Below are 62,426 nucleotides of genomic sequence, written 5' to 3' on the forward strand. Positions count from 1 at the left end.
CACTGCTGCCCTGTTTCAATGGTATCTCGATCTAAGCCGATCAATGTGCGCGGCGGGTCGATAACTTCGCAACGAGGATCTTTTCGATTATGCTGCTTCAGTGCATGCTCGGATTTGAAAATGTTGAAACATCTATCACAGTGAATGGGAAGCCTATGATGTTTGTATATATGCTCTCTGTTGCCGTTAGTATCCAAAAGAGAAGGAAGAGGACATTGAGCAACAGAATGCCAGACATACTTAATACGGTGGACAGTTGGCCAGCCTTGCTGACAACGTGGCCATTTCTTATTAGGGTCTTGTTTAATAAATGGGCATGCAAACTTGGGCGACAGTCTCGTTGTACCATTGCCGGTCGAGACCGAATTCACTCTCCGGCGCTTGTCCTGGTCGTCTCCGTTCTCCCTGTCGAAGCCTTTCCTGCCATCTCCATTGAATTCTCGCTTCTTTCCTCCAAAATCACGGCCACTTGAGCTTTGGTCTTTTCCATTAGTCGAATCAGCAGAAGGGCTGTCAGGGCTGGATGACGCGCCGCCAGAGCCTTCGCCTGATGGACATGATCTCACCCAGTCCAAGACTCGAGAGGACGCAAGAGTTACAACGTGGTCCTTCAACGCTAAAGCTGAGGGGAAAAGATTCATGTCTAGTGAAGTTGTCGCAAATGCTTCATAAAAAGAATCGTCTGTCTCATCTGTAACGTCAGACATCGATTCGTTAGCTTCACTCATGTCGGACTCGAGAGCATCCATCTCTAGATCCTCTGCGATTGATGTCCCAGGAGTTGAATTGTCTTGCCTGACTTCTCTCGATGAAAAAGAGGATCTATCTGTATTAGTCTCTGTTCCTGCTGAGCAAGATCTGCTGGCTTGGCTTGAGAGAGTCGTCGGCACCAGCATCGGTCTCTTTATAGAGTTGTCCCCAGAATCATGACCGTTAGTTTCAATGTGGTCCTCTATTTCTTCTACGGTTTCCCGAAGACTAGTGTCAAGGGTTCGACGGACATCAGCGTCAATTTCGATATAAACATCAGCAGCAAATTTCAGGTTAGATTTAGGGTGCTCGATCTCCCTACTACGTCGTTCTTCCTGAATTGTTTCTGGAAGTCGACCCTTATTAATGCGACGTTGCTGGGCTATTATACCAGCAAGAGTCACTCGGTCTTTGAGTGAGACATCGACATCTGGGGAAATGGGCCAAGTGCTGTTGGGGCGTGGAGAGGGTGTGTTACCCCCTTGATGTGGCAGTGGAAGTGGCGGAAGCCGGCGATTTGACGGGATTGCGTCTTGATTCGGCCCAGGGGAGCCCAGGCTTGCGCGTAAGGACGACGATGAGGCATATTTCTTCAAAGACGATCCATCACGGGCATGACTGGAATAAGATCTCCCAGTCAAGCTGAAGAGGCTGGTTGCGGAAGACCCAATCGAAGATCGTCGAGAAAACACAGAGTCTACAACTGTGCTAGGCGCATGGAAAGTGTCGTTGGAAAACCTGCGAGAGGCAAGGTCCGATTCCGAAGGGTCATCCGTCGAAAATATCGCTGCACGATCGCGAGCTATGGTCGCTTTGTATGTCCTCTTAGCTAGATCGCTTATGCTTTTCATAGTGTCACTCTATTAGGATTCTATTAGTATTGGTCCCCTTCCCATATCCACAGTTTTCAGAAGTCTTTTTGACTTACACGCTTCTCGGTTGCCGCCTCTTGCAGCTCATGTGGAATATTCGCAACATTAGGGATTAGCCCTACCTAGAGTAAGCAAGTTCACTTGAATAGAAAATGGGGTGTGGTTTCCCACATGATGTGCCACTTTCACTGGCTGGCAAAGGAGATGCATCCGTATTAGTGGTAGTGTTTTGCCGACCAAAGCGACTCCCTACTCCTACTTGAGCCTCATGATTTGGGGTTAACACCGGCCCAAAGGTCGGTAAAGTAAGCTTCATAGGTGCTACATCTCCCTTCGTCTCATTGAATTTCTTTTGTCTTTGCGGAAATAGCTTGTCAGCCTTCATAGGACGATTCGTTTTGCCCGTGTCTGTTATTGGTTCCACTAGGCTGCGGCATAAGGATAAGAAGCGGCCTTGCGATGTCCCTTGGCTGACATGAACTGATGTTCGCATCATCTGTGTTGCCAAGCCTCTTGTCTTCAAGTGTATGGGCATCATAATATCTTCTTTGACTTGATTATTCTCGTTTGGTACAGCAAGGCTCGAGGAAGGACTTGTCGATTTGAAGGGAAGGGAGTTCGAATGTAAAGTTGAGTCTGACTGATGTTCATTGTGGACAGTGCATTCTCCGGTGCCTGGGAAAGACCTCTTGGAGGGCCGAAATGCATGGTTGAAGCAACGCTTGCCGCCTTCCTTAAGGCTATTACCCAAAGACCGGATCGACCTTTCGCGCTGTACACTTGAGTCTTTCAGGTCAAATTGGTCTGCGTGCGCGGCCTGCGCCTGTTTGGGCCGCTTCGAGGAGTATATGGCCCATGTCTCAGTCATTTCCACCCAGTGAGTCCGACTTGTCTAGGCGTTGACGTCGCACTTGTGTTCTTCATTCTGCATGCAGGTGATAGAGCAAAAGAAGAAAGCGTGCAGCAGCGTGAACGCGACGGCTAATCGCAGGATTGCCCTTGGTCAGCTTGCCTTCAGAGACAAGGCAACAACACAGCTGCGGTGCGCGAACCACTTGCCGTCCAACTACTGAACGCCCCTGAAGCGCCTGAAACCAGGGTTGACGAACCTGTGACACTGGCGTTCTGCGGGGGTAAGTTTTGTGCGGCTCGCAAAACTCATTCGCAGAATGCCATGCCGCAAATCTCCAGTGACGTTAACAAAGAATGTGCGAGCACAGCAAAACGAACATACTCAGCAATCTCGCAATGCATCCTCGCATATCCATCTACGGCCTTCAAGGGATTGCAAGGAAGAACCCATAATTGAGAAATGGTGCATTATAAAGAGCAGATTTCCTTCCAGGAGGGAGCCTCCAGTGTAGAATATATTAACAACAAGAACCAATTCTAGAGAAGCAGAGTAAAAGATTAGTATTCGAGAAATTCAATTGCTTCTTCGCAAGTGTAATCACCATGCCGACGAAGCCTTCGACTACTTCTCTGGCGCCTAAGTGTGGCTCATGTTGCTCGTCAGTCTCAAGGTAAGCGTTGTCTTCTATGGTATGGCGCATCCAGTGGGAGAAACGCTGACCAATATTGGCCAGTAATACAATGGCCAAGGTCAAAGCCACAGTCCCAGGAATGCCACCAGCAATGACGAGGTTTCTCACGGAAGCTCCATCAACAATCGAGCGGCTCATTTTCCAAGGGGATTGTCCCCCAGCTAAATGATTACAAGGCTAAATGGGAGGTTCTTATACATAAATGTTGTAGTTTGTGTGTTGCGAGATGAAAATCTTTACAAATGATTTGTACAATTGGAAAGAGGGTGGGAAAAGTGCTACAAGGGTTCATACAGTACGAAAGCGTAATTACAGAAGGGATACTTGGCCATGTGGCGCAGAGTCGAACAGTAACTTAGAGCACATGCCACTGCAAATCACAGTTGCGGCCAGTTGTCAATGAAATTATGTATCAAGTTGATGTAATGCAAGCAAGGGAGCCGACTGCTGCTGTAGGCTACAGGTGTTCGACAAGGTCGTTACGCATTGAAATAACTCGCGAGGCTCGTCCCTTACTCGACTTAGACATGTTTCAATGTCGGACAATGTCAACCTGAATCTCCGAACTGATGACAATGAAGTGACCTCCAAATGCTGAAAATATTCCGCTATCACTAACAACAGCGGGATCAAAGCAGGTCAGAAGCAGATGCTTGCGAAGACAGGAGTATGAAAGCCGGCGGATTTTCACCTCTTTCCATGATCTCCCTACTCACCACTCATAATTGTAGGCGCTTGTCCCCGCATTAAACAACCAACCACAGTGCCATCGCACTCGTGCAGATCTGAGGCTTGCAGTCGACTGGCTATCTTCCTGCCAACGTTTCAATGCATTGGGCCATGTCCAATGGGCTGGGTAGACTGCATTCCGGGGCAACCATAAGGCATCAATTCACCATCCTCACCGGCACCGCCATCGAATAGGAGCCAAGGTGAGTGTCTGGGCAAGGCTGTCTGAATGTTGTGCTTCCGAGCTAAGCCTGCAATCATGTCTGAAAATACTACGGACAATATATTCAGTCAGACTCAATTGGGTTCGAAAGCAATGAGATCCACGCAGAGCCTCAATGAGTCGACACGGCGAGGGCGGTGTGAACAGAGCTGTGCATCAAAGTGATATGTGGATTGACATAGTTGGGCCTCAATTTGAGGTTGCACATACTCTTTTAATGAGCCCCGGTACATGTCCGACCCAGAAGGAGCAACTTGATTCCAAGGACCAGTAGTTAAATGCCTTGGGTACCCTCCATCTCGTGGTCCACGCAACCTTTCCCTTTACGAGCAGAGTTTCTTTGACGCATGTGCTTCGGCCGCCCCGACTGAATCAGTACTGGCAGCACGCCAGTAATTGAAGATGGCGGACCAAGCACAGGGTGAGCTGGTGAGCTCTTTGAAGAAGTACGTTTCAGGCTGGATACTGAACATGATAACAATTGACATTTTGCCAGAGTTTACATTGATCCTGAATACTCTGACCTCAAGATCGAAAGCCGTTCCACGACATACCAGGTACATAAGGTACTCGTGTGCCCACGGTCGGAATATTTTGCCAAAGAATGTCGAAATGGATCTGCACAGGTAGGCTTCGGATTCTTGACTACACAGAGAGCTTAAGTCAGGTTTTGACGTTAATTGCGACTTAGGATGGTGTGTTATCGCTTAAAGAAGATGACCCGCGAGCTATTGAGATGATTGTCCGCTTCTTCTACTACCTCGACTACTACACTGATAAAGAGGACGCGATATCTCAACTCAACGGCCATACCAACGGCAATCATCTTAGGGAAGAAGCTACCAATGGGGTGAGCATCCACGGCAACGCAGTCAGTGACTCCGGAGACGCGGCTGTAGATATCGCCTCTTCAACACCAACCGCAGAACCTGCTTCTCTTGACTCATTTGACGACTTTCTCCCCATATCCCCCGTCAAGGCGAAGAACAAGAAGAAGAAGCGAAAGAAGTCCATCGCACAGCCTCAAGTTGATCCAGAGGCACTGGTATCCGGTGAGCCCGATGGGCCAGCACCAGCGGTACAAGAACCACCTGCCAAGCCAGAAACATCCCGTCGGTGGAGTGATATGGTAGAGGATGCCATAGAGGAAGAGCAGCTAGATACCCCTTCTGCGGAGACCGACCTCGTTCTCCATGCCAGGGTGTATGCATTGTCAAGGAAATATGGGATCGAACCATTGCAGGTGCTTGCGCTTGAGAGATTCAAGGCCGACGCGGAAAAGGAATGGGCGTCATATGACTTTCTCCAAGCTGCTAAGGAGGTCTATACTTCGCCAGATGGAGACAGGAAGATCAAGGATGTTATCACAGCCATTGTCTATGAGCACCCTGGCCTGCTAGACAAACCGGAGAACCAAAGTGTCATCGAGGGCCTTTCACTGAGTTATGATCTCGTTATGCACATGCGAAAACATGGAGTATTTTGATTGTGGAGTCTGCTGGGTTGTCAGAGGATGTTAGTTGAACTGTACCACAATTTGGGTCCATAGCCAGGCATGATATTACAACAACAGACTATAACAGTTCGGAGAACATATGAAATATTGGAACTTTCGAATATTCTGTCTCTTTATTCTTGCTCTTCCATGGTCGAATCTATTGATACGTCGCGGTGCATGACTGCATGAAAACAAGCGGCACCATCCATTTTCACGCCCAATCTCGTGACTAAGTTTAAATGGCGTAGCCTTTGAACTACCTTACTCTCGTTTCATGAATGGAAATGCGGAATCCAAAGTTGATATCACCGCACTCAAATCGATAAACAGACATGTGGGCTGCTTGGGACCTGCCGCAGAATATCAGCCAATGGGCTGTAAATGATTTGCACGATTGAAATCTTCGACAACCAAAGTAGATTTACATGGTCGGACGCTAGAGTCGTAATATGAACGATGTTGCGGCTCAAATAATTTGTCCGTGCTTTCCCTCTCTTTTGGGGAGGTGGTTCCTTCCAGTTGTGTCATCACTATGTCATCATGATTGCGGATGTTAGCTCCGGTTCGCCGTACACCTGGCTCTTGATTCGAATCATCGCCGCTAATTTCATATCCTTCCTTTGACTTCCATCCCTAAAATCCTTCACGATTTTCGTTATTATCAGATCCTGAGCTCTTTTGCCTGCGGGTAACCAACTCTTCTAATAGCAGATCAGAATAGTGCACCATGCCGCCCTTCACTAGACCGCCCATTTTGTGTCCTCTGGCGGGTGTCTCTCGCACCTTCCGCCACAGTACTCAATTTTATCACAAAAGAGGCTACGCTACCGACCGACCGGAGGAAGGTAACAGACTTGGTAGTTCAAGGGCCGATAAACCAGATCCCGCTGCCCCCAGAAGCTCTCTGTATGCCTCCACCCTTATCTATACAAGGTATGTACTGATCTTGGGTTTATAGACTTCTACCTGGAATCGCGCTAGTCGTTGTTGCTGGCGCCCTCTGGTTTTTACCGAGAGGCGGATCTAGCAAGCCTAGGGGCATACCTCAACCTCCCGTCAAGGATGTTCCGGCAACGGAAAAAGGATCTACAGGCACCGAATTTCACGAGCCCGAGAAGGCAGAAAGCAAGCGGGTACAAGTGCCGACCAAGGCCGGTGGCCAGCAGGAGCAGAAGCATATGACAAGCAGTGACGTTAAAACTCCTGATGTGAACATGAACAAGGCGGTTAGTATCCGCTTTTCCTCCCTCACCTTCTAAGTAGCCATTAACCACCTGTCTTGCAGCGAGAGAAGAAATGAATATGAAAGTCTGCGGATGCACTAAAAAGCGATTCGCTATAAAACGATGATAAATCCAATTGAGGGGATTGAGATCGTCCATAGCGTGTAAGCTAGCCATCTGAGAACGAAGCATCATCAGGCTCGATGCGTGTACGAAAATATTACAATTGAAAACATGACGGGGCAGCAAATGAGGCCAGTCTTTGTGATTTCCTATTCTAAGACCGATGGGACAAGTTACGGCAGTATTTGGCTCAAAATTTCCCATTCTTGGTTCCTCGTAAAGATCTAAGATACGCGATCAAGCGATCTACAGAAGTGCTTGGCCCGATTTGTGGATGTTGTCAAGTGCATGCAGGTGTGCTGCCCCACAAAATCCTCCAACCCCTGATGCATGTCGGCACACTACTCTACGATGACTCAATCACACCTCTCGGTATTAAAGTTGAGAAATACCATCTTCCGGGCTCGAAGGTCATTTTGCAATCTTACAGATTATCCTCCTCCCTGAAGGTAATTGATCCTTTCTCTTACGATCTAGATTCTCGTCGGCATCATTGTGATACTCTATGTTCGTCGACGTTTAGAGCTTGCTAAACAAATGCTGACTATTGTTACTCGAAGCCAATCCAGACAGTCCGTACAGGAACAAGTTTTTGACGACTCTATCCCAATATGCGTGACATTCCAGGATTCAAGATTGATAAATGGGGTAGGTTTTCACAATGTTCAACCCTTGATCCTCTCATCCTCTCATATCAACCTAAGCATCTGCTAATTAGTCCTACAGCGCAAGAATTTACGGTACGTCTCATATTCCTAACTGGGATGCAGTTTATCGCTAACACGTGTCTTTCTAGCCCAAAGCTGAGATCAAATTGCATGGTAGGCTAATCTCCTCTGATTCCCTCTTGGAATTTGTTCTCATAACAATACAGGATCTTATGCAACCGCTCTTACGTTGAACGAACTACAGAAGCTCTCTTCAGATTCTAGCCGAAGTCCCGTAGACTTCGATTTCCAGCTTGCATATGGCACTGCCACAGGCTTACCAGCACTGCGGAAGCGCGTGGCGGAGATACACTCGTCCGAAAATGTCAAACTGACAGAGGACAATGTCGTCATCACACCAGGGTCTATCATGGCCAATTATCTCGTATTGACCACCATCTGCGGGAAGGGAGACCATCTCATCTGCCAGTATCCTACATATGGGCAGCTTTACATCTTGCCGAGATTTCAGGGTGTCGATGTCGACTTGTGGAAGATGAAGGCAGAAAATGACTGGATCCCGAAAGTCGAAGACTTGGCGGCTATGATTAAGCCCAATACGAAAGCAATCGTCGTGAAGTATAACAAATGCCTTTCTTTTCTTGGACCCTAATCTATGCTCACACCATCACAGCAATCCAAGCAACCCAACCGGCACAGTGCTTCCGGACAATGTTTTGAAAGAGATCCTAGCGCTTGCCGAGAAGCACAACATCCTGGTGTTCGCAGACGAGGTCTTCAGTCCCCTATTCCACACAAGCGACCCGCCACCTCCCCCGTTGGTATCACTCGGCTACAAGAAGAGCGTCTCGACCGGCTCTGTCTCCAAGTCATATGGTCTTCCCGGCATCCGTGTTGGCTGGGTTGTCTCCCAGGACCCAGCGATTTTGGAGCAAGTGATCACTGCGATGGACTATACGACGAATTTCATGTCTCAACTCGACGAAGGCGTTGCAGCCTTTGCACTCGGCCCGGATGTGTTGCCACAGCTTCTGGAACGGAACCTGGCTGGCTGTCGGTCCCGCATTGCAACACTCGATGAATTCGTTAAGAGAAATGCCGGTCGATGTAGTTGGGTTGCACCAAAAGGGGCAGGCACCGCCTTTATCCGCATCCTGAACAGAGACGGAACTCCAGTGGACGATCTGAAATTCTGTAACCAGCTCGTTGATAAATATGGAGTATCAGTAATTCCAGGAGGTCAGTGTTTTAGTGATGAAGGGTTAGATGATTTCAAAGGCTACATCCGTTTGACTCTTGGCGACAAGCCAAGGTTCGAAGAGGGATTGGCGCTCATAGAGAAGCTCCTTAGCGAACCGGAAGACTTTTGAGTAGCGGGAGCATCTTCAAGCCGTCCGTATCATGTTTTAACGGGTAATGAATTTTTGCCTTGTTTTTCTGTGTCAGATATCTTATGATGTTCCGAGTTCCTTCAACAGGTCTCCTCGCGTATGGTCTTTCCTTTCAGATGCTTGATGCTCAACAACAGCACATTAGTTTACATTATCCACCTCGTAGTAGCGTATATGACTCCATATCGGCTTTCGAATGCTCTGTTTACTAGTCCGTTAGATCGGCCCTCACTCCCATATTATCGAATGAGTAGCGCAAGAGACGCGGTCAGGCAAACTACATTGCCATGCGTGCCCACATGTCTTCATCCTCCTCTGTAAGCTCCTCTCGTCGATCGTACTGCTTGCCAATAGGCTTCCCCCTCCACGCGCTGTCGGCGCCCGGCTGCTTCTCATATTTATCCTCGCCCCAGGCCTTGCCATTAGTCCCATATGACGACACAGTCGTCTGATCATACGGCCGCGAGGTTATCGCGTCTGGATCCGGACCCGCAGTCCTATTGGCATAGGCGTGCACGTATCCACCGCCGGCCGTCCTGCGCATCCCCGCGACTTGGATCTGGGCAATCTCGTCTGCGCGCTGGTGGAAGGCGGACTGCTCATGGCTGTATCCGGACGGTGGATAGTATCCCTGTGCGTACTGGTTGTGCTGCTGATGATACTGCTGCACCGGCGGCGACTGCGCATTGTAGTAGTGCGTTGCGGGCTCTGGGCTCTTTGAGCGGGAGAAGAGCTTGCGCAGCCACCCAAAGAACCCACCCTTCCTGCGCGACATGGCGAATGCTGGCTGGCTGGCAGGGCCGGTCGATTCAGTTGACGTCAACAAGCTTGCCCCGCGACCCGGCGGATGAGCTGCGCCGCTCCGACTGCTGATTCTCGGGAGTCCGCTCGTGCTTGAGGGGAGCGGGGAGTATCAGCGGCGCCGTGCAATTGAAGAAGCGCAGATGGCGTGCGGAACAGGCAGACAATCTCGCTGCATCGCAGCGGTCGTGTGATGATGCGACAGGAACGAAAAAAAAGGGTTCTCTGAAGCAAGCAGGATCAGGAGAAGCAGGGAGGAACGATGGGATGACCGAACTGCTGCAGGTCAGGCCAGGCAAGGGTAATTATGGTAGAGCCATTGGCACGCTGACTGGACTGACTGGGGGTTGCGGTTCCTTCAGCTACCCGGGCAAGTAGGCAAGTAGGCAAGTAGGTAACGTTATTTAGGACGTGTGCGGCCCTATTCACCACTTTTTACCCGCTACGAAGGCGAACCGTACATACTGCATAGTACACCTGCAACCTCAAGCGGCATCCCTTACCGTGCGGCCGCAGGGCGAATTGACGAGAGTGATAGGCTAATGCTGCTTTGCTGACGAGACATGCCCAGATAGGCCACACCTGGAATTGCCCACCAAAGCGACGAAAGGGCCAAAAAAATATCCAGACGCATGCGGTCAGCTAGCCACAAGGGAGGCTTTGCTATTCTCGGCGACCGCTGATGCAAGTAAACAGGCGCTTATCCGCCACTGATTGGGTGTCTGAGTGTCTTATCCCTGGCCCCTTTTGGCGATGCCGTAAACCGTTGGCCCATTCTGGAGGCACTGAGAAGGCCAGAACAGGCGACGCCTCGTAAGACGTTACATGCTGCTCCTGTTTGCGCGCGCTCGCTCGCTCGCAAACTTCGACGCTCAAAGAAGGTTGATGGATGGACTGCCTCTTCGTGTCGCCCAACACGAGGAGGAGCCTCGGGATCCTCTTTGTCTAGATGAGATGGATGTCTTACAATATCCCCAAAGCCATCATCCGCCGTGTTCGATTCCCGAGTTCGAGGCGCAGGAGGTCCCGTGTCGCGGGGGCCACGGAGGCAGGAACAATGAACACGGCAGAAGGGGCCAGACACTACTGCAGGAGATGCCAGCACTGCCCTCTTCAAACGTTCACTGGGTGACGGATAGTAACGGATACGGAATGCTATTCGCAGAATTGATTCGCGGTTCATTTGACTTTTGCGATGTCGATGGAGTCCGGGGAAAGTCTTTGAAAACACCTGAGCCACCTGGTTTTGGCCTGTCAGCAAGTGGGTGTGAGGATGACACTGGATTCCGAGATGCACAACATCCGAGAAAAAATGCCCTTGATCAAGCTACATGGAATAAAATCGCACAGGTCGCCAAGTGCAGTGTGTCTCCGTTACGCTTTAAATCACCAGGGTCCAGAACCAAGAACTACTCTTGGAGAACTAAATCATTGTTAACTTTGTGAAAGGATAAGGTATGTCGATATGAAGTATTTAAGCTTTTGTAGCTGAGACTGCGAATCCAGCGCCTCACCAGAGTGTGGTACAAGCCTAGCCAGCTTCCATTCGAACCTAGATTAATGAATAGAGGTTCGTCGTAAGGAACGAGGCATGAATTGTGCTAAATTCTACTTGAAAAGCAATTACTCTGGAGGGTGCCGCTGTTCATAGTGCCTTCGGCCAGGAATATCTTTGCTAATTTTGGTGCCGGATTGCGAGCTCCTCGGGACGCACTTGATACTGTGTCTGGCTCTTTTAGATTTCAAGTCGACAAAGAGAATTGCGGGATTCGTTTTGTAGTACGAGAAGACTGAATTCCAAATGCACATCGCCAACTGGTCAACTGCGATCCACGGATTGCGACTTTACCCGCTCCAATGTTTATGAAGCTAGATGTATGCATACTTCTCGTCACTTTGTCCATGGAAACTCTGCGCAAAACGACGGACTTGGGCTGCAACTTTATTGTACACTATACAAGCACACCGGGTTCTGCTACTGAGCGCGCGTGGTGCGGTGTCCCTAAGGGAAAGAGCCAGGACACGGCGATTGGATTTTGAAAGTCCGCCCAAGTTAATATATCTTTCAAAATAAAATGGATTTATGACTGTGCCCTAGTCAAATGACGACTCAAGCGAGATACGACTAAATGAGTATGGATCTCTATGGCAATGGCCCGGCTGATGGGTCACATCTGGACGACCATATCAGCTGGAGCATGATCCGCAGGAGCGTGTCTCAATTCTTTTAGAATGGAAAGTGGTATGGTAATTTACACTCTCGTTCCACACCGGATCTCCTTAGCGAGCGTAGACTGCTTAGCCGTAGCTAGTCTTCCACCATCAATCTCGGAACATGCTTCTTCATTCTTCCCCTCCACCCACCCGGTGCCTTCAGCAGCCGCCGTAGCTTGCAAATTGAGGTGTTTCTCAAACATCGGTAATGGTAGAATAGTCACCCTTGACTATATTCCTGATAGCCTCAAACTCCAAAAGCCTGGTAAACGCCGTGAGATAACAATTTGTAATCAAGTCCCGCGATGCCGCATTCAAGCGGCGGCCGCAGTGGCAGCAGCAGCGGGCTCAGCATGCGGGATCTTCATCTCGGTGCCTCCCAGGTTGGTAGGCTTTGCATTGGGGTTCTTGGAGTAGAAGTTGGAGATTGCGGACTTGATGGCATCCTCGGCAAGCATAGAGCAGTGGACTATAGGGATGATATCAGCATGTTGTTCATGATAGCAGCGAATAATAAACAAAGGCGGATAACTCTTGATGAGGATATTAGACTTACGCTTCACAGGCGGTAGGCAAAGCTCCCTTGCGATCTCGGTGTTCTTGATCTTGCCAGCCTCCTCCAGAGTCATGCCCCGTACCAGCTCGGTCAGATATGAGGACGAGGCGATGGCAGAACCGCAGCCAAAGGTCTTGAACTTGACATCAGAGATCGTCTTGGTGCTGGGGTCGACTCTGATCTGGAGCTTCATCACATCGCCACATGCGGGTGCGCCAACCAAGCCGGTTCCAACATCGAGGTCATTCTTGTTCATTGAGCCGACCTAGAGCGACGGCGTCAGTATTGACCATCAAGAACAGAAACACAAGGAATGACATACATTGCGCGGCTTGGAGTAGTGGTCGAGGACCTTCTCGTGGTATGCACGAGTCGCACCGATGGAAGCAGCCGGTGCGAGCTGTCGCGGTGCCGCGGAGATGGCTGGGCGGAGAGGAGTAGAGAGAGCTCGTCGCGAGACGGCGCGCAGTGATCGTGACAGCATCGTGGATGATGGATCTGAGGGTAGTTGCGATAAATCGGGAATTCGCGAGTTGTATTTCTGAATGTTCGCAGAGGGAGAGGGTTGAAAAAATTATAGATGGATGCGTCAAGGGTTTGGCTCGGTGATTAGGAATGACGCTGGACGGGGATGGCAAATAAAAAGAAGTGCATTGAGGTTTGTAACGGCAGGTGCGGGACTTCTGAAAGAGCCAACCGAGCCAATGAAGTGGCAAGCGATCTCGGTAATACGATATCCAGCCAATCAGAGGGGCGATTGCGCTGAGATGAAATCATAGCGACCTCGGCGCTCGGAGAGAGCTAAGGAGAGCTGCTGGGAAATTCCCCCGCGACCGTGCCGGAGATAAGATCAAGGGACAAGCCTAGCCTTCATACGTAGCCAAGGGCAAAAAAGAATCTGATAACTCTGGCTGCCAGTAAAACTCGGGGAATGCAAGGTGACTCCCCACATATTCAATTACTAACGTAAACGAGCAACTCTCAGTGAAAGCTATCGAGGCTATCGTCGGTTAAGTCTGGCCATTGTGCGTGCTGATACCGTGACCTGCAACGCCATCCAGAGCACGCAAGCGACTAAGCAAGCGTGTGTAAAAGCATCGAAACATGACCGTGTGCATCCCAGTTTCACCTGCTGCGATGATGAAAGGGTGACTGCCTGGGAGGGGGATGGGAGCTCAGTGTCCCCCGGCTGTGGGGTGAGACGGACCGACCTACCTATCTCTCTTTATCACATTACCTGCTGTAGGATGTGCTGACATGTTAGGCAACGCTAGAGCTCTCGTGTCTCGACCTAGGTAGGTAGGTGCCAGGTGCTACGGCAGTGCGTCAGCGCGGGGCACCCACTCCCGCCTCGCATGTTGCCCCTCGCAGCCTGGAGCTGGATTCTAGCAGCCTTGCCTCCACGCCTTGGAGTTGTTGTCTCGAATTCCCACCTCCAAAACACCAAACCAAACCCTCGATAGTCACGACACTCAGACCTTCTTAAGGCAGTCTCCCTTCTTAGACCGCGACTGCGCCAGACTGCGCTATCAAGTCTTCATCCTCCATCCTCCACCACCATGGCGTGTCCCCACGTTGAGTCCCTGTGTAAGGAGAGCTTGCCGCTAGAGCTCCGACCCAGCTTCAGCTTCAGAAAGATCGCCTGTGCTAACTGTCCGACTGCAGCTCTCCGGGCACCCACACCCTCCCAGTCAGTCTACCGCGAGGACTGCACTCAGTGCTTCGACTCAATTGTAAGCTTCATGGACCGGCTTCTCTGAACTGCCTCTGGCTTGAAGGTCTAACGGCTCTGGTTATAGGATGATCCCGCCGGTCTTGACGTTTGCCTGCAGTGCTTCAACGGTGGCTGCGCGGGCGACCGACACCACTCGAACCTCCACTATGCCTTCCGAAGCCACCCCATCGCCCTCAACATTAAGCGAACTCGCAAAGTAGTGGTTCGAGATGAACCCCCCGCGAAGATGTCCAAGCTCGCCATTGCGGCTGAGACCGAAGAAGATCGCTACGAGACAGCTCTATCCGTCAAGTGCTTCGACTGCAACACCGAGCTCGACAGAACCCACCCCAGCTTGGCCCCTGTCATCGATGGCATAATGACGGCGAACACATTTTCGCGGAAGGAGGAGGTCAAGGCCTGGGAGCAAGAACTCACATCATGCGAGCACATCTTGACAATGCAACAAGGAGAACCCAGGAGGATCGAGGGCCAGGATCTAGGCCACTGCTCCATGTGTGAGTTGAACGAGAATCTATGGCTTTGTCTCGAGTGCGGGAACCTCGGCTGCGGTCGAGCCCAGTTTGGCGGCGTCGGAGGAAACTCCCATGCTCTTGCCCACGCCAAAGAGTCTGGACACGGCGTTGCTGTCAAGCTTGGTTCTATCAGTGCGGAGGGTACGGCGGATGTATACTGTTATACTTGCGATGACGAGCGGATCGACGATGCGCTTGCGACGCATCTTGCAAACTGGGGCATCAACATTGCGGAGCGTCAAAAGACGGAGAAGAGCTTGACTGAGATGCAAATCGAACAGAACCTGAAATGGGAATTCTCTATGACTACCGAGGATGGAAAGGAGCTGAAGCCGGTATTTGGGCCAGGTCTAACCGGGTTGAAGAATCTGGGAAACAGCTGCTATCTTGCCAGTATGCTGCAGTGTCTGTTCGACATGCCCTCGTTCCAGAAGCGCTATTTCCAGACCAGTGAAGACCTGCCTCTCATTGAGGAGCCTGCCGAAGACTTGGAGACGCAGCTTCGCAAGCTCGCCGACGGTCTCCTATCTGGTCGCTACTCGAAGCCTGATTCTGATATTGTTGCCTCGGAACACTCCCCTGAGATTCCTCACCAAAAGGGACTCGCCCCGTCAATGTTCAAGCATCTCATCGGCAGAGGACACCCAGAGTTCTCTACAATGCGCCAGCAGGACGCATTCGAGCTCTTCCAACATCTAGTTAAACTCGTCACCCGATCCAAACATTCACCACCCGCCGTCGACCCTACAACACCTTTCAGGTTCGTACTCGAGCAACGCCTACAGTGCCGCAGCTGCAAAAAGGTCCGGTATTCGAGCAATGAGCAGGACAACATCATGGTCATTCTTCCTATGGAGAAGGAAGCTGCTAAAGAGGGAGAAGAAGACGCCGCGCCGGCGTGGAAGCCCGTCACTTTCAAGCAGTGTCTTGACGACTTTACGGCGGAGGAGGTAGTCGAACTCACGTGCTCCTCTTGTGGCTCCAAGGATGGATACACCAAGAAATCCTTGTTCAAGACATTCCCCGATGTGTTGGTTGTCAATGCCCGACGTATGGCTGTGGTCAACTGGGTGGAGATCAAGGTTGACGTACCGGTGCTTGTTGACGACGAACCTTTCCTCCTGGACGACTATCTTTCCAAAGGTCAGCAGCCTGGTGAGGAAGCCCTCCCCGAGGAGGCAGCTTCGGCTCCGGCATTTCAGCCCAACGAGGAGGCTCTCGCACAACTTGAGGGCATGGGATTCCCCAAGGTAAGGTGCGAGAAAGCACTACACGCCACTGGCAACAGTGATGCAAATGCAGCCATGGAGTGGCTCTTTGGCCACATGGAGGATCCTGATATCGATACCCCATTAGACTTGGGCGGTGCCAGTGCGGCGGGAGGTAGCACTGCTGATCCGGAGAAGATCGAGATGCTAGGTGCTATGGGTTTCGGTGCACCTCAAGCTAAGAAGGCTCTCAAGGAGACAGGAGGAGATGTTGAGCGTGCTGTGGAGTGGCTTTTCAGCCATCCTGATGAGCAAGGCATCTTTGATGATGATGAGGCTGGCGGTGCGGCGAGTGGTGCCCCGACGGATGCTGCGCTTGTTGGGAGTGCGGAACTGCCTGCCAAGTTCCAGCTGCAAAGCATTGTCTGTCACAAGGGCACAAGCATCCATGCTGGGTACGTTTTTCAGTCTTTTTGCCTCTGCGTGACCCCATTTTCTAACGCTGCATAGTCACTACGTTGCTTTCATTCGCAAAAACCTTGGCGACAGGGTCTCTTGGGTCCTGTTCAACGACGAGAAGGTCGTTGAGACGGATAATGTAGACGAGATGAAGAAGTTTGCCTATGTCTACTTCTTCAGGCGCGTATGATCGGCGGAGTTACGGCTACATTTACATTATTAAAGGCTGTGGCATGTTCCGGGGTTGGTGACTGAGCAGAAGCATATGAGCGGAGTCGGGTTGCACGAGTCGCGAAGCTTGGGGGTATTGTGAATGTAGACAGACCAAAAGCAAAACATAGATCGCTAAGGACGGCGTGGCATTGCTGAATGAATAACAAACCTTGCTCCAGTTCAACTTGTTTTTTGAACAATGACCAGTCACCTTGTCAAACCAATGCCGAGGTGTTGTAATGCAAAGTGCGTTTGTCAATGCAAATACGATGGTCATATATTTCTCATGTTAACTCCTCAACACCGTGACACCAAATATCAATGTAGATATACAAGCTCCCCAAAGATCCCAATTATGCTCCCTGACGACCTTCTTGGACTCTCTTGATGCCTACTCGGCCAAACGATAACTGACCAATGTGTCTACCCGGTGACTCGTCGTGCTAAATCCTCGGAGCTGGACCTTTTCTCCGTTCACAATCTCCTTGGCGTCGCTGTCGCCCCATTCCACCGGCACCTCGCTGTCAGCATTGGCATACACCAACACATTGAACGTGCAGTCGCCTGCTAGTTGCGGTAAGAACGTCACGGAGGCAGTGATCTGTCGGAATATAGCGGCAATCTCGGCCTGGATCTCGGCCTCGGTCTTTTCGGGTGCGGGCGAAGAAGGCTGCGCTCTGCTCGAAACCAATCTGTCAGTGCTGTGTTCATGGGGGGGAAGGCAAAGGGAAGTGTGCAAGGGGAATTGCCACCTACCCCGGCGCGACGTTCTCCTGGTCCACGGCCTTCGAGCTCTTGCTTCTGGACGACGAGGACTTGCCGCCGAAGATCTGGACGTCGAACTGCCACCTCTCGACGTGCTCGCCCGTGTCCTTGTTCGTGATGACGATGACAAGCTTCGAGATCTTGCCGCCGACCATCCACTTGTCCAGCTGCGACATAATCTTCTTGATGTACGCCTTGACCTGGTCGTCGGACGAAACGAGCATGTTCAGGCCATACTTCTTGACGGCGGTGAAGTCCTCCGCGGGGTAGACGCCTCGCTGGAACCTGTGATCGTGAGCATTAGTTCGCTGCATCGTCTTCCGTCGGGGCAATCATCGGGGCAGGAGTCGGTCATACAAGATCGTGTGTATTGAGTATTGGAACTGTAATCGAGATGGAGATTAGCCTCACGAGAACTTCAATTGATCACAGCCATCCAGACGAAGGCAATGTGTAGGCACTCACGAATTCGGCAACAAGCTTTGCGCTGCCTTTCAGCGACAGCTTATGCACCTTTGACTTGTCCTTCTCTACGCTCGCCATCGTGTGTTGATTGATAGGCTCGTTTTCCGGTGTGGATGTGCGCTCGCTGCGATAACTGTAATCTCAAATCCCAGATTTTGGGGTGTTTACTTTCAGGGACCTGGTTGCTAGGGGAGGTGGGGGTGCCCCTTAAGGGGTGGGGTGGGATCAGACAAGGATAAGTGCACGCCCCGTATCTATCAGTCTTCTCAAAGCCCAGCTTCCCAGGTACTCATTCGACATCGAGCACATCTACAAATGCTTAGCCACTGGCGTCAGCGACTTGATACTTGAGCCTGACTATGGTGACTCTCTAGATTATATTACATGTATACTGTTGGAATTTCACTGACAGCATATTGAAGTGTTCCCTGAGCCGCGCTTAAATCCGAAGTGTCTCCAATGAAGTAGAACTATCGGTGTCGACTGTGTGGTAGAGCTATGCTCTGTAGTAAATTGACAATGTTACTATGAGGCTCCTCACCGCCGAATGACTCTATTCCCGGATCTGTTCTTCTGCGGGGAGCAGACACATCGTGGAGAGCAAGTTGTGGGGTAGAGCAGCTCTCAAGCTAGGATAAATACAAAAATCACAAATTCCACCAATAGAAGACTACAATGCCACCTTTTACCCCAAAATTCGCCATCATGGCCTGCACTATTCGAAATGTTGCTATATACACTGTGATTGCCGCTGGATGAGCTTCTGGCGGGTGTTCTCGGTACTTTTGCAGTTTGATCACGTCTGTTGCCCACGATGTTCCAATCGTCAAGGCTTAGCAATGTCAGCCTTCTGACGTTGCAAGGCCTGTCAGTCTTTGCTTCTGTATATGCTGCACCTAGTTCAAGAGTTCCATTCAATTGGGATGATACCAAGTATCTGTTAGTAATTTACCTGCACAGAATGAGCTTTGATGTGTCGTTCTGACAAGTCGTTGAATATGGTAGAATAGCCTTCGGTGATTCGTACACATATGTACAAGGAACTCACGGGAGACAAAACTTCAGCTTTATAGGAGATTATCTACCTGGAAACTTCAGTTATACATCAACAGATCTCCTCTCGGACCAAATTGTCCAGAACTTTACAGGAACAGCAGAAGGCGGGCCGAATTGGGTTGAATATCTGACAGGATGCGGCTTGGAGCCCGGCTTAACGTCGCCAACATCATGCAAACTTCAACTGTGGGACTTTGCTTTTGCTGGCGCTGATGTGTCCGAGGAGTTGTGAGTCGTACTGAACTGGCTGAAAAAGACAGTGCTGATCTGACACCCATAGTACTCCACTACATCATGACTATACCATTCCACTAGTCAACCAAACGCAGCAGTTTCTTACATATGGCCAGCCTGTATTCAAGCACAAGTTATGCGTGAAACCTTCAAAAACACTAGTTGCCATATGGATCGGCATCAACGATATAAACGATAGTGCGAAATACAATGTCTCGTTCCCTGATTTCTACAACTCGATTATCTCCGCCATCTTCTCTCAGTCTGTCAAACCCTTGTACGAAGCGGGCTACTACAACTTCCTTTTTGTCAACCTCCCACCTCTTGACAGGACGCCTAGCAACCAATTAAAGGCAGAACCGCTGCCGAACCGCACCATGATCGGATGGTGGGATGACACACTGGCACGATACAGCGAGGACTTCGCCTCGACGCATTCAGATGTTACTACCATGGTGTTTGATGCAAACACCTTCTTAAATAGCGTGCTGGATAATCCTAGGAAATATGGAATCACTAACACGACCAATTACTGCGCTGGCTATCTTCAGGCTGATGTCCTCACGGATTGGGAGAAATATGGCTGTCCTGTACCGTTAGATCAATATTTCTGGTTCAACAGTGGTCATATGTAAGTTTCCCTTCCTGAACTAATATTCTTCCTTCGATACTAAACATATTTAGGACAAGTCACGTTCATGGAATTCTGGCTCCGGAGATTGACAAATTTCTGAGGGGAAAGTCTGGTAAAGTTTAGATGGTCATGTTCATTCAGGTAATTTATGGTCAGTCTGTGCACCACCTCACGATTGTCTTACGTGTTCGTGAACTCAAACCCCACCACCTCCCATGACGAGCTGCGAGACAATCTTCCTCTAATATCTTTACCAACTTCATTATCAGCATAATAGATTACTCTATTGCTGAATTACCTAACCTGGCTCAGTCGTATCCCTTTATGTAAATTTCGGCGAGTTATTCCAGGCCCATGACTGAATTCCTGTGCTGGATGATGACCAAACTCTCGAAACCCAGCGGCTCCTCCCGGAAGTCTACTACTCTTGAAGATACCATCCATCTAGTCAAACCGATTCTCCGTCAAATCTGTTCTCATTCTGGGACCCCTGGGCTTGCAATCGGAATCTTCGATCGAAGTGGAAAAGTCCTTGATACCTACCATGGATACCGAGATATCAGCAGGGGACTACCTCCAGATGCAAACACTGTGTTCAACATTGGCTCCATGTCCAAAGGATTTACAGCACTAGCCATGGCCTGTCTTGTAGCTGACGGAAAGATTCATTGGGACGACCGAATCGATACCTATTTGTGTGATCTTCGATCAAATCGCAATGGGGAATACACCGTTCGAGACTTATTGAGCCATCGCACAGGCCTATCTAGATCAGACGCGCTTTTTGTTGGGTCAGATAACCAGCTTCTTCTTACCAAAGATCAAGGGACAGTTGTCTTTGAGTCTTTGAATGCAAGTCATCCACTACGTCAGGATTTTATCTACAACAACTTTGGATATCATGCGGCAGGATGCGTCATTGAGACTGTTTCATCTATGTCGTACGGCGACTTTCTCAGGCAGCGTATTTTCAAGCCTCTGGGCATGAATCGGACGTTCACCGAGCTCCCATCAATCTTGGACGAGAACATAGCCCAGGCATATATTCCCTACTACAACTTACAACTTCGTCAAGTCCCACCTCCGCGCATTGCTAACGACACTGTTGCATTCTCTGCGGGCGCTATCCGCAGTTGCCTGCACGATCTCATGATATTCTATGCCGCTCTTCTTCTCAAATTTAGACCCATCAACATAGGAACCATGCCAAACGATCTGAGTTTTCTCGTGAACGAGCTAAGTGCTATATTTGAGGCAACGATTCCACTTCATAATACAAGTTCACTCCGAGAGCAGTCATATGGCATGGGCTGGGCCCGTACCCAATTGCCTAATCATATGAGCGAACTCAGCGGCAATTCCGGTCTTCTAGACGCATATCCAACTTTGGGCGACACATCGAATGCCCCATTGATCTTGCATCATGGTGGCAACAACATTGGCTGTTCATCATCAGTGTACATCCTTCCAGAATCTGAGTGCGGTTTCATCGTCTTAGGCAATGCCCTAGGTCACTGTGATGCCACTGACTGGACCGCCCAGGCCTTGACCGAAGCGTATCTCTTTGCACACATCACAACTCCCTTCATCAAATATGTCAATGCATCAGCGAAGCAAGGACGCTCTGCGATGGAGCATGTACAGGCCAGACTGGATAAGGAAAAGCTACCTGGCAACCCCCCTGGCAGTCTGAAAGATTACACAGGAACATTCCTACACAAGTCTCGCCAGTTCTGCATTGTCGTTACTGTTGAAAAGAATAGAGACAGAGACGAATTGAGCATGTCACTTCAGGGCCGAGACGAGGAGATGTATAGGCTTCATTATTACCACGAACAGACATTCGTTTTCAATGAATCCTTTGACCAAGTGGTCAACCGTGGCCAATGGTGTAGGCCTTACTGGTTTTATAAGATCCAATTTCTTTGGAATAACATGAATGTTGATGCACTTCGCTGGCAGATAGATGATACCGAGACTCAGGATCAGGTATTTGAAAAGGTTCATTGAGAGTTTGGGTCTTGAAGCACCCTCCACTGATCTTGGCATTAACGATTATAGTAAACTATAAGATTATCAAAATCCTTGTTGACCAGATTGTCTCCTACAGAATCTTCTTGGTTGAGTAACTGATCTCTTATGGATATGGCTCTCAGTGTCATCCTGGTACCTTCGGTATTCCATGGGGAAAAAAAAACTCGTCAAATCGTGATCTAATAATCCAAATATTATATACATCGTGATTACGTCTATCCAGACACTTCGCTAGCACTACTCATAGCTTTACTCCCGGCCTTCCCGTACAGATCATTCATTTCCACCAGTCTCGCCTCGTCGTTCTCGCTCTCGCCGTACTGGACGTTGAACGACCGCTGATAATGGATGCCACCTCTGGCGCCAGGCCATTCCGGATTGCCATCGTTGCTTTCGTTTCGATCATGTCGTGACGTGACATGAGCCGATGTGTTGATGCTCTGCCCTAAGTTTCGACCTCTCGACTGCGCACTTCCGTACTGGTTGCGATAGTCGTACTGGCCGCCGCGCGTTGCCGAGCTTCCAAGAGTGGGAAATAGTCGTACAAGCATGAGACGGAGGGAGGGCATGCACGCGCAGATGATACCCACGTTGAGCTCCGTTGCGGACCAGAGGGATACATCAAAGTTGTCCCATGTTGGATTGAGCGAGTTTGCAAAGTGGACGAGGGACTGAAGCCGTAGGATACTGACGACAGTGACACTGTTTGCAATTAGTAAGATGTTCTGATGGCGATGGAGGTATTGAACTTACAATGTCCCGACACAGAACATCAATGCCACGCCGATTTTCTTCTTCCAGTGAAGATTTAGGGCAGGAAGCTGGGATAGGGGTATCGCTAACATCCACAGGTCTAAGGCAATACTGATGGCAGCGTTTGCCCATCCAATGGCATTGATGTTCAGGCAAGTTCCTTTGTGCGCGTGGTCCCAATTGGTCCAGTAAAAGCTGAGGGGAGAGCATTGTACAAACGCAACGATGACGAATGTTATTCCCCAGAGAACGACAATGGCTATCGTAATCCATAGGAACTTCCTCACTTTGGAGAACTGGAAGATGTTGAGGTAGAAGAATAGTAGGCTGAGCTTGAGGAGTGCGATATCGATGAAATACTGCACTTCCATGACGAAGAAGAATTTGACAAACACCGAGATCTGGTGGAATGGGAGCGTCCATATGTCCCTGCCCAGCCCATTGCCGATCGTGCCGACGACAAGAATAACCGTGCCAGGAATGCCAACTACGAGAGTGGCGAGGATGAACCAGTCATCCAGCTTCAGACCTGACTTGACGACGAAGAGCTTGAAAGCAAGACGCAAGACGACGACAACTGCGGAAATGACGCCCAATGCGATGCCGACGGTCTTGCAATATTGGCTCTTGTCACGAATTGGGGCGTCGCAAGCTGTTGCGGTGACGTTCTTCGAGACTGTGAAGAGATTAGAGACTTGATGAGACTGACCGCCACGTTCATGGAGTATTCTTACAGAGTGCCTCCCTGATCGTGCAACTCTGAGTAACGCATAGTGTTACTGTGTCGAGGAAAGGTACATCGGTACAAAGGCATGTCAAGTTGGTGGCCGAACATGAAGTTGTATTTAATCCTGCGGCGAGACAGGTTTGCTAGGGCATTGATCAGATCTTGTGTCAAGGACTTCGTGATATCGAAAGGCTTACTGCACACACTGGCAACTCGGCCAATGCCGATAAGCCAGAACTCGAATCCTGTGCGTAGGCTGCATGGAAGAACCCAAGAAAATAAACCAGCCACGCGAGTCGCGGATTCATGATCACAACTGCAGGCTCAAAGCACCCTTGCAGAGCATGCAGCTTCCACGAACACTGCTACTGCTGCTGGCCGGAGAACGGGATTGTCGTCCACCACCTCCGCAATCTGTGCCGGCGGCTTGCAGGATGGAATGGACTACAGGTGCAGGTTGAGGAGGAATCCAGGGGTTTGGGTCAAGTCAAGGGGCTGCCCACATGGTATATACGAGGGTCCGCCCGTAGGCCGCAGCCACCTCGAGGAGGGTGGAACCCCCCCTTGATTCAAGCTAGCGAGGACGGAGTGTCTCATCAGAAGCTTTCCCCAGAGTCGTGGTAAATTACAGCGTTCGACACACAGAGGAAATTGTCGAGTCAGGTGGGCCTTTGGGCTCTCGGACGGCTGAAGAGCCAATGATGCCCGGTGTTGTGCGCCTCTAGTGGCGGTCATAGTTTTTCTGGGATGCAAAGTTTACATAAAATACAGCGCGTCATCTCGCTGGCACCGGAGCAAAGACCAATATCAGACTGTCAGAGTCTGCTAGTCATCGTCTCCCTTCCTCCGGCCAGCCTCCGTTTTCTTGGAGGGAGGAAATTGGCAGTGATGATGATGATGATAATTATGCCGTTGCATGGGTTTTCAATCTATTGCCTCTGTTGCCCGATAATCGAGCCAATTGATCCCCCACATCACGGGCACTTGTCGGGGCCACCCCTTGCCTACGATTCACCTTACCAGGTAGGAATGTAGATCTCGTGGGAAATGGCCTGCTGGGCTGAATCATGTCTCCCTGTCAAGCATGTGCGGTGGCGCTGGCCCAGGCAGGCAAGGCAGGGCGGGCCAGCAGGGTTTGGTTAATCCTCGGGCAGATCACAAGGGCCCATGTTCTCAGCTCAGCGACCCCATGCATTAATATCGACAATCAGAGCCGCGTCGCATGTGAGTTTCACAAGGAAGAGGCCGCTTAAAACCGCGCAAACACTCGCTAATAGGACATTCATATGTACTGCCTGTCTGTTGTCCGGCCTGGAAATAGAAGTGCCGTGCACCGTCCAGCCGTTGCATTTACGGAATGCCAAGCTCCAGCTACTTGAGGCGATCGACCCCGATCCAGAGGGTATTTGCCGAAGGTGGAGCCTATTCCGCCGAATGCTGGTGATCTGGACAGGGGCATTCGTGACGCTACCAACGCACTCCAGCGTCTTGACGGTTTCCTCTCTCCACATTGTGGAAATCACTGTATTTCCCAAGCTGGCCGGACTCGACACCAAGATCAAACTTGGCAAGGAACAACCACGAGTGCTGATGCACCGGTTCCTCCACTGGGAAATCTCTTCGCCTAGTGCTTAGTGCAGTCTCGCAAGAAGTTCGGCGCTTTGTGGGCTACAAGAGGTTCCTGGCAAGCACTACTGGCATCTTCCATGCTCGCGCTCTCGTAATATTTATGCCATGTGGCTGACGTGAAGGTACTTTTACCTCTTACCCCCTGACACAACTTGCCCACCCTTCAGTGCTAGTGTCGCCTGTATAAGGCTTCGTGATGACTTGAATCGGCTTGCCGCATCCGAGATTTTAAAACTAGTGCAGATGCACCGGCGCAGTGACCAGGGAAGTTTCTACTAAAAGCATCCAGACGCAGCCAGCTTCTCTAGCCTCCTGGTCTAAAACGGGTGTGAATGGAGTAAAATAAAGTACGCAAGCAGCCCCTTCAAACGATGGTTTGTCAACCAGGCATTTGGAGATCAACCTCCTCTATAACGATGACGGGAGTGTTCTCGAATACCTTATGCCTTTACGGTCGATATCCGTTGTATATTTTGTTTAGTTCCGGCATCTCGATATCACTATGATGCCTATCTCTATGATCTTTTCAATGGTATGCATCCCAGACGATGTCTCTTTATACGTACGTCGAAGCCAATCAGTAATTAGATATGTTTTATGACTGGCTCCGTTCAATATTAAGAGATCTCGAATTACTGGAAGATTCTGAACATCCTCTAGAGTACCTTGAACTATTCGGCCATTGGTGGAACAAAAGCAATAGGGCACGAGAATGAATAATAACACGGCTATATCATATCTTGGCCACTTGAGAATGATTGCCTAAGAATTTTTGTTCTGGGAAAGCTCGAATATTATACATAGGAGAAAGTTTGGAATAGTGCATCGGACCTTGCTCAAGACTGCGTGTTATCTCTGCTAAGACAAACGTTACCTACTTATAGCATACTAAGTGCATATATCCCTGCATCATGAACACCCGAAAAAACCCCATGATTTAGATTTGGTCAAACGAGAATACCAAGGAGTAATTTTCGGAATAGGTATGAGCACCAGTCAATTAAGAGTGGGCATGGTCGAATGCTGAAGCTAAAATTTCGTTCCCCGTGTATAATCTAGAATAAGCCAAAATACGAGTGTCTTAGCTCAGGAATTTTCTGCTAGCCATGAGGCCCGACTAACTCAATTGGTTAGAGTGTCAGACTTTTATGATCCATAGAGATCTGAAGGTTCAGGGTTCGAGTCCCTGGCCGGGCGTCTTTTTGCATTTTTTTATTTTTTCCATCATGGATATGATCTTTACATGACTATTCTATTCGAATAATTCAAATGAGTATGCAATCCATTAATTGGACCTAGGTTGTGGTGGATTCCTGGTTCTCGTATGGCTGTATGTCTAGGACGGGAAAACATCGTTGTCTTCCGCGCATTCTAACACTATCTGTAGCATCGTCCAGCAACATCGAATCGTTCTACATAATTCCATAGCAGAATCAAGAAGAATTGTGTCTTTCTGAAATATCTTCGAAAGAGTTCAATATAATGTAGTTCGTCTTATTTGCCACCGTCCTGCAATCTCTCTGAACGAATGAAATATTACCAATTTCGAAGAATGTTGAGAACATTCTTTCCCCTATGAGCTATTGTAGCTTCAGGTACGGGTCATACAATACTAGAATACTCGGAGACGAGACTCAAGCGTATCAAAGTCCATTTCCGTCTTCAAGGGTGAGGTCTCGCCGCGCTAAGCTGTGCTAGCCCTAAGCTTCAGCAGACTTGGACTAAACTTGGACTGAGCTGTAAGAGTTAGCCCACTTTCAGAATCTCATACCCTCGCTCCCAACTTCGACAACTCCGGCTCATGCTCAACCGAAAAGCCAGGAATTCCTCAGAGCGATAGAACATATCAATTTGTGGGGGAGCGGACTTTAAGCGCCGCTGCATATTATAGTCGCGGGTTTAGCTTGGAAGCTAGGCACGGGGTAGCCTGAAGTCATGGAACATGGTGAGATTGGGTAGATGAGCTAATGAACAACGATTTTTGGAAGTCTATATGTCCTCAGGAAGGCATCTGAAGCGTGGTGATGGATCTCGACGGACACTCAGCTGTTTACCTACGAAATTATTGAGATTGGGTCCTTTGAACTAATAACGCGAGGTACCGTCAGGCTGGTATTGTTTCTGTAGAATGATTGGAGAAGTCGAGTGATAGAGCAGATAAGATCATGACCAAACACCTTCACAGAGCAAGGTTAGCTAACATTTACATAAGTACACCATTCAAGACTTTCAGGAAAATTCATTTGCAATAGGCTGTAGGCTCTTGAATACTATCTTATGGCGATTATTCCTATTAGCGTCTCGATAGGTGACTAGATTCTGAGGTATACGTCCTAAAGATAGATCTAGCGCCACTTGAGTGATGTCATTATATAGGTAAGCCGAAGCCGAGATCAGGTAGATCCTGACATAGGAATAGGACTATTGTAAAAACTTAGAAGTTTACCTGCGTTTCAATCAGTATCTCGACCTACTTCTTCTCCTTCACCTTCTGGCACTCTTCCAGCACTTCCACACCCTCGCTGGCAGGGAGATTATCCGGTCCGCTCATAATCTTATACGATCCAAAGCGCCAGACGCTAACGCGATTCTCGAACAGCACATCAAGTTCCTCCAAAGTCCGAGACGCGGTCTCGGGGAGCATGAACATACACCAAATAGTGGCTACGATGCTGACGGCGGCGTAGATGAAGCCGATGCGGGACTGGAGATTTCCATACCCCGTGTCCTGGATGTAAGGGCTGACAAAAGTGACGAGAACGGAAACGCAGAAGCCGGTGAAGGAACCCACAGTTATGGTCTTCTCCCTGAGTCGTAGTGTGGGCACTTCGGCTGTGACGATCCAGACGCTGATAGCGAGGAGGTGTCAGTGAGGTTTTCTTCATATCTAATGGAGGGTCGCTCAGGTTTCAGGCTGTACAACTTACCAGCTGCTCCAACCGACAGAAGAAAAAAACCACCACACGAACAGCATCCCCAACGCACCGTCCATACCGCCCTTCTGGCTAGCTAGGTCAGAGCCAGTAATTCCAGCGACAACAAACATGCTCACGGCCATCATGAATGAAGAGAAGGCCATGATCCATCGCCTGCCGAGCAAATCGGGGAAGTAGAAGGCGAAGAAGCACGCTATCGTCATTGTAAGCACGAGCAGCACAGTAATGGTGTACTCGTTCTTGACGCCCATGCTACGAAGGAATAGGACAGCGTAACTGCTCATGAAAGAGTTGCCCTGGGCCTGTTGCAGACATTGTACGCCGGAAACGATGAGAGTCCGGCGCAGGTTTGCTCCCCTATGTCGCAAGAGACAAGATCAGAATAGAGTTCAGGCAGCAGTAGGAGGTCAAGTGCGCTTAACGAGACTGGGGAATTTGAAGAGGATGGTGGAATACCTAAAACACTCCAGCCAACTGCCTTCATGGTGCGCATCCATGCTCTCGACAGCCGCACATAGTGCATTCTGTTCCTGTTGGCATGACTCGGCATCGCCCTTACGCAGCATGAGAAGCACCTTGAGCACCTCACTATCGCGACCCTGTCTGGCAAGCCAACGAGGTGACTCCGGCACGAAGAAGGACCCAAGGCCCAGTACAAGCGGCACGATAAACTGCAATATGATCACTGTTCGATATGCCCACTGGTCCGTTCGTTCGTGCATGCCCCAGTTGGCCGTGTTGACAAGTACCGCCCCGACGGCCAAGGAAAACTGGTAAAAGTTGACGAGAGTGCCGCGGACCGCGGGCGGCGCGCACTCGGCCTGGTAAGCGGGGACGAGGTTGGCTAGGATGCCGAGGGCGATCGAGTTGACGGTCCGGCCGACGACCACCTGCCAGTATGATGACACAGCCGTGGCCTGAATGATGATGGCGGCGAGGGACAGAACGGTTGACACCTGAAAGGTCCGCACGCGGCCCAGCTTGCCACCAACCAAGCCGGCTATGAGAGCGCCAAAGGCGAGCCCGGCAATGGGCAAGCCACTGCCGGCGGACTGCCAGCTCGAGGGAATGATGTATTCCCCTTGCTTGCTGTCAAAGACGCCAAAGTCATTGGCGAATTGGCTCATTCCGAGCACGCCTGACCAGTAGTTGTAGTCTGCGATGTCAAACGTCAGACATCTGCGCAAGAGTTGGGCGAACTGTCTGCTCGGCCCGATTCTGTTCGAGGTCTATGACCTTACGTACCAATGCCAAAGGACAAGCCTCCCATCTAAATTGATTTATTAGCTGGGTGGTGCACAAGGCCTCTTAAATCCTGGCTGTCTTACCGACGCGTATGCAGAGACGGCGAGCATAGTGCCCGTCATCTCCGTGAACAAAGCCGTGTAGGGCACTTTGATCATAGAAGACGTCATACTGGCTCGGGATTTCCTGCTGAAGGCTTGGTAAGGTTCACAGAGATGGTTGGATGGTCACAAGATGGCTATGAGGTACAACTAGGTTCCGTCATTGTGGTGTGAACCTACATTTATACAGATATAGAGACAATATGCACTCCTCTCAGGTAACTTATCAACAGAGTGAAGGAATACATGTAGATAGATACCGGAAGCAAACTTCCCGCCATCCTTGTAACGATGTCTTAGATCCTAGCCAATACACTCGTTTACATTACGGAGGCGATTGGTGATTCCCTTTTGACCTACTTCAGCTGAATATGATTGGAAGTGATGCCCGCATTTCTTACTACAAACATTCGGGCCCCCTTCCGAACCTCACTCCCCAGCGGCGAACAGCCGGATTAGGACATAGTCTACCCCGTAATACGTTGTATGCCCGCGGCCAACTTGCATAGGACCCACCCACCATTTGGGAGATCGGGTGACACCGAAACGGCCTACGGACTGTATGGACCATGTGTTCTCGATGAGATGGCATACACATAAAAGAGCAGATATTTTGAGCAAGAAGTGATAGATGGTTTGAGAGCCGTGTCTTGCCTGGAGCTAAACTAGCCAAAGTCACTATTATCTTCTCGCTATCATTATCTCCGGCATCGTCCCCTGCTCGAGGCACAATGGCGCCATCTGTTACTACTACTCAGATCCTGAAGTTTGCAGAGCCCCAACCTAAGTGAGCTCCTTGCCATCTTGTCCTCTACGTGATATGAATGCTCTCGAGGGCTGACTGAGAATTTAGGGCTCCGCTGCTTGACCAGCGCTTCGCAACATTGAAAAAGCAGCTGGTAAAGGCAGAAAATAAGCTGAAAGTAATCGAGTCATATGAGCGTCTCTTAAGAGTACTCAAGGACGAGGTTGCTTTCATCGAAAAGACCGGCCCCAAATCCATACCCGAGATTGACTTTGGAGTTATCCACCAGAATGGTGGCGAGCTGCCTCCTGACTTCATCAAACATGTGCACGAGCGCGGGTGCGTCATCTTGCGTAACGTCATTCCGGAGGAACAGGCCGTGGCATGGGAGACTGAGCTCAAGGAATACACCCGCCGACACCCTGAAGTTGGGGGTTACCCGAAACACAAACCCGCTTCTTGGAGTACCTGGTGGACGCGGCCGCAGGTCCAGATTCGTAGCCACCCGGCGGTACTAGAAGCAATGCAGACAGTATCCAGGCTATGGCATGTCACCGATGAGAATACTCCTATCGACCTAGACAGCCAGGTCGTGTACCCAGATCGTATGCGGATCCGGTATCCTAGCAAGGAGGGTGAATACACGCTACCTGCCCATCTGGACAGCGGCAGCATAGAACGATGGGAGGATCCTGTTAACCGCTCTAATTTCCAGGCCATCTTTGACGGCAACTGGCAAGACTGGGATGGCTGGGAGGCTGATAATAGAGTTAATGCCAAGAGTGACCTCTACCAAACCGGCACGCAGTGTAGCTGCTGGCGAAGTCTCCAGGGTTGGCTGTCTCTGTCGCACACAGGAACAGGAGAGGGCACCTTGCGACTGCTCCCCAGCCTCAAGGCCAGCATGGCATACATGATGTTGCGACCACTCTTCCTCAACGGTACCTTTGACGACTCGCAGCCCACGTTCCCGGGTGCTGTGCCGGGGCTTAACCAGTTCAAGCCCACCCACGAGTTCTACCCTGACCTTGGGCTCGACCGTGCTATTGTGGGTATTCCGCCGGTTAGACCCGGCGACTTCGCCTTTTGGCATTGCGATCTGGTTCACATGGTTGACAGTGAACACCCCGGTGAGCGCGACTCCAGTGTTGTTTACTATGCCTGTGCGCCTTTGACGCCGTACAATCTTGACTCGCTGCTGTCAACGCGGGCCTCTTTTGAGAAGGTTGATGTGCCAATAGACTTCTCGACTTTTGAAGATGCCCACCAGCGCGAGTTCGAGCATGAAGATCACGGGGCCCGGAAGGAGAACATCCTCTGTGATGCAGGCCTCCGCGCTATGGGCTATCTGAAATTTGACGAGTATGAAGAGGGATTAACAGCTGGCCAAAGAAACATGAGGAAGATGGCGAATGAGAAGCTCGGCTTGTGATCAAATAGTGGCTATGTCGAAGACTAGCTGATCTTGATTGTATGCATGCATGACTGTACACCAAGGGTTGTTAATTCTTTTCTCTTCATTCGGTGGCAATTTGACAGGAGATATATCATGCCTCTTTTGAGATTTTTTTCACGCAAAACAAGACACCGATCCTCAAATAATTTCAGACAGGGCCTTGACAGTACCCGCTTCTCTTAACCTTCTTTGGCCATCACACATCATCTTGTAGGCACTGTTCGATAACAAAATCAAGTCCTTTGAGCGGCAATTGAACAAAGTCATTGCTTCCCATCTCGCCAGCACTTCTAGTTTCTATATCCCTCAAGGTATCTCGAAACTCCAGCAGAAGCCCGTGCCTATCACGAAGGGAAACATCGTCTATACTTGACCCTAGCATTGCAACAAGCAACGAGCCAACCATTGCCAGACTACCTTTGGTGTAGATAAGCCACAAGCCTTGAGGTAACGTTTTCCGGATCGATGATAACATAGGAAGGAAGTCGGAGCGGATAGTATCTAGGATGCGATCTGTCATAAGTTTTTGTGCCTCCGAGTTGGGCTCTTTCCTGGCCGCACCATACACAGCACGGCAAACGGACAGGCAGACAGTGCAAGCCCCTAAGTGATTGACGTACTCATGGGGAAAGCATGTTTTCAATGGCACACAGTCGCTTTGAGACCACTGCTCAAGCCTTTTGAAAATGACATCTGCTCGATTGGTCGCATCACTGGGCAGCATCGCGTGATATCCAGACCGGATGCTGTAGAAAGAATGTAGGACATCGCGAAGTATGACAGTGAGCTCGCAGAGGGCAATGAATGATTTTGCTGAGGATAATTTCGTGTTATCCAGATTGTCGAGCCCGAAGGAAATATCCTCGATCGTCAAAGGCCGGACGTTCCAGTAGTCTTGTGAAATATGTGGCGGTCTCCCTAGCCAGTGGGACATCCATATATCGTGAACAAAGACGGCCCACCACACGATTCGGCGTTGAGAACATTCCTCGGCCGAGATGTTCCAGTCTGTAGGATCGACATGCAAGGCAATGTCCTGTGCCATCCCCACTGTCATCGTAATGAAACCCCAGATGCCACTAAAGCTGGGCTCATTCTTGGGCGCGGGAAGCTGCATGAACAGCAGTGCCGCTTGCAATACCGCTAGATTAGGCGTTCTACACTCGCTAGTGAGACTAGAATATACCTGCTGCCGGAGATTTTGTGGGAAAGGAGGCTCTAGGTGTTGGGCAGCAAGTGGTGATACGTTCCAGAAGGCGGCTCCATGCATGTACACAACGGCAACTAGGGAGCTAGGAAGGTGACCAGCTCTGCGCTTGGTTTCAAAGAAAGTATGGGAGCCGAGTATTGGATAGGATGGATGAACGTATTTGTAATATAGCCGGATAAGTTCCTCGTGGTACGGCCAGCACAACTCTTCGAGCTCGGAAGAGTACATATTCGAATGGCAATCTAATCGTCCATTGGGCACGACGGCGAGATATGATGGTGTCGCCAGCTGGCCAACCTTCCAGACGACCAATTGGCTGTTGCCCAAGCAGTCTGACTCCTGCCAGAGGTTTAACAGGGGGTCAAGGCTTGGGAGCATTTGGTTCCCGCTTGATCCTGCGTACAGAAAAGTCCGGGTTGGATCTATGGTAGATCCGCTTGGCTTGTACTTGGTGGCGGAAGATTGCAAAGGCGCAGCCGTCGAACTTGATCTTTCCGAGGAAGATTTTTGATAGTGACGAGGTGCATTCCGTGTCCTTGAGCTCGACGCAGAGCCCTTCGGCTTGCGCGACGGTGGAGGGGCCAGAAACGTGCATGTCGTCTGGCGATGGGTGCACAGTGAACATGCTGTCTCTCCGCTGTTCCTGATACATGCAACTCTTCGTCTTCTGCATGCATCGCATCTAGGCTCCATTTGTCAGTATCTCCTGAAACTCCGACCACCGGAGACATACATCGGTCGCATGAATCAGAGTGGTTTTCTTACGGCTTAATGGTTCTTGAGCGGTATGGCCGCGGATTCCCATCCAAACTGACGTGGAGCATCACAGGCTATTGCTGGCTGGCTTTGGATGTTTCTCCACCGCTCACGAGAGTTGTATGAGATCCAGTCGCCCACTTGAAGACTTCGGCTTCTCTAGAGGATGGTTAGGATATGGATTGCTTATCGCTGCGAATCATGCTAGATAGAGTATGGTAGGATAATCCTAGATCGGGGTCGGCGGAGCGCGCCGCGATGAAACCCCCCGCGCGGCATTGCGGGCATAATAATACGGAGGGCAGGACTCACCTAATTTAATCAGAGCACATTAGCTTTGCTCTTCGATTGCCTCCTTCATGAGATGATATAACGGGCACTTACGGCGCCGCTCCGTCTCAGATCTCAAGCGCTCCACCATGATAGAGCAAAGGTCACGCGTGCCAACCTAATTATTTAGTTTCATGGCAACTAATGAAGCTTGTCGATGTGCTGACAAAGTTAGTTATCCATCTCTACTCTGTGACTCTACAGAGCATGCTAATAGCGCAAACTAGACCCTACATTCTAGGTAGTGGACTATACATTCACGGCTTGCTTACAGACTAGCTATTAAGGGATCGTGATTTAGGAACCGAGGTCTAGAATAAGACCTAAAAAAGGCTCCTAGTTGGGGTTATCATAATCATCATAGATTTTAGACACAGTGATATAAAAGGTCTCAGAGCTTGAGGGCCTGAAAATCGGATCAATAACCTATTCTAGTACTACTCAGGAAAAGCGTGAACAGGATCTGGTGCAGGTGAAGCAACTCTGACGAGGACTGATCAATGACTGAGCCAAAGTTGAGCCGAGTAGCGCAAGGCCCTAAAAGCGGCCAGTCCTACTGACAAAGAAGTCGCTTGAGTTTCGTCTCAGAATAACATTTCAATTATAACCATCCCAATCCCAAGCTGAGCGTCAGCGCGACAACTGGAGTGGCCAGCAGCAGGCTCCAGATTCCTCGGATTGGCGCTCACCAGGCTAACGTGAGCACAACCACAACCATTATGAGACAGCGCAATAATTTGGTGGAGCAACGCCGAGGCACACATCAATGATGTTGCTGGCAAATAGAGCGTGGCTCTCGATGCAGCTGACCAGCTGTCAGCACTGGAAGTAGGCTATGTGTATATGTATGCTTGAGAACCAGCCATCCGAAGTCCGAATCGTGTCAGGTTAGCCAGCACAGCACCTCTGGCAGATCGGTTCCAAAGTGAGGCAGTGTTGAAGTCAGATTGGGGATGGGTATATATAATGTGAGGTGGCCGCCACCTTGGTACCGGTAAGAAACATTCTTCTGGAATGGTTTGGTACACTGCTGTAGCAATTGCAAGATGAGACTCACTGATTTTCTCGTCTTCGGCGCACTGGGAGCGCCCATCCTGGGTCTCCCGACTACTGATAGTCTGTCGAAGAGAATGGTTAAAGACCCGTACAAGGATTGCATTGAGTATCCTCTGAACCCGAGCTGTCCCCAGATCGGTACTCGAGCTGTTGTCACGTCTATCCAGGTAAGCACATTAGACTGCCGACTACTATCTCCTCGTTCAGCAACGGTCTATAACAATATGACAGGAAATCTCAGAGGATGTGAAGGTTAAGACCCGCGATGTGGAAGTCGTTGCGAAGGCATTACCGTGTAAGCCATTACCTGAGGGAGGTTGCGGTCCGCCGGGGAAGTCGTCGATATCTACTCCATGAATATGTTAGCTATCCGTGTATTCGAGTATTCGACGAGTTTCGGGGACATCCTGGCGAGTCAAGTCTCGAATTGCAACAGAATTGAACCAGAAAAAGAAAAAGAAAGAACGAAATTTGACATGGCCATATGCTTTGCCTCTCCTAATTTTGCAAGCGGCCGTTTCTCTAGAGATGCTTCGAATATCTGCGTCAGCATGTTTCAAGAGGCTATTGAGATCTATGTTTTTACTAGGAGGAATGACATGTGATCAACCAAGTATTTGAGCCCCATCACTCATGCATGGGCGTTCCAAGAGTGGTCGCTTTGAATACGAATGCAAAATATAATCGCATAGAGGCGCAAATTGGCTTGTCTTAACGGATAGGATTGATGATCGCGCTCTTACTATGACTGAGAATAACGATATCTGTCTACAAAATTGTAAGACAGATGTCGCTGCATGATATGAGATCTAATTAGTGCCTATTGTATGGAGACGGAATTGGCGAGTGGGTGCTCTTGGCTTTATACCGACTGTATGTCCTACGCAGTACCTCACCTGCCGCACCCCCACATCGGCCTCAGCACTGTAGTGTATCTTGCGCCAGCTCAGTCTTTTCAAGTGAAATCATTACACGCCATTTTCGCCCAGCAAGACTCACCGGGCGTCAATAAAGTTGATGTGACGTCTAAATGCCTTGCTAGATCAGAGAAAAAGACAACGCAGCTATCCAAGGCTAAAATTTCTCCGTGTGTCTCGGGAAGCAACATGGAAGGCGTTCTTGACCTAATTTCCTCCCGACCTTTCCATTCCTGCGGTGGCTACCCGTGTTGGTGCGAATGATGCCATGGCACACATATAACCCTGCTCATGCCACCTCGTCCCTTGAGAATGGCTGAGCGAGATGTCTAGCGAGCGCCATCGACATCACAGGCCGTGCAGCGGGCGCTTTCAAGCGATTTTGTGTCGTTGAGACAACACGGTCCAAAAGAGCCACTCTCGCCACGCCACAAGGACAAACTTCCGGCCGAGAGGCTGATCATTCTGCGGTTTAAATCCGTCGCTTGACATTGGCGAATGCGAGACCCTGCAGCCGACTATGCCCCTAGTCGTTTAGCTGGCTTGGCCTCTCCTACCCTCGCTACCCTAACCATCCCAGAGAACAATGTTCCTCGGGATGTTTTGTCAGTCGTCGTCATCGCTGTCTCCTCGCTTGATAGACGCATGTCTTCGGAGACTCGAACCAGAGAGGGTTGTACGGCCGTCCGTGTAGCACAAAATGAGAGAGAGAGAGAGAGAGGAGGAGAGAGGGTGCGGAAGTCCAGAAGCCCGAATGCGCCGCATTTCGCGAGTTTGACAGCCACGGAAGGTGCCAAGCTGCTGGCGCGGCGCCTTCTCGCTTGTTATTGCTTCCCCAGCTCCATCGTAGCTGCCCGTTGTGGGTTGCTGCGCCTAATGCATTTAAGAGGCGCAGTTGCCCTTGTTGAAGAAGCCGTTGTCCCTCTATAGGTATATCTCATCATCTATTTCCTGAAAAGCTACACCTCTCCTACAATTCGCTTTGAAGGTGATCGGTTTTTTTGGGGGCATGCTGAAGCCGGCTTGGTCCACGAAGTACCTGCTAACTGTTATTTCCCCTTCTCTGTGTATGTCTACTCCAACAAGTTGAAAAGCAACAACTCGGCGGTCAACCTCAGAGGTGATAAGCGTGCTGTGCAGGTCGTCCTGCCCTTCAGACTTGCTGAGCAAACGGTTGAGGGAATTGCAGACCCCCGCACTGGAGCTGCACTGCATATTTGCCTCGCATTCGGTTACTGTGGGAGGTGAAAGGAATGGTTGGAGGTGTGTGACGACAGCACAAATCATTCGATATCGCAGGCACCGAAGCATCCTTCATCAACAATCGGCATAACATCGGCAGAGCCCCAACTTCCACTCATTGCTGGATTACATCGACCTCACTTTGTGAAACACTCGACCTTCCTCCCTTGGTGATCACACAAACAAGCCTTTCTATTGCTTGTTTTGTTACAAATTTTTTGTCCCTCCTTACACAGCATCATCCATCATTTATCAAAGCTCGCTCGCAAACACCACCAATATGGGATCCACATTCTCCCCGGCACCGAGTCTGCCGGCCCAAAGAACTTCAAAGGACGAGGTGAAAGATCATGATGAGGCTGTTCGGTGCCTTTTTGAAGGAGCATACAAAGAGTGGCCGAATGAAGCTGGAGTAAATATTTTCCCCTCATTCCTCCTGCCTTCCTTGCTTATATCTCGTTTGGCAATATAAATCACATTTCGTACGAGCATTGTTTACTAACGATTAAGTAGTTTGATGGCCTGGAGGAGCATCGTGGTCCGCTAGAGGCCACGGTGACCGGTACCATTCCTTCCTGGGCTGCTGGCAGTCTTTACCGCACAGGTCCTGGTCAGTGTACAGTCAAAGATACCCGCTACGGCAAAGATGGAATCTACTACATCTCGCACTGGTTTGATGGCTTGGCACATACACATCGATTCGATATCGTTCCTTCACAAGAAGGTGAATATGCCAGCGGCCAGCCCGAAGTCAAAGTTATGTACTCGTCGAGAAGGCAGAGTGAGGAGCTCGCCAAGTATATTCAAAAGAAGGGTGCTGGCAGGCTCTACACATTCGGACAAAAGGCAGATCCATGTGTCGGCCTCTACTCCAAGTTTATGAGCGTGTGGAAGAATGGAGATATTAGTAGAGATCGACAGCGACTTGAAAACGTCTCTGTTACCGTCCAAACCCCTATTCCAGGCCTGCCGGGTCATACAAATTCGATCAATAGAGACACCAAGGCACCGAACATCAGCGGGCACCGTGCGAACTCGGTGTGGCTGGCCACTGACACCTGTTCACTGAGGCAGCTGGATGCTTCTACGCTCGAGCCTGTTGGCTTCGAAACTCAAGTGGTACTGCATCCAGAGTTGACCGGACCGCTCTCAAGTGCACATTCGCATCGTGATCCAGTCACTGGTGACTACTTCAACTATAACTTGCACATGGCGAAAACCGCAACATATCGTATTTTCCGCGTGTCGGCCTCTACCGGTAAAACAGATATCTTAGCAACAATTCAAAAGTCTAACCTGATGCCGGCTTATATTCATAGCTTTTACTTATCCGAGAGTTTCGTGACACTCTGTGTACCAAGCTCACATCTGGCCTGGAAGGGCCTGAAAATTGCGTGGAATAGAAATGTACTGGATGCAATTGTACCATTCGACGAGAAGCTGGTCTGCAAATGGTTTGTTGTTGACAGACTACACGGTCAAGGCGTCGTAGCAGAGTTCGAAACGCCCGCTGGGTTCTTCTTTCACACCATCAACAGCTTTGAGGAGCAGGTGAAGATGGCAACTGACGGGACAACCAAGCAGGTCGACCTCTATTGTGATGTTGTTGAGTTTCCGAACACAGACATAATGCGCCTGTTATACTACGACGTCATGCTTAATCGCAATGACAGTACAAAGGCTATATGGGGCTCCGACATTGGGAAGAACCTCCACCCTCGCTTCGCAAGGTGGAAGTTCAGGGTTGATACACCGACGGCGTCATCTTCAATGGATAAGAAACGTCGGATTAAGAAGCCTTCGCCTAAGCCGGAGAAGGTAGTTGCAATCCTCGGCCCGCACATCGGCGAGCTACCTACTATCAACCCAGCATACCAGACCAAACGATATCGCCACGTCTACTCTTTACCTAACCGCGGGCGTTCGACTATGTTAGACACCCTCGTGAAAACAGACATCGACACTGGTAACGTTATCTTCTGGAACAACCTTCAAGGCCACACGCCCAGCGAGGCAATATTTGTAGCGCGCCCCGGCGCCAAAGAGGAGGACGACGGGGTGCTTCTAAGCGTGGTACTCGATGGCACTCAGGAGAAAAGTTATTTGTTGTGTTTGGACGCAAAGACGATGACAGAGATGGGACGCGCAGATGTGAACTTTGCCATTGGTTTCGGTTTCCATGGCGTTCACGTTACTGAAGGGTCTGATGGTACGAAGAGTTTCGGGCCATTGTAGGTGGACTTGGCAGAGCAGGACTTGCTGTTGCTTCCTTACTTGGCAGTTACTTCTAGCCGAACATTGTTTTGCTTTAGTTTACGCTCATGATACTGCTGGATCAAAATCTATCCTTGCAACTTCCAAAACACACTTCTCTTATTCCAAGCCGTCTTCTTCTACCTGCTAGAAGAGCTTCCACGATCTACTTAGTAGACACCCTATGATGATCTGACTTACTTTTCCGGCGCAACTAGGATATGATTCCGTCTTACAAACTATCATCTATCTTTGAACTCATCCACCTTGAAGTGATCCTTGTTGAGACGGAGTGATAAGTATGCTTTTCACAGCGCTCATGAATTTCAATGCCTTTTCGTTGTTCTAGAGCCCCTAACACTCATTTGCCATTCATGCCATTCATCCCGAACCATACGTGAAATCATTATGACAGCACTCCTCCTTTCAGTCCTGCTTGTGCGCGACAGCCGGTCATCTCGTCTTTCAACGCTTAACAGGAGTTAAGCGGCACCACAGGGGTGGCTTGTTCCAAGTATTGAACGCTTTGACATGCTGCAAGTCGTTAGTCGGATCCCAAACATCAACATCGGCGTCACCATCAGCCCGCTCGATGTCGAAATGCCACAACAAGCTCGCCAGAATCAAGCGGAGCTCCATGTAGCTCAAGTGTCTGCCGATGCAGCCTCTCGGTCCAAGCGAGAACGGCTGACTGGCCTCCTTGTTCTCGTTCGCATACTTCTCGTCCAGCCATCGCTCGGGAATGTACTCCTGGGGCCGGAAGAAGTTGTGCGGTGAGTGCGTTGCGGCCCAGCCGTAGACCGACACGATGGTACCACCTGGCAGAAACTCCCCGGCCACAGTGTCGCCTCCCGCGGGAACGGTGCGAGCAAGTCCGGTCGGTAGGGGAGGGAAGATGCGTAAGGCCTCGTCGATGCATGCATTCATGTAGGTCATCTCTTGTAACTGCAAAAAGTGCATGTCCTCAGCCTTGGCGAATGTTGTTCGGATCTCTTCCGTCAGCTTCTTGTAAGCGTGGGGAGTTCGCATCAACCACATGGTCATTCCTGAAAGAAGGGAGGCTGTTGTTTCGGAGCCGGCAACACTGGACAAGGGATTCGGGTTAGTGTGCTGACAATGAAAATTGTAATTTAAGTGAAACTTACATGAACAGTGCGCTGTTCAAAATGATCTCGTCTTGGCTGACGCCTCCCTTCTCGTTCTGGCGGAGAATATAGTACAAGAAGTCACGATGTTCTCTGCGTAGACCTTCGTCAATGCGTCTGCAAACTCAGTCAGTTTCTAGGCACCAAAAAGCCATCAATTCAAAATCTTACTTAAGACACTTCTCGCGGCTCAATTCAAGATGACGGTAACGTTTCTCTCTAAGATCGCTCGGAATCAGCTTGCACAGAAGCTCCTGCATCGTGCTTCCTGCTTGGAACATCCGTCGAGTGGCCTGCTCATAAGCTCCGGCCTTGATCGTCTGTGTGATAAGCGAGACCCATGAGTGGAACACTCCATCTTTCAAGCAGCCAAAAGGCTCTCCGAATGCCATATCGCCGATAATGTCAAATGTAGTGAAGTCTGCATAATGTTAGTAGGCTGTGTGACTTTTCCTCCAAAGGGGAGTCTTACTGAACCAGTCACACATGTTGATGGGCTTTCCAGACTGCGAAAAGGGTGTAAGTTTCTCAACGAAGAGATCAACATAGCCACGAATAATGCTTTCCTGCTCAAGCAGCGCCTTTTGACTGAATGCATGGGCTAGAGTCCGTCGTTGTCTGCTGTGATTGTTGTCATCAGCCATCGTAAGGGTAGTTGAACCCGGGATGTCCTGTACGGAGCCGACGCTACCGATATTTAGTTGCTAAACCTAAAGCAATTTGACCTTTGATGACCTACTGAATCGCTACGAGAATTGTCAGCAGACTACAGCCACGGAAGGGAATTTGGAAACTCACGATCTTTGTGAAATTGAGGATGGCCCTGACGATGGCCATAGATGTCTTTCCAGGCTTGTGGATCCGTGAAAGCAAGCTCATTGGGCATGGTGCGTAGAATTGGCCCTTCAACTTATGTCAGTAATAGGGTCCATATCATCCTTGTGTATTGCTCCTACCATATTTGAGGTGAAGTTGATGGACATCAAACGGCCATCGACCTCGAAACAAACCCCAGATACTGTAGATCTACATAGATTCAGTTAATGTCATTTTAATCAAACAGCTTTATATACCGGAGAGATCTTGGCGAGAAAGGGGCCCGGATATTTAGCAAGGGGGCTAAACCAGATGTTGTAAATGCATCTCCACAAGACGTAAAGGAAACCCTAAGACACGAATATTAACGTTCCGATGCTTCACCATCTCGAAGGACAACATACAACTGCCCCAAGAGCCGCAGCGATGAGACTTGGAGACTGCAGCAGAGTCTGAGCTGAAATCACAGCCATTTTGAAGTAACAATTCTGCAAACCAACCTCAGATGGAATAAAACAAACGTGAATGTACAAGGCAATCAACCAATTCAAAATTATTGGTGTATAACAACCTCTTTTACATGAAAGATGTCGTCCTAGTCTTGGATACTCAGTTGAGCCTAGCGTAATTTTTTGTCTCCCTGTGACCCTTTTTAGGGGATATGCTTTTCCAGATCTCGCTAGAGATAAGGTGAGGCATAGCGGCCAGCTCCATTTCTCCGCCCAGAATAATAGGTCCCTAGCCAAGATCAATGCTAGCATTCCTACAGGCGGGCATAGATGGCTTATGCGGGTGGCTGTGATCCCGCATATGAAGAGCCACCGTCGAAATAATAGGAACGTCCCTGTGCACATGTAGCTCCACGCTTGAGATCCAGATGGGGAATATCGGGACAAATCATGATGCTGAAGTGTAATCACAGGGTGGCTAGTGGTGTTTTCAGGACAGGGGCGGATCCCCATACTGCAGCACTGCGGGGAGGACCAGTGACATAATACGGGTTTACTGGAGCTGGGACTGGCCCCGGCTTTGGTTTTCCGCTTTCAACTAGACAATCCCTTCCAGGTGCAACCTACGGTTACGTTTACGATTGTAGGGATCTGTTGACTCATGCTTATCGACACGAGCCATTGAAACTGTTATCACCGAGTCAGGAATTAATGTTGAGTTGTTTTATCAATTGGACCAATGATGTATCAAATTAGCTGTGTGTTGTGGTGAATAGATCTATCCAATGTTGGGTCTCCTTACCTAACCTAAAAGCTTTAGAAGCTATTTGTTATGGACGGCTCACAGAGCTGCATCGTCCTTTGAATGAAGTATAGTTTATGCGGGTGGAATGCGTGTGCGGCAGTAGGGACAGAGCCATGGCAAGTCTTGCACCTTAAAGCCTTCGTCTGCTCTCCAGCAAAATGTCTGGAACAAACAAGTCAGCCCAAATGCGTGGCCCTTTTGGCAAGCCTTGAACCTCGCTCCTCGATGTGATCGAACCTTTGGATAGATACTCGACTCGAGGTCTACTGGGTCCTGGACTGTGCCACCTATATGGTCCACCCGACAGATGGCACATTCTTCGTCAATGTCATCCACGTACATAAGGTTTTGCTCGAAAAAGTCAGCGGCACGATGGTAGGCTGATTTCTCCTTGGCATCTCGCTTGAGGAGGGCATCCTGGAATGGTTTGACCCGCAGCGTTGCAGCGGTCCTCTTTGCGACGAGTCTCTCAGAGTCGCTGCCCGATCGCCTATGTATCTCAGCGTGTATGATTAAGAAATCGTTCATTAATTTCCAACCTCCCGCTGTTTCGACGGGACCAAGAGGCCGAAGATCGGGTGGCTGGCCAGGAATGGCAGTCGGGTTGAAATGGAAATCGAACGCAGCGTTGCCAAATGCATGGGAAGGATACAAGAGCGGCAGGAATCCCCGTAGGATATCGGGAATCGCAGCATCCGGTACCCCTTGGTCCATACAGACTATGAAACTCACGAACATTAAGAGACTGGTCCTTGTGCGAATACTAGCTCTGTCTTCCTGCCAGGTGCTGGCCGTTGACGCGAAGAGCCTACACCGAGCTGGCCCTTGATAGTACGCCACGGCCAGTCCAGAAGCGTATTTGTGGCGTCTGGCAGTCATATCGCTGCTGAAAGGCGTGACTTCCCACTCGTAATCATATTCTCCATCTTTCGGAAGATCGGCGAATTCCTGGCAGGCAATGGCTGCAACTTCTTGCTCCTGCTTGTAAGTATAAAGATGCTTTATGCCCTCAAAAATTTTCATCGTCTCGTTTCGTCTCGCTCTCAGGGCTATATTCACCCTTTCGGGGTGTCTCATGGAGAAGCACTTACAGGTTGAAATTAGATCTTGTCGTGGATGAGCAATTTCCCTGCATTGAGTTTCGTGAAAGACGGTTGTTAGAAGCTCTGCCTGCACCTTCTCAGCATCCTGGTCAGAAATATCGAATGCAAGAAGGAGATGCATCAAACGGTACAGTCCTGTGATATATGCCAGTATGTTGTCTTCGTAGTTTTGATCCCATCCGTTGGCTAGATGTCGAGTTGACGTGTACGTGTTGTACGTAGATTTGCGAACTTTGTATCGCTCACCCGTGAAACAACGAGGGCAGGGGAAGTTGTAGTGGTGTTGCTCATAGGCGAAACCAGCACCTTTGCATACCTTGGGGTTCGAACATAATCTCTTCGAATGAACAGTGTGCACTTGTCTCAACTTTGACTCCGCTGAAGGATCCGCCGGACACTCATAGTTCCTACCCACCATGATACACATATTTGTGCGATGTTGATGGAACTCTGATCTGACTAGGACAGAAACGCGAAGTAACGAGTGCTTCTTGACTTCGTAGAGATCTGGGAGAGTTAATTTGAGAGTCAGTGTGACATGTCAGCCACGAGAGCTTTAAATAGCCGAGGAGAGCACGGTTTGGCAACAGAACAATATATTGTTCAGTATCAAGAGTGTGTATCCTCAAAACAAAACAAGCCTTTGAACGACTAACAAACACCGACATCGCAAATCCTCTGACCTACTCCTTGGTGTCACTTAAGGAACACCAGAGGAAAGGCTCTTTGAATCAACCTAATTGAATAGACCAAGTAAACTCGCGCGAGGGCCAGAACCATCTAACAGCACGCAACGAATCTGACGCGTTTAAACCCTTAGAATATATGCTTGGACATCAGCGATGTCGTAGTTCTCTCCATCCCAGTATCATTCGACATCGAGATACGTGATAGTAGATAGGGGACATGGTCTGGCGTAACCTCGGCGGCTTTTCCATAGTTAGTACATTAACATGGAACAAAGAACAACAACGTATTGTCCAACATGAACTTAACTACATTTGTACTCATCATCTTTGTTTCGACTCGTTCTCCTCTTTGATGCGTTGAATCGTGTCCACCGACTCAGTGGACAATCGGCTTTGTTCAGAGCCGTAGTTTTGCTTGGTTTGGGTCTTGTTCTCAGACTTCTTCAGCCCCGTTTTGGTGAGGATCGAAGACACAATCGAGCCACTGGAACTCTGAGAGGTCTTCTCTTCCGCGGTGTAGACATAAGGAAGAGGATATCTTGAAGCCATGATGAATTGAGAGGGTGCTAACATAAGCACAAGAGCTGTTCTTGAAGCAAAACCGAGAATGAAGTTCAAGTTTGTTATCGGTTCAAACCAACTTCAGAGAGCAGCTTCTGCCTCACTTTATACCTCGAGAGGGACGCTAAAACCCTCAACAAGGAGCAACGGTAAGGTAGGTCAAAACCACACTCCATGCTTGATATTTGATTACCAATGACATGGCGAATTTGAACCAGTTCTCGTACGTGGCTTATCACGCGTCCCAAGCTGCCTCAAATGCCTCCATTATCCCTGAAGGATTGTGAATACCCTTGCATCGGAACAGCCATCGTACTTCATAGAGCCAGTCAACCGAGGTTTATCCAGCGTCTCTCTATTGGGGCAGTGGTGCGAGACCCAGTAGCCGCCAAGCTTCATAGCAGTTCGACATTTGTAAGCTGACGATTACAGAGCATTGGCTCTGATACATTCGGGCATGGCGTCGACTGCTGCGAACCTCGTAGGTGACCCGATACGGAGTGGTTGCGATGACTCTGAGGAACCATCTGTATCGCAATTGCTCCGTGCTGACAATATTTACTGACGTGCAGGCGGACTTACCCTCTCTACGGTCCGCTTCACGATAGCATCGTTATGTTGTCACGGAATGCGCGCCCGCTGTGCCGAAGATTAGCCTACACCTATGCATGACTAGATTTGTTCTATACTGGTAATTCTATCTAGCCAGGGTAGGTTTGCCCGCTGAAATACCGATGTTTAGCCGCCAAAGTGAACGCTCCTGAGAGAGTAGGTCATACTGCATAAATGCGCGGGACGCCCCTTGACGGGACGAGTTACCAAAGTCTGTCAATCTGTCCCATCTCAATACTTTCGACCTTTGTTCTGCAATTGCGTGTGGCTTTGTTGGCATCATTGAAACGGCGTGACTCATTGCCCCTACTCGAAGAGTTGGAGCCTGGCTGGTGTCAGCAAGTACGCTACAGATATGCAACACGCTGACAGTGGCGCCGCAATAGATAAACCCCTCGGCCTTAAATCCGCGTTCGATCTCACATTTGTTTCTCCCGACATGTCGACCCTTTCGGAGAGTGCGGTCCTGTATCACCAAAATAAGGAGTTATAGCACGATGAAACGTCGAGACACTCAATTGTCAAGCTGAGGGTCATTCACTCGGCTTCCCATTGAATCAACGAAGCGTGACGACTTAGGTTAAATTTGGTATTTGGGCTGATAGCGAAGCAAGCGCCTTGAGCTTGTGTCTACTAATACCTTGACGTTGTTCTGCATCCCCCAACATGGGCTTGCGACCTGGCGAAAAGGAGGCCCATCACAGTTCCTTGGGGACTCCTGAAAATTCAATGGTTTAGATCCCATTAGACAACGGTCTTCTCTCGGTCCTCCTCATGCTCCAGATGGCCATCCTTGGGCTCGCCACGAACCCCGCCAGCACCGGCGACGCTACCCCGCTGCGCAAAGGTTTGGGTTGGCGTCCACTTTGTCGATTGTCGAGCGCCATTGAGACCCTTTACCTCGGCATAGAGCTCATCAACCTCCTCAAGAGACAATCCCTTTGTCTCATAGATGAAAAAGTAGACAAAGGCGATGCAGATGAAACAGCAGCCAAACCAGATAAAGAAAATCTTCGACTGCAGGTTGGCATAGCCGTGACCGTAGTTCACAAGGTAGGGAGTCGCGTAGGCAATAGCCCAATTGAGTAGCCACTGAGAGACGAAAGGTTAGCGAGGTTCTGTCAGCGCATGCGTGCTTGAATAAGAAAACACTTGGCATCGTGATCCAGGTTGTCAAGCTCAGTAGATCAGCCACTAATAGACCACTTCTCGAAGAAGCTTATGCGCTGTGGCGCCCACCGCAGTTCACTGCCGTTGCGCTAAGAATGCGGGGTAGCTAGCCCCCAGTCTGGACTGGAGACGTTCTCAAGCCGCTTGCATCATCATCTCCAAAAAAATCACGTTTTGAAGCGAGATGTGACAGTCATCTGAGCTGCCAGGTGATGGAAACATGACATACAAAGTTACTGAAGAGACTTACATTCGTAGCTGTGGTCATAGAAAGACCTCTAGCTCGCTGCTTGAGCGGAAAGATCTCTCCCGTAACGACCCAGGCTAGAGGACCCCAAGTGGAGGCGAAGAAGAAGATGTAGATGCAGACGAAGGCAATTCCAGCCTTTTGGGCTGCGACATTGTGCACAATTATTTTGCCCGTTGAGTCTTGCGATGTAGTGGTGGTTCCCAGGACGGCGACCAGGAATTGAGAGACGCACATGCCAATTGCGCCCCAGAAGAGCATTGGCCGTCGCCCCCACTTGTCGATGGCATATAGACCCGGAATTGTGCTAACAACGTTGATAGTCGAGGTAATGACTTGAATGATGAAACCATCCTTGATTCCCGAGTTGATGAAGTACTGGGTGCCGTAATAGAAGATGAAGTTGATACCAGTGAGCTGTTGTAGAGCCTAAACCTCATATTAGCACAGCAATTCACCAGCGTTAAGATGATTATCTGACCTGAAGTCCACATCCAGTGAGCTGTCGCTTCAACATGGGGCCACGGAAACAGTCAATATAGCTGGCCTTTCCAAGGCTGAGCTCGAATTCGTGATTTGCGCGGATTTCGGCTAGCTCATACTCAATGGATGGATGATCAGGTGGCAGACGTCGAAGTCGACCCAAGGCACGGGCTGCTTTTTCGTGACGCCCTCGTTTGATTAAGTAGCGAGGTGTCTCGGGTAAGAATACCATGCCGCCGATGAGGATGATGGCCCAAGCAAATTGAATGGCGATTGGGATACGGTATGAACCGGTGTCCTGCTTGTGAGAGGTCGCATTGTCCACGATGGCTGCGAGCAGAAGTCCAATAGTGATAGCAAACTGGTAGGCCCCGACAATAGCACCACGAATCCACTTGGGGGCGGTCTCGGATTGATAGAGCGGAACTGTCGGAACGAATTAGAACATGTCGCAACAATCGTGTAAGTCACATCGTGACACTTACTCAAGGCAGAGATCAGACCGACACCGAAGCCGGCAAAGAAGCGGCCCGCAAGAAACAGCGGCAGAGCGGTGGCAGCAGTTTGAAAGATGACACCCAAGATGAAGACACACGTGGAGGCAATGAGAGCGAGGCGTCGACCAATATTGTCGGCGAGGAAGGGTGAGCTCAGGGCACCAAAGAAGGTTCCCGCAGAGAGGATGGACACTATGGCCGAAGTCTGCGACGGAGATACGTTTTTATGGTTATGTGTGTCGATATAGCCGGTAGAAAAAAGGTTCTGGAAGTAATCCATAGCAAGGATACCGCTGATGGTACCGGTATCATAGCTGAAAGGCATTGGTTAATTCAGATCTGAATAGATATAGAGGCGGTGATATTTTGACTGAGTAACGTACCCGAAGAGGACACCACCAAAAGCCACGAAGGCACCGACGACAATGGCAGGCCAAGCCTTGCCGGCTTCCTCCTGCGGCTTCACCAGTGAGAGCTTTCTTAGTACAGGTGGCGCCATCGTTACTGACTGAACCGGTAAGTGAGGGAAGATAGGTGAGAATGGGCTTTACGACCAGTGATCTGTCTGGAGTATGCCCACTTGATCAATGGTAAACAAAGAGGGGACAAGTGTGATGTATAGATCAAGCAAGGACAGAGCAGATGACCGGGGAGTAGGCTGGGTTTTATTCAGTGCGGGAAGATGCAGACGCATGCATTTATTCGGCCGGATTGGGTGTAAGATTGAGGAGGTCGCGTCATGAGAGATTGATGCCCCAACAACCAAAAGGCCAGACCCAAGTCAAAGAAGTATGACAAGGTAATAGGCCAAAGAAGGCAAGAGCGCTCGAGAGCTTACTGTAGGTAGGACGTAAAGGAAGGCACCTCACCTCCACACTCGCAGGGGGGGAAGAGTAAATCGCAGGGGACTAAGAATCTTGGAAAGCACCGAATGGATCGTAGGTTCCATTTCCTCCTGTACTGCAGTATGTACCGTCTAGGCTGTCTAGCCAGTCTCAAGCAGTCATGCCAGTCCTGAGATGCGGATACGCCCCCGACCCTCCAACAAGCCCAATGCTGCGAGAGACTCAAATGCGGGGGATCTAGCGGTGATCCTCCCCGCCACATCCATCAGGGACCCGTGACGCGATGAAACTCGGCCGGGGGAGGCAAGGAAAGTGGGCAGGCACACGGCCAGCCCGATGGAGTAGGAGGCATCGTCCATGACTGGACGCAGATTGCGTATTCATGACAGCCCTTACTTTGGGACGCTCTCGTGTCTTCTCTCACCCAACTAGAGGCTGCGCTTGAAGGCCTCGGCTAACCGGTCCCAGATTGATGAACACCACAATGGGATCAGATTATCAAACCTGGGGTAGGAGAGCTTAGGGTGGCCACAATCAGCACATGCAGCATAGGCCGCCTGTCCTAGTGTCCAAGCCATCTATGTCTATGGTACTTGGCAGGTTCCTCGCCTCTCGACTGGAGGACGAAGTCTGGAGGGATTTAGAAGCCCATGGCATTATCTGGCGCGGTCTTGCGGCAACAATCTTTCCACAAAGTAGACAACGATAATCAAGGCGCATAAGAGAGGCACAGGAAGTCCCCGTGCAGTCGTGCAAGAGGAAGTCAAGCGGGTGGAGAGAGCTGACTCGATGCTGGTTCCTCAACGGCGGCTAGCAACCACACCGCAGCCAGACTCCTGTGCACGGCATCCTGTGACTGACCGCCAGGTCGAATCAGCGTATAGCAGAGCCATCTGACCCATATCTCAAAGGGCAGTAGCCTAGAGAGGATGGTACAGTCAGTCAGGATAATACCGCCGAGAACGCGCGATCGACAGAGTCGATTTGACAGTCAATCTCCGCACCCAAATTTCAAACCGTGTGACCAGAAAGGCAACTGCATCAGCAAAGCACAGCAATGGACTTTGGAACGTGGTATACGGGGCACGCTCAATGAGATCTCGGCTTTACCTGCCAGCAAGACGCGTTTCTCCACTCCAGGAAACTGCCATCCTCTTCGTCAATCTCGAAACGATGGTAATCGCCTGAAGTTGGATTGAGAAATCGGGAGTGTAGGTGAAAGAATGACCTCACCGGCACTACTGCATAACTCCGATCAATGGCCCGCGATAGGATGCATATGCCGCATTAGCATGAGAATTGGTGCGCATGGCAGCGGCAGAGGAAACAAGCTTGATCATTCAAACAAGCTATCTCCAGCTAGCGGCGTTAGGGACGTGGCATTGAACCCTAATTGCCCCAGTCTCCCTTGTATCCCCCAGCAAGCCACCGCGGCACATCATCCCACAGCGTGCAGCGGGACTTCCGTCATGGACCAGTGAGCTTGGCCAGGCCAGCCAAGCTTCGGTAGTGAGCGAGCACCCAGTGATCTACGTTGAAAATTCCGCTGAAATCGCCGGATCTCAACAGATTCGGCCATTTCAATGGGCTGGCAAGCCTCACGCGTCTGGCGCCGCCGCCGGCGTCCCTAACTCGGCGCCATTCACCTTATCCTCTGCTCCGGACGACGGGTTGCTCCGATTAATGATGCGGGGATTTCACCGAGCAGACTGGATGGGCCTTAATTGAAGAAACGTGATGCGATCTGGCCCAAAAAGCTGGATGCTATAAGATGCAAGCGCCACCGCCGAGGTGCCCCTCGAGAAGCACCGAGAGAAAGAGCATAGTGGGGAAATCTGATGATAGTTTTAAGCCTCTCGTCTAGGTTCCCCAGTTCTGAGACAGTCTTTAGGCTTGGAACAGCACGGGGCTTCCGCGACTCGAGCTATATCTGGGGAAGTGGTAGAGCGGGTGCTCGCTTGGAAAACGACATCATGGTCGGTTGGGTTTTCGAGGACTTTAGCACAGCAGAAAGCCATGTTTGAACAAGTTAAGGTCTCAATGAGATGAAAGCGATAAGAGGGCCGGTGAACAAGCAATACTCTACTATCAGGTACCGCTGCTGGTATTTTGATAGCTCCGTCCTTTCCATCTAATAGCTCTGTTGTGCATGTGTTCTGGCTGTCACTTGGACTGCGGCCGATTTTCCCTTCTCGATCCAGATCAAGATTTCATTCTGAGTCTGCTATATAATCTGCAACCGAAGAATAGACTAGATGATAGAAGCGGTCTGAATGATCTTTGACATTCAAAACACCTCAAACAACTTGGGGCGAAATGCATCGTGAGCACAGCAAGCCCCACCAAAGGCCAGCCACACTTCCAACAGCCACACCACGAAACCAATCACGTGGCCACATCGGCAGGCTATCCCATTAACAAATGTCACTACGCCAATTCTTTCAGAGTAGCAATACTACATGTGTCCCAGGAAAGTGGTTGGAACCACTGACTGGAATCAAATTGCCGATAGACGTTGTTTTCGGCCATGGCTGGTGGTGGTGCCGTGCGGGGAGCATCGCTGTTGATTCTTCTTCAGATCGCATCCCGCGCCATCACCTTCATCGCCAACCAGTTGCTACTCCGTTTCATGACGGCACAGCTGCTCGGCATCTCAACTCAACTTGAAGTGTACTATCTCTCTGTACTCTTTTTTGCCCGAGAGAGCCTGCGTGTGGCCATCCAACGACAAGATGGTCCAATCGACTTAGATTCAAAGAAGGACTCTAAGGATGCAAAGGCTGCCCAGTCTCAGGCTGCCGTCAACATCGCGTACTTATCCATTACGCTGGGCATCTTCGTAGCAGGCGCGCTAGGTTGGATGTATTTGGCATCCGTTAGCCAGGAGACCGTTTCCAGCGCTCCGAATCTCACGACCTCGCTCTATATCTACGCCCTTGCAGCAATGATCGAGCTCCTATCTGAGCCTGCGTTTGTGGTGATGCAAATCCGGCTCCAATTCGGAACGCGGGCTACAGCCGAGTCTGTAGCTACAGTCGGGAAGTGCGCTGCTACTCTATCATCGGCGCTGTGGGCTGCCCAAGCAGGAGTCGATCTCGGCGTGCTGCCATTTGCGCTGGGCCAGTTAACCTACGGCCTAGGACTGCTGGCAGTCTACGCATGGCATGGATTATCGTTAGCCGGTGTAGAGGGCTTTTCGCTGCTCCCGAAGCGGTTGGCATCGACACTCCCGTCGAGTGCCACTGACAAGAAAAAGACGGCCGAAGACTACGCGCTATCATATTTCTACCGTCCTACGCTCAGCCTAGCCTCCTCAATGATGGCTCAGAGTATCGTTAAGCAGATTCTTACTCAGGGCGACACCCTCTTGGTCAGCACATTGTCTTCGCCTACAGCGCAAGGAGTGTATGCCTTGGCGAACAATTACGGCGGTCTTGCGGCGAGGCTCGTCTTTCAACCCATTGAGGAGAGCAGCCGTAGTTATTTCAGCCGTGTCTTGTCCCAAGCGGCACCAGCGAAAACTGATAACGAGACTGCCGTCGAGGAGGAGACTGCAAAGCCTACGGAGTCGACTGCCTCGAACCAAGCAGCCGCTCATGCTTCTTCAGACCTCAGTGCCTTGTTACGACTATATGTCCTCATGGCTCTCGTTGTCACTGCTGTAGGATCTACTGCCGCACCGATCGGGCTTTCTCTCATTGCCGGTCCAAAGTGGTCCTCTACTGGCGCAGGATCAGCCCTCGCCGCCTACATTTGGTACATCCCACTCCTAGCCATAAACGGCGTGACAGAAGCGTTTGTCTCATCCGTAGCAACTGAGACCGAAGTGCATCGGCAGTCTGCCTGGATGACGGCATTCTCACTAGCTTTTGGTGTTGCTGGCTTCGTCTTTCTGCGCATTATGAACCTTGGAGCCATCGGCCTGGTTCTGGCGAACGGGATCAATATGGGTTGCCGTATTATCTGGGCCGAGAGATTCATCAGTGACTACTTCAAGCGATCACGCGTAAGCTGGAGTATGAAACAGCTTCTACCAAGGCCACTATCGGTGCTAGCTGCTGCCGTGACAAGTCAAGTGATCCCTAGAGTCACAAGCTCTAATCGCATGGGAAATCCAACCGCCAAACAGTTGGTCTTCGACTTAGCCAAGATAGCCGCTATTGCGGTCCCATTTGTGGTCGTCCTGTAAGCTACTCTCTATTGTCTAACGCCAGTATCTATCGGAAGGTATCAATATGCTAACAACATCATAGGGCATTCGCCGAGCGCCGATTTCTACTTCAGTGCTATGACAAGGTCCGGGGAGGTCGACAGAAAGCCGCATAGGCTCTTGGTAGCCAAGACAATGAATCTAACTTTATATCCACAACCGTCTTTAGTCAAATGTAATCTTTGTGCCCTTCTTGCTCATATCTACATCCTTGAAGAAGGCACCATATGTATCGTGGGCCTTCTTCTTAACGGTAGTACCGAACTTCAATAGGTTATCCGGAACGGGCTGATCGGCGGCTCGAAGGACATTGATCAGACTGCGTGCTGACTGTTAGCAAGATATTAGGTATCAGGGCAACTAGTAAACTCACGATCCAGAATGAGCCTTATCGTGCTCTGTGAAGAGTGTGATAGCTTCACCGGTCTTTCCGGCGCGGCCTGTACGGCCAATACGATGGACATAATCCTCGATGGTGAGCGGGAACTAATTTATGCCAAGTTAGTTGCGTCCATAAGTTGGATGGGGTCTAATGAACTAGAAGGTATCACTCACGGTCAGATTCACGACTAGCTTGACCTCAGGAATATCCAGACCTCGAGCCGCAACATCAGTAGCCAGCAGAACGCTTGTCGTACCGGCCTTGAAGGCTTCTAGACTGCGAGTTCTTTGCTCCTGTCTCAGATCGCCGTGAATACTGGCAACCTTGACACCTCGTTGTTGTAAGAACTGCTCCACACGGACCGTCTCCTTTTTGTACAGACAGAAGACCAGGATACGGTCATTCTGCGCCGTACCGCGCTGGTATTGCTTGAGGATCTGGAGTAGTCGCTGCTCCTTGCCCCTGGGGTCCACGACTTCCACTGTCTGTGTAATTCTTGAGTTTGCCTGCAGCTCTATAGTGCCGCCCTCGCCATCATCGAAGGTTTTCCTGTTGCCGCTGGTGATTGTGATCTTGACTGGGTTGACCATGAAGCTTTCTGCTAGTCCTCTAACACTCGTGGGCCATGTGGCAGTGAACATGAGTGTTTGTCTCTGCTCCTTGGGCGGACATTGGCCCAAGATGAGCTTGATATCCTCTTCAAATCCCTTGTCGAGCATTCGATCGGCCTCATCCAGCACAGCAAACTTCACCTTCTCTAGCGATACTGCGCCTTCATTGAGGAAGTCCTTCAGTCGTCCGGGTGTAGCCACGATGATGTGCGCGCCAGACTTCTTGCGAAGGAGGTTCCTTTGGTCGTCCTTCGACGCACCGCCGTATAGACAGACGGCAGACATACCAACAAGGTTCGCAAGGTCTGAGATAGCTGCATGGGTCTGCATAGCCAGCTCGCGGGTCGGGGATACTATCACCGCCAGCGCCTGGCCCCCCTTGGTAGACTTGTTGTGCTCATCTTTGATAGCTTGCAGTGCCTCAACACACGGTACAGAGAATGCGAGAGTCTTGCCGGAGCCAGTCTCGGCGACACCGATTACGTCGCGGCCTGATAATGCATAGGGCCACGAAGCAGCCTGGATGGGTGTCGGCGTGGTGAAGTTTGCAAAGGGGCCTTTCGAAAGAAGCCGAGAGGGGGGCAATTGAGAGAATTTAAGGATCGGGCGAAGATTGGTCGGATTCGAGGGATCGCTGACGGTGATTTGGTTTGTCTTCAGGAATTCTTCGACCTCGGACTCGGGCACGGCGGTGAGGGCATCGCTTTGCTTGTAGGAGTACGGCGCCGAAGAAGAAGAGTCCTCACCATTAGCAGTAGATGGTTTCTCTGGTGCCTGTTCCCGCTCCTGGTGCTTCTTATCCTTGGACTTCTTTGACTTTTTGGGTTTCTCGACGACTTGGTCAGCCTCGGGCTCTTGTGCAGCAGTCTCTCCGTCAGCAAGCTCCTTTCGCTTCTTCTCTTTCTTGTCCTTCTTCTCCTTCTTTTCTTTCTTATGTTTCTTCTCCTTCTTGTCTTTCTTCCGCTTCTTCTCTTCCTTTAGTCCGTCAAGATCGCCATTGGTTTCGGGGGCTGTTGAGGCGGTGTCAGTCTTGACCTTCTTCGACCGCCTCACCTCGTCCCCTTCCGCGTCGCGGGTATGCTTCTTGCCACTGGACATTCTGGTGGAATGCGAACCTGCGAGCCAATTGATCTGGGAGAGCGAACCTGATTGAAAAATGCTGTAATGGCTAAGGAAGTGGTGGGCAATTACTCGGGGATCTACCTATCTAGCGAGAAATGGATGGCCGGGTTTTCGAAAAATTTTCGCTTATCAGCTTATCGATAAGGCCGTTTTCTCTGACAAAACCTGCCCCCTCTCCGGGCGCCAGACATTCCCTCTCCACCTGGGCACTCGCTGTATTTTAGAAGGCGGCCTAGCCCCGACTGCGTTGAACGAGTTAACTAAGGTGACATTTAACAATGCTGCGGACGCCTGAATAATTGACCCAAGCAACCTCTGATACGCTCTGACAACCCTCTCTGTCTTTATGACACGGGACTTTGCTCTGATCAAGCGACGATATTGACCTATGAGTGGGCAATCACGGAGCATCTCTGCCACTCTCATAGTCATGGCACTCAGCGTATTGAAAAGTCAAAGCCCACAACAAATACACATTCGCCAGTTCCCATGGTCAACCTTATCTATTCTCTCTCTATCGTTTCTAAGGTGTCTTGGGACATTGACACTCAGTTGAAAAGTACAGCGATATCTTAACATTATCCCGGGAGCTCGTGCCTCCCCCGTTGAACACCCATTTCCTGTGGCGATGTCATGGCGTTAAGCTCCGAGGGAGGCGGCGGCTGTTGCCAGTACTTGGACCCTTCCACTTCCGAGTACGGCGATGCGCCGGAGTGCTGACTGGGCTGAAGACCAGCAGCTGCGCCGGGATTGTTTGCGCTCACATCATTGTCTCCCTTCTCATAAGTCGTGCCCGTGACACCGATTCCTCCTTGCCGTTTTCGCCTTCGCAATACCAGGAAGCCTGCGACACAGGCAAGTGCGATGACGCCTAACGCAACGCCGATGCCGATGCCAGCCTTCGCGCCAGCACTGAGGCCAGAGCTACCCGAGGAGTTTGGTACGGAGCTAGGCGTGCTCGTCACACTCCCAGATGCTGATGATGTAGCAGAAGTCGTGGAGACCGTGGATGTTGACGTGGCGGAAGACTGCGGTAGGCCGACGGTTGTTTGACTTCGCTGATTCGGTGAGAGCGTGAACTTGTCGCTGTTGCGACCGTGCCCTGCCTCGGTGCCGGGACGCAAGTTGAAGTAACAGGGCGTGGTGCTTGTAAAGTTCAGCAACACGAACGTCGATCCGTTGAAAGGCGCAGCATCCTGTACGCGGACTGGACACGCAAAACGTCAGCTGGCCGTCCGTGTTATGTGAAGTGTCAACTTAACTTACTGAACGTTTTACCGCTGTTGCAGAATGTGTACAGGTTCGGGGAGGGAAACGGCGATATGTAGGACACATTGACCGTGTCCATGTAATACAAAGTCAGGTCGGACTGCGTCGTGGTGTTCGGAAACAGGAAAGTGACCCCATGGTCATCTTCAGCGGTCGCGCCAAACGCGTGGATGAACAGCAGAATTGCAAGACACAGCTTTGATCGCCAGCCTGTCAAGCCGTACCCTATCTCCATGGTCTAGACGAGGTCAAACACAAAGCATAGGCAATGAATAGATCAACTTTTCGAAAGGATTGCATTTATTGATGGTCAGAGTCGAACGATCAAGCAGTACAGTGTATGAAGAGGAGTCAATCAACGATGACACAAGCTATCCCCAATTGATCAAACGTTGACGAGCCATAGTCCGAGGTAAAGCGAGCGAGGCAGCGCGTAAATAAAGCCGCCACGAAGGATTCATGGTTGACTTAGCTGAGCAATCCTTCCGCATGCACATGGTTAAGTGGACGACTCTGTTAAATGACGGTTAGGGCTGAGTATCTCTACACCAATCACCTACAGGAAATCCAGTCTGGGATGCCGCCATCTCGCTAGGCTGGCACACTCGATGACTATGCCCATTAGCGGTTCCAGCGCCCAGGTGCTTCGGATTCCCAGCACCTCCGAGCCTACGGCGGAAAGGGGATGTCAGCGCACTGCTTTGGCAACGAAAACTGCCCGGAACCTGCGGTCGGCGACAAGAAATTGCAGGGTGGTGGGGGGCGGTATATGATAGTGTAGACTCGAAAACACACCTCAAATGCACCGAGCCCCATTTGTGGCGTCGTCTAGATATTAGACAGATTTCATCATCAAACTGAACTCGGTCCTTGTTCCTATTGTCTCAGCCCTTTCGTACCCATTGCCGAATCTTCTGCCACCCCTCAGCTTTTGTCATTGCTCCTAGCCGATCCTCTTTTGACTTCGACGGCCAGTCTCTCACGTTAGTTGCAATTCTCGGATGACACTAAGTGAGGAAGAGAGGCAACAGCCTGCGAAACCCACAAGACAGGGAATTGTTTAGATGGTAGAGATATAATGATCTAGGCTTGATCAGGACAACTTTATCACTCTAGTTACAATTAAACTCATCACAAAGTTCACTCGTTGCTTCAAATCTCACGACAGCGATCTCCTCGTCTTCAAAATATCCACTGGCAGAAAAACACGAACGCCGCTGGTCAGTTTATATCCGAACTTCCCAGTATTAAACCGTCGGACCGAAAAAGGAGCATGGAGAAAAAGAATGTCGTCTCGAATACATTAGGCAAGTGGGAGAACCGTGAAAGGCTTCGTGAAAGTGTCCCAGTTGTCGGCATGTGTCGGGTCTCCAAAGGGTGCAAGGACGGCAAAGCGCATCCTATAACATGATTAGCTCTACTTCTGCATCTAGGCGCCCAACGAGATACTCACACATATTTACCAGGCTTGATCTGAGTGCCATCGCCCAGCCTCCCGAGCCACCAGTACTCCTGATCACCGACATCAACAGAGCTCCTGTAGATGTCCTTGAGCGGGAACGAGATCGTATTATTGGCGTCATTGTTGGCAGGATCAAAGTAATAGTAGTAGCCAGAGTCGGCCCAGTACGCCACAGTGCCAACGTAACCGTTCTGGCCTGGGACCGGCGGATATACCCATTTACGTTCGGTCCAGGTTGAGTCAAAGATCTAAGAAGTATCAGAGGGCGTTCGGAGGGTGGAGGTTCGGCAGAGCGCTTACATCCCAGCGGAGCTCACCAATACCCCAGTGCGTCCTAGCATACACAATAGGGAAATCATTTACGTCGGCAGCGAGGTTGAAAGTATAACTACGTTCAACTTAGGTTACATCAATGACACTTAGACGGGAGGGCATACTTGGACTTCTGATCAATGGGAATGTAATCCCGTGTAGACATCGACGCCGGGTAACCTTCCGGAAACTGTTGCTTCAGATCTTGCTTCAGATCCGAGGCGAGTCCTAGATGATTCGTAAGCACAAATGATCGTTCAAAAGGCATCAAAAGCGAACCATAGTAGGGGACTGAGAGCTGCTCGCCCTCGCTGGAGCTGATGAGAATCTTGCCACTGTACAATGGGAGATTTTTGAGACCGGTAGGATAATTGAAGCCGAACCTGGTTGGGCCATTAGCTACGTCCCCTAGCATTATGATGCAAAGTCATACTTGGCAGTCTTGGTCTCGCCAGCCTTCAAGGTAAATGCGGAGGGAAATGATACCTGCGGCGTCATCTTCACCGGAGTAAGTTCTTCAAAATACTTGATTCGAGGGGACGACCAGGCGTCAGGGTCCGATTGCCACATCTCTACGCCGGCCCCGTCCTGTAGAGCGAAGCGATAAGTGACAGAGCTTTGCCCGTTGTTGGTGATATCCACGCTGTGATACCGACTGAAGTGGTGTGTATCATTGAGCTCGAACTTGGCATAGGACAGCGAAGTGGTATAGTTGAGGACTTTAAGGCCGTTAACCATCCCTGTTCCGACTTGAGGGACAGGTGCCCAGAAGCCGTAGTCCGTTGTGGTAGACCCATCAGACCATGGAACGGAACCTCCACTGGAGATAATACGCATTGCCAACTTCTTTGCATTGAAGTTAGGATTAGACTTTCGTCCGCCGTACTTTCCGATATACAGAGCAGCTACCCCAGCAACATACGGAGTTGCCATTGAAGTACCGCTGAGGACAGCATAGGTGTTGTCGGGATATGTGCTAAAAATATCTCCTCCAGGGGCGGCGATTTCGGGCTTCAGGGAAAGATCATACAAACCACCCCAGCTTGTGAAGTAATTCGGAACTCCTCCCGCAGAGTTATACATGCCGACATAATTTGTTTCAGGGTCCAAGGAGAAATCAGCTGTGACATTACCACCGGCCTTGACCGTCTCAATAATAGCGGCCCCTGCTCTAGCTTCGATAGTGCCTGTAATGCTGTTGCTGAATGTGTATGGAGGTTGAATCGGCTCATCATCATTGTAAAACAGGATATAGCGTGCTCCATACTCTTCGAGTCTGTAAGCCTTTGTCCAAGGACCGCATCCACCTAGCCGGACAAGTGAAATAACAGATGATAAATTGCCTGTCGTCTCGGGGAGGGTATCGCAAGCCTCATCCGGGACGGTCATGTCTCCTGAAAGCGGAACAATGGGCAGGCCCACCAGGTCGGTTGGGAAGCTGTAATAGCCATACAAATAAGCAACCTTCGTTGTGTTCGTCTCTCCATCCAGGTTAAACGTAGCCAGGAAGGGGGGTGCGGCGAGAATTGAGGCTTCTGTAGAGGCAACTGCGAGCACGTTCTTCCCTGCAGCTCCGTTGCTGCCGAAGAATGGGCCCTCCTCGCCATTATTACCTGCGGCAATGGTAACAACCACGCCTTCATCTACTAAACGAGATGCTACGGTAGCCCATGCATCATCAGCAAAGCCCCCAGCTCCCCCGATTGACGAAGTGATAATATCAGCCTGGACCTCATTAGCTGTGCGTATTACAGCTGTTGGACTCAGCAACATTTACCCCTGCATCATATGCGGTTAAGAATGACTCAATAAGTGTATCCTCGTCTGTTCCGTCCTGCCATAATTTTAGACTCGATCCCAAGATATTGGGGAGAACTTGTAGCTCACGATGCTAGTAAAGACTTTATAGGACAGGATGGTGGCGTCGGGAGCAACGCCTACGAAACCGGTATCACTCTTCCCGGCTACAATGCCTGCAACATGCGTGCCATGACCAATCTGATCCATTGGATCATCATCAGGCTCCTTTTCGCATCCATCATAGGGCCAACCTACATATTTCAGTCTTGCTGTCTTTGAGATAAAAGTGTGCACTTACACCCTTGACCAACGAAGTCGTATCCGCCGGCAACTTTGTACCCTGGCCCAAAGCCACCTCCTAGCTAAACGACATTAGTAATATAATGTTAGAAGGAGACATTTTCTACTTACAGCAGGGTGAGTATATTGAGTACCAGTGTCAATGATAGCCACAACAGCCCCCTTGCCATATATACCAGCATCGTGCAGTTTATCAACTCCCGTAGCATAATGCACCGAGTATTCAGGTGCGGATGCATCATCACTAAATGATGCAGTTGGGAGATGGGGACCAAGCTTAAGTTTGTTCGAGCTCCAAGCCTTGGAGACAGACTTTATTGCTTGGAGAGAGTCGATATTATCTGCTGTGGTCTCAACACTAAGTCCCGAGAAGACGTTGCTGTTGAACTCTTTAAGAATCTTGGCACCAGGTCGAGAAGCGATTTCAGTTTTGAGGTCAGCATGATTGGAGCCCTACTCAAGACATTAGTCATCTCCTTTGAGCATTGATACAAGTGATCCATACTGGCTCGAACTCGATGATGTACCGTTTAGCTAAAGGAAGAGTACTGTTGGCATCAGTGGCTGCTGTAAGCTTCCCGCGACGTTCAAGAGCAGCACTGCCCCCAATCGCAGACAAAGCAAGAAGTATATTGACGCCTCGCATCTTAATGCAATTGCTAATAAGCTCGAGAGGTTAGGCAGAGATAAGCTTTCATCTTGTTTCACAATGACATTCTCTTAGCTTTTATATCGCATGAATGTTACGATATCCTCAGGAACATCCCTTCACCATTGTTGTCAAGACCGCCCTGAATAGGCAACTCATGAGCCGGGTGTACGTCGCGATTCATAGACCCTAGAGCCTACGTAGCGTGTACCAAACTTCTGAATGCCAAGTCCCCGAAGACCTTCTTGATGTTAGAGCTCGAAAATCCAATGCCTTCGTAAAGAGCACATTGTTGCCGGCGTACTCAAATCGTATATCAATCACCTGCCGAATATAGCCTGCTCAGGCGCAAGTAATCCTTCACACAGAAATCGGCAGTGCTTGTTAATAGGACATGGGCATATTCGCGACAAGCCTTCTTTGGACATGGCAGTGACAAGCGCGAAAAGAAAAGTAGGTGTCATTTGCCAGGCACCAGCTAAACTGGTCTAACGATAGCTCTGATGTGCCTGATCTTTACATGGATGATAGTTCGGTGAACCGCTGCCGAGCAGCTATGGTCGACACGCATCTTACCGCTCGTGACTTGAATCCAGGGTTCCGTACGCAGGACCTTCTTCTCTTGTAAACGAGGTGGGACCTCCACCCTGCAGGGTTGACAGGTTGTTTGCCAAGCTCCCGTATTCTTGCAGCGTGGGAGTTAATAGCAGGGTGGCGGCCATAACTATAAGCTTTGGAAAGATGTACTTGAGGCTTAATGTCATAGCTTTTCATATCTCTCGAGACATTGTCCCTCAAATAGAGCTGAGCTATCATTGATTATTGACCTTTTGGAGAAATCGGAGCCCTTAGGCGTCAATGCTCGCAAATGGCTCGACAGTGCCACATTGCTGCATAGGAATAATGAAGTAGCATTGCGTATTGATGACAGCCGGGGATGTGGTCTGGTAACGGGATCATAGCGTTCGGTTGTGCTAAGCATGATCCTTTCGCACCACCCTCTTACCCGGAAAAGTCCCGCGCCTTCCATTAATGTAGCATGTCAGCAGCCTGAAGAGGCAGCTGTATTGTCTTCGCTGCAAGAGTGTTTGACCACTCTTTTTTCCAATAACTGCCTTCGGGTTCCCGTCAAAATGTAAGCTAGGGCAGCCATTCTCGAGTCACAGACTTTTCTCCAAACAATGCTTTCCAGGGTGTATTACATTGTATTTAATAGCTGATATTGGTACACAATCTGCGGTACGAGCGACCAATTCCCCCATAACGATAGTGCAGTCTTGGTCTATGATCATTGACTCTTCATCGTAGTCTATTTGCTAACTAATCGAAACGTACAATGAGGCCTTTTTATAAGCACTTTCCACTCTATCGATCGTGTTGAGAGTCAGCTAGATTTAAAGTTAATTAAACATTCTCTAAACAGTATCAGCGGTGAATGACGACTTGGATTATGAAGTGTTGCTTCCTACAATCAAGATTAGCAAGTCTTTCCATTACAATGTAAATTTTTAAATAAGACTTATTTATCATCACAATGCTAGACCCATCATAAAAAGCTGTCTAATTCCAATTATCCAACAGCATCTATCAATCTTTGCAAGTCCTAATTGTCTGGTTAAGA

The 62,426-nt window shown here is 50.0% G+C and overlaps 13 protein-coding genes across 13 annotated transcripts; 4 read left to right on the forward strand and 9 right to left on the reverse strand.

Annotated features, from left to right (window-relative positions):
- Positions 1 to 4,520: 4,520 nt before the first annotated feature.
- UCRPA7_1294 (putative btb poz domain-containing protein) lies at positions 4,521 to 5,604 on the forward strand (the record flags this gene model as incomplete). The annotated part of the gene is made up of 3 exons (XM_007913877.1): positions 4,521 to 4,564; positions 4,615 to 4,684; positions 4,810 to 5,604. The coding sequence occupies 3 exons, from the start codon at positions 4,521 to 4,523 to the stop codon at positions 5,602 to 5,604; spliced, it is 909 nt and encodes a 302-aa protein (XP_007912068.1).
- A 1,969-nt stretch (positions 5,605 to 7,573) lies between these two features.
- Positions 7,574 to 9,000, forward strand: UCRPA7_1295 (putative aspartate aminotransferase protein; the record flags this gene model as incomplete). Its single annotated transcript, XM_007913878.1, has 5 exons — positions 7,574 to 7,610; positions 7,689 to 7,702; positions 7,759 to 7,783; positions 7,837 to 8,248; positions 8,304 to 9,000. The coding sequence occupies 5 exons, from the start codon at positions 7,574 to 7,576 to the stop codon at positions 8,998 to 9,000; spliced, it is 1,185 nt and encodes a 394-aa protein (XP_007912069.1).
- Positions 9,001 to 9,298: 298 nt separating this feature from the next.
- On the reverse strand, positions 9,299 to 9,796 carry UCRPA7_1296 (hypothetical protein; the record flags this gene model as incomplete). The annotated part of the gene is made up of 1 exon (XM_007913879.1): positions 9,299 to 9,796. One exon carries the CDS (start codon positions 9,794 to 9,796, stop codon positions 9,299 to 9,301), a length of 498 nt encoding a protein of 165 aa, XP_007912070.1.
- A 2,554-nt stretch (positions 9,797 to 12,350) lies between these two features.
- On the reverse strand, positions 12,351 to 13,076 carry UCRPA7_1297 (putative iron sulfur cluster assembly protein 1 protein; the record flags this gene model as incomplete). The annotated part of the gene is made up of 3 exons (XM_007913880.1): positions 12,351 to 12,505; positions 12,593 to 12,857; positions 12,915 to 13,076. The coding sequence occupies 3 exons, from the start codon at positions 13,074 to 13,076 to the stop codon at positions 12,351 to 12,353; spliced, it is 582 nt and encodes a 193-aa protein (XP_007912071.1).
- Positions 13,077 to 14,151: 1,075 nt separating this feature from the next.
- UCRPA7_1298 (putative ubiquitin carboxyl-terminal hydrolase 14 protein) lies at positions 14,152 to 16,699 on the forward strand (the record flags this gene model as incomplete). Its single annotated transcript, XM_007913881.1, has 4 exons — positions 14,152 to 14,179; positions 14,258 to 14,325; positions 14,392 to 16,505; positions 16,561 to 16,699. The coding sequence occupies 4 exons, from the start codon at positions 14,152 to 14,154 to the stop codon at positions 16,697 to 16,699; spliced, it is 2,349 nt and encodes a 782-aa protein (XP_007912072.1).
- Positions 16,700 to 17,113: 414 nt separating this feature from the next.
- Positions 17,114 to 18,030, reverse strand: UCRPA7_1299 (putative mitotic spindle checkpoint component mad2 protein; the record flags this gene model as incomplete). The annotated part of the gene is made up of 3 exons (XM_007913882.1): positions 17,114 to 17,399; positions 17,479 to 17,772; positions 17,918 to 18,030. 3 exons carry the CDS (start codon positions 18,028 to 18,030, stop codon positions 17,114 to 17,116), a joined length of 693 nt encoding a protein of 230 aa, XP_007912073.1.
- Positions 18,031 to 22,125: 4,095 nt separating this feature from the next.
- Positions 22,126 to 23,435, reverse strand: UCRPA7_1300 (putative cfem domain-containing protein; the record flags this gene model as incomplete). Its single annotated transcript, XM_007913883.1, has 3 exons — positions 22,126 to 22,612; positions 22,664 to 23,339; positions 23,432 to 23,435. The coding sequence occupies 3 exons, from the start codon at positions 23,433 to 23,435 to the stop codon at positions 22,126 to 22,128; spliced, it is 1,167 nt and encodes a 388-aa protein (XP_007912074.1).
- Positions 23,436 to 27,489: 4,054 nt separating this feature from the next.
- Positions 27,490 to 29,370, reverse strand: UCRPA7_1301 (putative sugar transporter protein; the record flags this gene model as incomplete). Its single annotated transcript, XM_007913884.1, has 5 exons — positions 27,490 to 27,868; positions 27,947 to 28,207; positions 28,412 to 29,111; positions 29,201 to 29,225; positions 29,284 to 29,370. The coding sequence occupies 5 exons, from the start codon at positions 29,368 to 29,370 to the stop codon at positions 27,490 to 27,492; spliced, it is 1,452 nt and encodes a 483-aa protein (XP_007912075.1).
- Positions 29,371 to 30,032: 662 nt separating this feature from the next.
- UCRPA7_1302 (putative duf1479 domain protein) lies at positions 30,033 to 31,478 on the forward strand (the record flags this gene model as incomplete). Its single annotated transcript, XM_007913885.1, has 2 exons — positions 30,033 to 30,088; positions 30,155 to 31,478. 2 exons carry the CDS (start codon positions 30,033 to 30,035, stop codon positions 31,476 to 31,478), a joined length of 1,380 nt encoding a protein of 459 aa, XP_007912076.1.
- Positions 31,479 to 39,731: 8,253 nt separating this feature from the next.
- UCRPA7_1303 (putative cytochrome p450 monooxygenase protein) lies at positions 39,732 to 41,700 on the reverse strand (the record flags this gene model as incomplete). The annotated part of the gene is made up of 9 exons (XM_007913886.1): positions 39,732 to 40,350; positions 40,412 to 40,528; positions 40,583 to 40,832; positions 40,884 to 41,098; positions 41,151 to 41,157; positions 41,210 to 41,314; positions 41,422 to 41,437; positions 41,485 to 41,577; positions 41,632 to 41,700. The coding sequence occupies 9 exons, from the start codon at positions 41,698 to 41,700 to the stop codon at positions 39,732 to 39,734; spliced, it is 1,491 nt and encodes a 496-aa protein (XP_007912077.1).
- Positions 41,701 to 46,190: 4,490 nt separating this feature from the next.
- UCRPA7_1304 (putative high-affinity glucose transporter rgt2 protein) lies at positions 46,191 to 48,342 on the reverse strand (the record flags this gene model as incomplete). Its single annotated transcript, XM_007913887.1, has 5 exons — positions 46,191 to 46,538; positions 46,867 to 47,292; positions 47,345 to 47,772; positions 47,832 to 48,157; positions 48,227 to 48,342. The coding sequence occupies 5 exons, from the start codon at positions 48,340 to 48,342 to the stop codon at positions 46,191 to 46,193; spliced, it is 1,644 nt and encodes a 547-aa protein (XP_007912078.1).
- A 4,721-nt stretch (positions 48,343 to 53,063) lies between these two features.
- Positions 53,064 to 54,989, reverse strand: UCRPA7_1305 (putative atp-dependent rna helicase dbp-3 protein; the record flags this gene model as incomplete). The annotated part of the gene is made up of 3 exons (XM_007913888.1): positions 53,064 to 53,217; positions 53,272 to 53,384; positions 53,454 to 54,989. The coding sequence occupies 3 exons, from the start codon at positions 54,987 to 54,989 to the stop codon at positions 53,064 to 53,066; spliced, it is 1,803 nt and encodes a 600-aa protein (XP_007912079.1).
- A 2,596-nt stretch (positions 54,990 to 57,585) lies between these two features.
- On the reverse strand, positions 57,586 to 60,802 carry UCRPA7_1306 (putative minor extracellular protease vpr protein; the record flags this gene model as incomplete). The annotated part of the gene is made up of 9 exons (XM_007913889.1): positions 57,586 to 57,682; positions 57,736 to 57,992; positions 58,045 to 58,132; positions 58,182 to 58,284; positions 58,336 to 58,439; positions 58,490 to 59,702; positions 60,155 to 60,218; positions 60,268 to 60,609; positions 60,662 to 60,802. The coding sequence occupies 9 exons, from the start codon at positions 60,800 to 60,802 to the stop codon at positions 57,586 to 57,588; spliced, it is 2,409 nt and encodes an 802-aa protein (XP_007912080.1).
- Positions 60,803 to 62,426: the final 1,624 nt, after the last annotated feature.

This window comes from Phaeoacremonium minimum (assembly GCF_000392275.1).
Source record: "Phaeoacremonium minimum UCRPA7 unplaced genomic scaffold PA7_03_scaffold_82, whole genome shotgun sequence".
In the NCBI taxonomy this organism is placed as follows: Eukaryota; Fungi; Ascomycota; class Sordariomycetes; order Togniniales; family Togniniaceae; genus Phaeoacremonium; species Phaeoacremonium minimum.